General features: G+C 51.6%; 1 protein-coding gene across 1 annotated transcript; it reads right to left on the minus strand.

Annotated features, from left to right (window-relative positions):
* Positions 1 to 347: 347 nt before the first annotated feature.
* Positions 348 to 40,659, minus strand: VWA5B1 (von Willebrand factor A domain containing 5B1). Its single transcript, XM_045585091.1, has 21 exons — positions 40,497 to 40,659; positions 38,549 to 38,701; positions 37,081 to 37,351; positions 33,917 to 34,062; positions 32,934 to 33,065; positions 32,170 to 32,294; positions 28,333 to 28,509; positions 23,974 to 24,084; positions 21,963 to 22,165; positions 21,408 to 21,522; positions 20,823 to 21,008; positions 19,016 to 19,199; positions 17,853 to 18,043; positions 16,342 to 16,543; positions 15,541 to 15,819; positions 12,743 to 12,880; positions 9,522 to 9,656; positions 6,828 to 6,902; positions 6,152 to 6,221; positions 5,636 to 5,756; positions 348 to 4,264 (listed from the first exon to the last, which is right to left on the minus strand). Exons 1-21 carry the CDS (start codon positions 40,633 to 40,635, stop codon positions 3,794 to 3,796), a joined length of 3,624 nt encoding a protein of 1,207 aa, XP_045441047.1. The 5' UTR covers positions 40,636 to 40,659; the 3' UTR covers positions 348 to 3,793.
* Between the last annotated feature and the right edge of the window lie 29,856 nt (positions 40,660 to 70,515).

Here is a 70,515-nt window from a genome sequence, read left to right on the forward strand (position 1 = left end):
TTATCGGTGTCCCTCCTGTCGCTGTGCCACTGCCTCACTTGCCTTGGAGCATTTCCTGTGTCACACAACACACCATCGGCACCGAATCCTTATCTCAGGCTCTGCTTCTGGGGGAACCCCTGTGACCAGCTTGTCCCGGTTTCCACCGGATCGCCCCAGTTTTAAAACTGGAAAGTGCCACATCCTGGGACCTCCCTACCTCAGTCCCAGTCAGAGTGGGACCGTTGGTCGCCCTGGGGAAATCCAAACCAAGTCAGGGGTGACCCCCTAGGCAAGCCGATGGCCGGACCACGCATCTAAAGTCCAGCCCAAGCCCTGAGAACAGAAGAGCAGACACACGAGAAATGTAATGTTGTCACGTCATCACGTTCCACAGGTTTTATGAGCTAAAAGCCTACACGAGAACAGTAGCCACCACTGGCAGATAAGCCATTCCTCTGAGGACAGACACACTCACACGGCCCGGGAATGCGATTTGCCAGTTCTCAGTGGATATCAGGTGGCTGATGGGCAGGACTTCCATGACGCCCACCCAGCTGGCCACCGGGCAGACAGGCAAGGTTATTCCAAGAACAAGGGTCACAGGCACCAGGGGGACATTACGGGTGAGCAGGCGAGGGGACGGGGCAGCGCATTGTAGGCACTTGAGGCTTCGAGGGGACAAGCACCGGCCATGCCACTCGAGCCAAAGCCCCTGGGCAAACAGAGAAACGGCACTGCGTGCGTCCCCACCGGCGGCCACGTGGAGACGAGGCGCGTTGCCTTGGGATGCGGTGAGAAGCTCAAGACGGCCGGTTCCGGCCGGTTCCAGCCGAGGAGGTCTGCAGCATGAACAGGAGAAAGCCTGCTTTGTCAGGGAACCCGGGAGATAGTGCTGCTCCGAGGCTTAGGCCACCAGGCTGGGGCCGGCCGAGTACGGGTTCAGGGAGCCTCATTGTAGGGGCTGGGGCCTGGCCAGGAGATGCCGCTGAGCTCCTGGCCTCAGGAGAGACCTCTGCCAAGCGAGCGAGCAGATTACCCCGCTGCAGAGGGCTGCCCAGGCCCCTGCCTCGCTGATTTGTACACTGGGCCACGGAGCGAGCTACAGCCCCGGAAGGCGCCCGTTCTTTTTTTGTTTTCTCTAGACCCTGCTAGAGAAGTGGGGAAAGGATCGATCTCCCAGTTGCCATGGCAATGAACACACGGCCCATTCCCCGGGTAGCACTGCCCCTCTCTCTCTAACCCTTCCCCGGGCTCTCAGGTTAAGAAATGATTTGGGTCTGGGGGCCACTCGGAGACAGTCCAATATGCTGTACCAGAGGCAGAATCTGGGCTCGGCCATGGTGGGTGCTGGAGTGTCCCACAGGTTCCAGGCAGGGGCACAGGGCAGCCCGTCACCAGAGGTGCTCCTCTGCACCTTTGGGTGCTGGCCGGGACAGCCAGGGAGAGCGGAGGTCAGCAACTTGCTTGTGCATCAAAGGTGTCCAGCCCTCCAGCTGCTGCTACCGGGGCAGGGTCTGAGGATGCTCCCTGTGAAGCGGGTGGCGTGCTCTTGGCCTTGCTGGGTCTCTCGGTTGCTCCTTCCAGGTGTCTCATTCCATCCTGGGCAGATGCCGGGCCATCCTAAGCCCCTAGTCATTGTCCACACTGAGCCCTGACACCAGAATCAGGTTAATCGGGAGACTGGACAGCCCGGTCCCACCTGCTTGCGTTAGAGGAGGAAAGAGGCCCAGAAAGCAGAGGTGACTTGTTCAAGGTCACCCAGACAATTGGAGCAAGTCCATGGTCACTAAGAGGAAACAAATCCAGAGGCCGGGAATCTGGGAAAGTCAGAGCAGGGGGAAGCCCCGGCTCCAGGGCACCCAGAGATGCCACTTGCCCAAACTAGTGCCAGGCGCGTTAACCATCTGCCTGACAACCTTTCCATCAATGGATGCCATGGTCCTCCCTCCTTCCTCTGGGCGGGGCTGCTGCTGCACAGCTGCAGTGTTATTTTGGTGATGGTGGTGGGCGGCAGGAGGTGGTGGGGTGGGCGGACAATACTGTCCTCACACCTGCTCGAGGCCTTGAGCAAGACAGCCTACAGCCCTTACCCGTCTGGGTGGCGCTGACACTGAGCCAACATCCCCTTCTGGCATCAGGTCCCGCCTGGGGTGGTGGTTGCCACTGGTTAGTGGCTGCCCAGAGGGTGAGAACGGAACAGTGAGCCAAGCAGCTGGCGGGATTTATATTAAGCCTCCAGCCCCGCCCCCTCCCTTGGGGATGGAGCCCAGCTTTCTGTGAGGGCCTCAGGGGCTGGTGCAGAGAGGCGCCTGGGAGATGTTGCAGCTCAGTAGGAGGTCAGGGAGGGCTCTTCCTGGGGTGGGGGCTGTGTGGGGTACCACTTCCTGTTAGGGCTGCCTTTTCTCCAGCCTGGTGGGTGCTGGGCCCCTGGGCCCCCTCAGCTCCTGCTGAAGACGGGGATTTCTGAGTCTTCCCGAGGCTGAGATGGCGCCGGAGTCAACGTGCTTCATGGGTCTGGGGCCCTCCGAGTATCTAGGAAGCGGGAAGCTTGTGCCAAGGCCGTGGGGCCTGGCAGGGCCACTTGATGAGGCGAGGTTAAGGCCTTGGAGAGGGGTGTGCGCGTGGGGTGTGCGGACTCAGCCCGGGGCGCCAAGCTGGTGGGCTTCCTTGGTGAGGTCCGGACCTGCCTCCAGGGGAGCCTGTTGGGGCAGAGATCGCTGGGCCAAGAGGGAATCTGAGGCTGCAACGCAGATGTCACCACATGGCATAACCTGGGGGGCCCGAGAGCAAGTCCCCAGGGCCTCTCTGCCTGGAAGCTTCAGAAGTCTTTCATTTCATTGAATATGTCACGTCTCCTGGCTGGAGCTGCTGCCCAGAATGCGCTGCAGCCAAGCACGGTTTCCTGTTGCAAAGAAGGCCCCTGTCCCCCACACTGTGACACCCCGTCCCAGAATGCAGCGGGCACAGGGTGCCTCTCTAGCCCCTCAGCACGGATGGGTGGAGATTGCACTATGTACTTCCTGACAGTGTGTAAATTACTCAAGTGCTGTCTGGTCTCTCCTCTGACTCCTCTGACTACATCTGTTCTTTGGGACTGTTTTTGCACAGACCTCCGCTTCATTCTCCACCCCAGCTTGCACGGTGTCTCCCCTTACCCTGCACACCAGCTTTTCTTAGCTAGGAAGTCACACGTCAATACTAAAACACACGGAGGTCTTCTAGGCGGAGGAAAAGGCCCCGGTGGCTCCTCTACCCAGTGTTGGGGAGCATGGTCCTCAAGTGGGTTTGTAAGCGTGATTGAGGGGTCCTGGGCTGTCACCATGGAGACAAGTGCCTATCCCACAATGCAGCAGGCAGAGGTGGTCTCTCCTGCCTCGCTATAAGCTTGTACATCTGGTTACTTGCAGTTTTGGGGTTTGCTCATTCATCCTTTTATTTGAGGGGACACTAGCCACTGGGTTCCTCTTGGGGGAACCCAGGCTTAAGCTGTGCTCCCTCTCCACCCCCAGCGGCAGTAACCCCACAACAGCCCACAGTCCAGGCAGAAAGGAACCTTTGACCCTTCTAGAGATCTAGTCCAACCTCACCTCACCCACTGATCTTACAGGGAGGGAAACTGAGGCTCAGACGGGGGCTACTGTCTGGCCTTCAGTTGCACAGCCAGGTGGTAGCAAAGTTGGGATTGAATTCAGACCTCCTGATCGCTAGTCCGGGGTTCTTTCTAGCAACCAATATATTACAGCTTCCAAAGCTCCCCCACCAAGGCCACGGGGTCCTCTCCCCACCCTTCCCTGCCCCAGCACCCCACCCCCTACACATAATTCGGGTTATAGCAGAGCATATTGAACTCCAGGCTCTCGTCCCAGTGCCGCAGGAGCACAAACAGCTGCAGGGCGGCGGCCTTGAGCGTGCCCCGCGTCAGGTTCTCAGGCACCTCCTGCTGCTCCAGCCACGCGCTGGCCTTGGCAGCCACCAGCTCCCACTCCACGAAGTAGGATGCCGAGCTGTGCTCCAGCCACGCCAGGGCCACCACCGTGGCCCACAGCTTCCCCGCTTGGAGCTCCCAGCCTGCCTTGTCCCCGGCCAGCGTCTCCTCGGAGAAGGTGTCACACACGGGGTGCTGAGATGCGGGGCTGCTCTTAGCCTGGGGCTGGCGGGCTGGGAGGGACAGTCGGTGGCAGCTGAAGGGCGAGGTCCACTTGAGCTTGTCCATGGGGATGTGGATGGCCTCGCAGAAGGCTTGGTTCATCAGGAAGGCGCCGGAGGCCAGCTGCAGAGACACCTGTGGGTGGGGGAGCCCCTCAACGTTTTCAACCGGTGGAGCCCCAGGCCATGCAAAAGTCTGGGTCCACACAGCCCACCATTCACTTCTCCAGCTTGACCCCCCTCCTGGGGGATCTGTGAGGCACCCAGGCCCACTGAGCAGCCCTCTCTTTTATCCCACAGGCACTCCACACCCAACCGTTCTTCACTCCTATCCTGCCTCAGGCCCATCATGGCCCCTGAGACCATACCCAGCCATGAAGCAGGCTCTGGGCTCACCTCCCTCTTCCACACTCCGAGCCAATCAGTTTCCGAGTGCCAACACGTCTGCTCTCTAAACCTCTCTGGAGTCCACCATCTGCCTCCCCGTGTTGTCTCTGCCTCTGCTTTCTTTCTCTGTCCCCACCCCCTCATCTTTCCAGCGCCCTGCGGGGTCTTTGTAAAGCACAGATCGCATCACTCTCTGGAGGCCATCGGTTCAGTGGCGTCAGTTTTCTCTTAGAATAAGTCCCAACCATGATTTCCAAACTGCTGGTTCGTCCCTGTCTCTCCTCTCTAGGCCTCCAGCTATCACTCCGCGGCCTTCAGGCCTCGGCTTGACCTTTATGCTCCTCCAGACCGTAAGCCTGGAGAAGGTGCCCCACCTGCCTTGCTCTGCCCACCAACCCGGCTCTCCTATCGCAGCGCCCCAGGAGCAGCATTGCCTGGCTCCTGTCTGTGTCCCCACGACAGTGCCACGAGCTCAGGGACTCTGCTCTCTAGTGCAAGGCTGTCTCCCAGGGCCTAGCACTGCGCCTGGCGTAAACCCGCGCACAGTGCTCTGCTGCCCGGGATGCTGGAAAGGCTCCTTGCACTCGGGTGTGCGAGAACTGGGGCTGCACAGTGAGACTCCAACAGGTCCCTTTTTCCAGCACCGCCGCTGCCCACGCCCCCTGCCTCCCCTCACCAGGTGGCAGGCCACGCCCCCTGGCTCCTCAATGCAGAGCTGGGCTTCCCCCACTGCCCATCGTGCTGGGCGTCTGCAAAGCCACTCGCCAAACACAGCGCATGCCTGTGGGGTGTGCATTTTACTCACCTGAGGGTCCTTTCAAGGCTTATGTTTATGCATTGAAAAGCAGACACGTGTAGATGGTGGGGCAGAATGTACAATTCCCGGGAATTTTTCAGAAGGCAGCAGATTGCAAAGATGATGCTGCCGCTAGCTTTTAGCAACATTCCTAGGCCCTGGGTGGGTGGGTGTGGGGGGGGTCTCATGCAGACAGACCCCTCTGCCCTGCTGACTATGTGGGTGCAAGGTCTGGGTTTTGTTCCCTTGTGAGGGGGAGGGGAGGGCTGGAAGGCGGCTCCTGGGCAGGCCCTCTGTGAAACAGCCGGCGTCTGGGGCACTCACCAGTGGGATATAGTCGAAGCTTGGGCTCCCAGGCGGCGTGGACTCCGGCGACTTGGTCAGCGGCTTGCCCAGGAAGCCCCTGGCGGCTTTGGTCAGCAGCCTGGACTTCTTGAGAGTCAGCCTGTAGGGTGGAGGCAGGGAAGAGTGGCTACAGTCCCTTTCCCTCCGCTGGTGTCCCTGGTCATCCCACCCTGAGGCCCTCTGTGAATGAGAAACCACCTGGATGAGGACTAGGCTATTTGTTTTAGGACCGCCTTTTAGCCCCGTGGTCAGCGCGTCCCAGGCTGGCCCTCCCAGGGGTTGGGTTTGCAGAGACCACACTGTGGGAGCTGAGCCACAAAGGTGGGGCTTTCTGCATGGGGTACCCGGAGGACAGGGATATCCCTGGGCTGGCTGGTTTGGATTGTTCATTTTGGTCCAAATGTCAGGCTGGGCCTGCCTTTGGCCTTCCGAGCCAGGGAGAGCCCCTGGAAGACGGGGTGTGGGAGAGGGTACCCCAATGGAAACCCCACGTACCTGGTTCCAAACAGGGTCTCCGAGGTCTTCAGGGAAGACAGGGTGTTGGTGGCCAGCCCGTGCAGGGGACCTGGAGAGCCACACACACAGGGACAGCTGTTGACTGACAGAGGACCTTGTCCAACTGCTCCCTGCCCAGCGGGGGAAGTTGAGGCCCGGAGAGGGGCAGGGGCTTGCCTGTGTCCCTAGGGATCTAGATGAATGTCAGGCTGCTTTCTGTGGATGACCCAGCAGGCATGGGGAGGGGCGAAATATATGGGCCCACGTGTAAGAAACAGGCCTTCCAGTGGCCTGGGCAGGTGGCCCCTGACATCTTCTGGAAGGTTCCCTGCTGGGGCAGTGACAGCCTCATGTTAAACCCTCTTGTCTCCTGATGGGGACATTGGTTTTCCTTTCCTGGCACTTTGCTAGAGGATTCTGGGCAGAGGGAGGTGGTGGAACGGTCAGCGACACCTGGCTTCCTCACTGACGTGCTGTGTGACCGTGGGCAAGTCACTTTACTTCTCTGAGTCTCCGTTTCCTAGCCTTTAAGTTGGGGAATTTTCCTATTCATCTCGCACAGGGTTGCGCTGAGGAATACATGAGGAATTCGTTGGGCGAAGACACTCTCTTGGCCCGAGGTTCAACCACGACCACTGCCTTCTTTAAGGGGAGAGCTGGGGGATGGTCCACATACCCTCAGAGGCAGCGTGCTTCTCTCCGCCCGGGGATGTGGCGTTGCTGGAGGGCACAGAGGGGCTTTCCTCCCCATCTGCAACAGAAGGGCGCAGTGAGGCCTGGCCCCCTGGCTTCCCCCCTTTCCCCCCTTCCCCTCCCCCTGCTGCCAGGAGAGTGATGGCTGAATTCACAGAAGCTGGTGGGCTAGAGAGCAAGGTCAAGTGTTCCATCCCTAGTTGGAGGGGCCTTTGTCTTCAAGGTACCACCAGTGCTCTGCTGTCAGTCAAAATGCCTGGGTTCCAATCCCAGCTCCCCCACTGACTAGCTGTGTGACCCTGGCAAAGGGACTTCCTTCCTAAGTTTTGATTGCAAATTAGGGGTAAGAGTATCTGTCCCACAGCAGTAGAAGGATTCCGTGAGATAATACACAGCTAGTGCTTAGTGCTTGGCTCATAGTAAGTGCTCAATAAAACCCTGAGCTACAGACCCACCAGGGGAGCAGGAGCAGGTCAGGGGCTGAGGGTGGGAGTTGGGGGTTTGGGGAGAAGAAGGCACGAAGCACCAGGCCTGTGTCTCATTGAGGAGGATCTCATGCCTGCTCTCTAGGAGGCACCAGAACATGGCTCTGAGCCTCAGTTTCCCCATCTGTAAAATGGGGGTGATAATGATACATAGTTTGTTCAAAATGTGTAATCAGGGTGGTTATTCTTAGGATCATTATTTCAAGAGATGGAGAGTGATGGGCAGTCCTATATAATAAAGAGCTAATGTGCTAATTTGACCAAACAGCAATCTGGACGACCTTCCGGATGAAGCCGGGGCCGGCCAGAGCCAGCCGAGGCAGCCGGGGCTGTGAGGGACGAGCCCCTTGCACAAATTTGGGCCTCTCGTATACTATAAAAGAATAAACCAAATCATGGAAAAAGCTTCACGCACAAAGGTGTCCATCAGAGCCGCTGGTCCCTTGTGAGACTGTCAGGACTCCATGAGGGCCAACAAGCTGTTTGTCACTGGGTGCTCGGGTGGAGTGGGGCAGCATGGGAGTGAACTAGTGACTGAGGCAACCAGGAGGCTATTAGCCTGGTGGTTAAACTCCCGGGTTCTGGGGCCAGAGTTCAAGTCTTGGCTCTCCCTTATATCAGCTGTGTGATCTTGACTAAGTCACTTAACCTCTCTGAGCCACAGTTTTCTCATCTCTTAATGGGGGCAATAAAAGAAACCAACTCAGATGAGTATGAGGAGCCATGGATAATTGGGACAGTGCTCAGCACACAGGAAACTCTCAGTACGTGTTAGCGACTGTCACCCTTGGGGACGGAACGTGTTTGGGAGAGAGGAACAGCCTAGAAATCATAGGCACTTGGATCTGAATCAGAGGACAATTGAAAAGAAGGGATTTCGCCCAGCTGGAGTGGCCCAATGGTTGAGCATTGACTTGTGAACCAGAAGGTCACAGTTCAATTCCAGGTCAGAGCACACGCCTGGGTTGTGGGCTCGATTCCCAGTGTGGGGTGTGCAGGAGGCAGTCGACTGATGATTCTCTCATCATCACTGATGTTTCTATCTCTCTCTGCCTCTCCCTTCCTCTCTGAAATAATAATAAAAAATGTTTTAAAAAAAGAAAAGAGGAGAAGGGAGTCGTGATTTTGATGGAATTCATGGGCCACCGCCATGGAGAGAGAAAGACATTTCCTCTAGACCGGAGGCTCAGCATGGCGCAGGGAAGAGCAGGTTTCCGGTTTTGGAGGCTCTTTAATTCTGAAGAGCTCCTCCACCCCCTCACCCACTGCTCCCTTTTGAACCCGCCAATGTCTGTGAGAACTTTCTAACCCTCGGGTTAAACATAAATTACGATCTGAGCGTCCAGGCTTGTGGACAGGCGAGCCCTCCACTGCCCTTGTCCCTGTGCACAGAGCAGATCTTCGCTGCACACCCGAGGGCGGGAGGAAAGGGGTTGGGACTAGTGCAGCCGCGAGGCTGTCTAGACTCGTAGGGGTGTCGAACTCAATCAGAGAAGGGGCCAAAATCTAAAATCCAGCCTAAATCGCGGGCCGAATGGTTTACTGAACAGCCATAAACTGTCATTGTGATGGAAACGCAGCGGAGTGCAGTGATGACAGCGCGGTGCGGGCCACATTGCAAGGCCTGGCGGGACGGATTTGGCCCGCGGGCCTTGTGTTTGACACATGTGGTAGAGGGACAGGAAGACAGGCATTCAGGACACAGAGAGGTGAAGCCTCCTGCGAATGAGTACAAAGACGCAAAGAGGCCAAATCACACATCTTCAAGGACCAAGCTGCAGGCTCAACGCAATCAGGGGAAGGCGGGAAGGAAGTGTTTGGGAATCCTGAAAGAGGCAGATGGTAGGACCCAATCGGATGGACCTGCCTCTTTGCTCCCCGCTTTCCCTTATTTATCAGGTTTTCTGGCATCTGAGCCTGGGAGGACTCAGAGGTTGAAAGCAGGGGATAGTCACCGGGGTCGGCGGACCTTCAGAGGGGAGAGGCGAAGGGATGGTGTCGGCACATGGGCAGGGTGGCCATGCTGCAGCCCTCCGCCCACCTCAGGCCTCAGAGAGCTCGGGAGCCCTGGCCTCCCCCTGGTCCTGCAAGGGCCCAAAGTACAGACTCCGAGGGAGGCCTCCAGGGTCTTGGGCAGGAGGATGCCATGACTCAGGAGCTCAGGACCCAGAACCCACCCAGGTGGCTCTTACTTAGGTTCTGAAATTTGCCAGATCCTGCTGCCGAGTCTTCCTTAAGCATGCTCTGCGACCGACTGAAGCCAGCGGGGCTGCCTCTCCACTGTTGTTGGCTCAGGGCCCGGGAGTTGGCCATCCGAAGTGCAGCACCTTGGTGAGGACAGGAGAAGGGGTCAGGTGGGTACAACTGTGCCAGTCCTTTGCCTCCTTCCCAAGCTGGCAGGAAGGATCTTGGCTTCAGTCTGTCAATGATCCAAAGACAGGGAGGCATTGTACAAGGCGAGACCATGGGTGTTGGAGCCAGAATGACCTGGGTTTGAACCCCAGCCCCATCGTTTGATGGCTAGATGGCGTGCTAACACGCTGAGCCTCAATTTCCAGATCTGGAAAATGGGGATAATAATACTGACCTTAATAGTACTACTGCTTAGAGACAATGTTCCAGAAGCAGCAATGTTTTTTAGTTAGTCTAAAGGCTGGGTTTCTCACGAACACCCCGTTTCCTTTCATTCCCAGTTTGCTGTCCCATGCCCCCTGCCACAGGCAGTCCCCGGCAGTCCCAGGGCATCACCAGTGGGGGATGGGTGGAAGAGAGATGAAACTACACCACCTAAGTGTGTTTTGGGGAACCCACTCTATGGGAGCACTAGTCTGTAAGTAATTCCTTTAAAAAGCAAAGAGTTGCCGAGGCCGGTTTAGCTCATTGGTGGAGCGTTGGTCTGTGGACTGAAAGGTCCCAGGTTCGATTCAGGTCAAGGGCATGTATGTTGGTTGCGGGCACATCCCCAGTAGGAGGTGTGCAAGAGGCAGCTGGTCGCTGTTTCTTTCTCATCGATGTTTCTAGCTCTCTATCCCTCTCTCTTCTTCTCTGTAAAAAATCAATAAAAAATATTAAAAAAAGAGAAGAGTTCTCTTGAGCAATACATTTTGAAGAAGCTGCATACTATGGTCCATCCTCTGAGCCTCCTGATGTATAGTAACATCCCCAAGGCCCCAAGAACCTCCGCTGTGAAGAAAGCTCTGGAGCTTTATTTAGTTCAGTGTTTCCTGAACTGGTATTTAGTTCAGTTTCTTCCTCATCTGGTATTTTTTATTTAAAAATTTTTTTTTTAATTGATTTATATATAGAGAGGAAAGCAGGAGGAGAAAGAGAATGAAACATCAATGTAAGAGCAAAACTCTATTGGGGTCTGAGCCCACAACCTGGGCATATGCCCTTACTGGGACTCAAACTGGCAGCCTTTCGGTACATGGGGTAATGTCCAACCAACTGGCCTACACTGGCCAGGGCTGGTATTTCTTTTTTTGTGTTGATTGGCCATTGATGGGATGGGGAACTAGTGTTCTAGTTTCCAGGATCACACTTTGGGAAGTGCCGATCAGACCTTGGGGGATGGCGGGATGGTCTCCATATGCCCAGACTGTGGCTACAGATGCCAGGAGGATGGTCAGAGGTGGGTGGGAGGGACAGACATCTTGAATAAGCATGTCATTCAGGATGACAAGGCCCAGTGAATAAGAATGGCCGGTGGAGCAACAGCCTGGCTGCTGGCCAGAGCCTGAGCGGAAAACAATGACTGTAAATGAAAGAGGTGCAGGGCACAGGAGGGAGAAGGAAGGGCACATTTTGTTTCCAAACACAATTCTTTCGGGATGTATGCCAAAAGAAGAAGAAGAAGAAGAAGAAGAAGAAGAAGAAGAAGAAGAAGAAGAAGGAGGAGGAGGAGGAGGAGGAGGAGGAGGAGGAGGAGGAGGAGGAGGAGAAGAAGAAGAAGAAGAAGAAAGAAAGAAACCACAAAGGACAGGAAAAAGTAATTCAGGAAATGAAGAGAACAAATAGTTCACAAACGTGAAAAGCATCTCACACAAAAACTAAAAACGAAAGAAATTCCCCAAAGAGAGTCTTTCCTCACTGTCAGACTGGCAGGGTTTAGAAAGATAAACAACGGTCAGTGTTGGCAAGAGTGGGCATCGGAATAACTTTTGGGGCTGGGCGGGTTTGGTAGCATCCAGCACAGTTTTAAATGGACAACCTCGATATGCCACCTGACTTCTGAGAGTTAATGAACCCTGAACAGACAACCAGACAGGTGCATGAAGATGTTCTTTGCAGCATCATTTACAACAGCGTTTTTCAACCGCTGTTCCGCGGCACAGATGTTGCCTGGTGTGCCGTAGGTGCAGACAAGACAAGAATTTTATAATTTTTCACTATTTTGTTTACTTAATATTTCATAATAAAGTAATTATAAAATACTTTCTTTGTGTTTATTTGATTCCTATTCAAGAGAATTACTTTATATATAGTCAATATAGGCACAGAGTTAAATTTTTTAACATTTTCTAATGGTGGTGTGCCTCGTGATTTTTTTCATGAAACAAGTGTGCCTTTGCCCAAAAAAGGTTGAAAAACACTGATTTACAATAACCACAAAGGGAACAAACGGAAGGTCTAATAATGGGGGGCTGGCTCAGTAGGTTCTGATAAACTTTAAGAGGCAGTTGGAGAGGAGCGGTGAGAGCAGAGACTCTGGAGCCAGATGCCTGGGGTTCAAAGCCTGTCTCTGCCCCTTACTACCATGTGACCTTGGACAAGTTACTTACCCCCCTCTGCCTCTGTTTCCCCATCTTTAAAATAGGGGTAATGGTATCTACCTTGCAGAGTTGGTCTGAGGGTCAAAGGATTATATTCATATATCCATCCATCCCATATCTATATGTCCATCCATCACTGTCAAATTGACTATTACAATTAGTATCTTCCCACAGCAGGATACACTGATTCACCTTCACACCCATATTTCGTAAGGTACAGCACACATTGATATGATCCAGTTCATACAGAATTATGTTTTTTTGATTTCTCTATGGATATATCCATAGAGAGAAGCCTGGAAGGGTGGTCACCACGGAGGTAATCAGAACTCATCTCTGGATGACTGTCACTTCTAGTCACTTCTATTTACTTTCTGTCTTTCTACATTTTGGGATTATCTACAGTTAACCTTGTATTATTGTCTGAACTGGGAAAACTCAGTGAAGCTGTGCTTCTTTGGTGGGAATAAGGGAGGGGGATGGTTTCACAGGCTCTGTGTCCCGTGGTGGCTGCACTATCTGCTTTTGGGGTCTTTATGCTTCTAGGGCCTTCTATGTACCCTACCCTGCAACTCTGCCCCTTTAGGTCCCAGCCACCTCCTCCAGCCCCTGGAGGCTGCCTGGCCTCGCCCCTGCCTTACCGGAGCTGGGGTAGGCCACCACGGTGGGCAGGTACAGCCGCTGGCTCACGTCCACGGGCACATAGGCGGTGTACTTGCTGATGATGTTGCAGGCCTTGCTGGTGTGCACAGCGTTCACCTGGTAGCGGCGGCTGGATCCTGGGGAGGGAGAAGCTGGGGTCACTGTGTGGACCCCACATGGAAGCTCCGGAAGCCAGAGCGAAGGCTGGACCAGTGGTCCCATCTTTAGGATGAAATGAGCCCTTCAAACCAAGGGGTTTCCAACTTGCCAATGAAGGAGATAAAAACCCCCCAAGATTGTTATGCTCCATTATCACTCCATAAAATAAGGGTGTTTTAATGTAAAAGAGGTAAGACATCTAAGAATGAAAAAGACATTACCGCCCTCAAAAATTAGTGTTATTAAAAACAATCAAAGCCATCTGTGTTGTCTGCATTTCCTAGGTTCAGTTCGTAGCTGTCTGCTGAGACTCTTGCTGCAGAGTTATCTTCATAGCATCCTGGCTTAGTGGGGGCACTGGTCTGGCCCATTGGACAGTTTTGCAGAGAAGGTTGGAAACCAGAGAGGGAGAGCGGCAGGCGAGGGGTTACACAGAGAGGTAGTAATGGACTGAGATTGGGACTGAGTGGTCATCTGTTCCCGAAGCCCGAGCTCCTTCCACTCGGCAACTTAGCAGCCCCGGTGGCTTGTCACCTCCAAAAGGCTGTGTGAGGAGCCGAGGACATGCAGAAGGGACATGCTTTGTAAACTGTAAGGTGAAGTGCTCATGGGGAAAAAATAACATATTATATAATGTTAAAATAAAAACCAAACAGAGATCAGCCCTGAAAATTCCCTGAGCAGACAAAACCAGTTTCTTTATACAAACAAAGTTTAATTTAGCTCATTTTGCAAGACTAACATGACCTGGGTCATTTCTTGCTTGTGCCTTTGAGACTTGAACTGTTTCCCAAGGTTAATGTAAGGTAACCGCTGAAAATTCCAACTTTATAACCAGTCACCATGAGGAATTAACTGTCACTGCTTCCTCACTCTATAAACTGCTTTATGATAATACTAGTGGCCTGGTGCACAAAATTTGTGCACGGGGGTGTCCCTAAGCCTGGCCTGCATTCAGGGCCTTCCTTCGTTCTGTGCCATAGCACACGTCACAGCGAGCCATCAAACTTCCAGTCTCCCAGCTGAACTCCTGAGGGGACACTTTACATATTAGCCTTTTATATATATAGATACCCCCGAGCTTCATTCCATGCTAGGATGGGTGCTCTTGATTTACAAACCATCTTTTCGGTGTGTGTGCAATAAGTTTTTTACTAATAACTACTTCAGTGATTCATTGGTTTCACTCCTGTTATTTCTGAAGTGTTCACAACAATACAAATAATATAGAATATAAATCATATTATGTAAACAAAGCATAAATTATAACAAATGATAGAAATATATCTCTATGTGTCTAGTCTTCAAGTGGACTCCATCAGTATCCCAGGACTCACTTGTTTAAAAAAAAAGTTTGCCCCCATTCTTGAGCTAAATGAGCTTCCCCCCCACCCTGGTTCTGCAATCTCCTGTATCCCTGTATTTCTTCTTAACAGCACTTAGGACAAATGTGGTAAATTAATTGTGTTTATACTTGTTTGACTAATGCTGCCTCTCCTGCTAGTCTGTGTCAACACTGGTTACTGTGCTCAGCCCCAAGGCTGTCACCCCCAAACACCCATCCGCATTCAGTAAATGGCCTTGATGAGTGAGTGGGCCAAGTAGGTCCCGGGCAGTGATTCTCAATATGGGGCACACACCCCACAGGGGAGGCAATTTTATTTTTAAGGGGGGCAATTCAAGAATGAATTATTAAGTGAATTTTTTGCATTTCTTATGGTTCTAGGGGCCTCATATGCAGTATATAAGTATAAATTGTGACATGTTTATGCATTTCAGTTCTCTATTATATGTTTTGAAGCTTTGCTATTTTTCATATAATTTCCTATTTATTATTATTATTATTATTATTGTTATTTTTTTTTAAACAATTTGTTAGTGACTCCTTCCTCAGTACTTCAACCGTTCTTTCAGTCTTTTATTTGTCTCTTTCATGGATGCCATGGACTTTGGAAGCTTGTTTAGACCAAGTAATGGCCTTTTGGGCTTCCTCCACGTGAATAGGAGTTCTCTTTTTGAACAATAAGAATTCCATGTCACGGGGTGGGGGTGGGGAGGAATCAGGATTTTAAAGATGCCTAGGCGGGGCGTGGCCAAAAAAAGACCAGCAAACCGCTGGTCTAGTGGGTTCTGCAGGAAGGCAGGTGTGGTCCCAGAGGAGAGGAGCAGGTGGAATAGGGCTGTCCCCCTTGTTCTGCCTTGGAGGGCGCTGTGGGGAGAAGGTTGAGGGTGAGGAGGGGTGGGGGACCAGCAGCAGAGGGCACGGCGGGAGTGGGGAGAGGACAGATCATAGGGTGAGCTGGGGAGGGCTGGAGGAGCCTAGGGCTGGTGGGAGGAGACAGCCTCCTGGAGGCAGGGGGGGAGCAGATACTGGAAGTGATGGAGCCCTGGGGTGCGTGTGCATGTGCGTGTGCGTGTGTGCGTGTGTGTGTGTGTGTGTGTGTGTGTGTGTGTGTGTGTAGGCACCTGGAAGCAGCGATGCATTGGGGAGTGGGAGCATTGGGCGGTGGAGGTCTGTGGGAAGAAGGGACATGCTGGAGGCCTGGAGGTGAGTAGACCGTGGGGGCGGGGCTGGTGGGCGGGGCACTGGGCGGGGCTTGCGGAGGGGCGGGGCTCAGAGGCCGGAGGCGGCGCTCACCTTGCTCTATGTCGCCCTCGCGCTCCGCCAGCTGCTCGAAGTCCCGGATGATGGCGCGGGCCGCCAGGTGGTGGAAGGTCTCCCTCCACAGGTCGGCGTCCGGCTCGCGGCCCGGGGGCTCCAGCTCGAAGCTCACCTCCCACTGCAGACGCTGGCTGTCACGCAGGCCCTTGACCACGGCCTTGCCCAGCACGGGGTCTGGGGTGGCCAGCCCATCGGCGCTGGCCTGCAGCTCCCAGGCCGGGGAGGTCTGGGCCTCCAAGGAGGAGGGCTGGTGATCTGTGAGCGGAGGGACCAGTCAGTGCTCTGCACTGGGGGACAGAGGGCAGTCCCCTCCTCCCCCCAGGGGACATCATCTGTTCCCAGGGCACAGACAGCCCTAAGCGAATACAGTGCCGCAGCCCACCCCACTCCCAGGGATCTCCAAACTCCTCTCTTAGAACAGGTGGGGTGGCATGGGCTTGTCCCCAAGAGGGGGGCAGACCCACCTCCCAGGAAGCCGGGACCTGGGGGGTCAGGTAGGATGGGCTGAGGCACTTCCCGGGGAGAATGTGCTGCAGAGAGGACACGTGGTGGGGGACAGGCAGCCCAAGGGCCAGGTTGACTGGACTAGGAAAGAGTGGGGGGTTGGCGAGGTCCTCAGGGAGAGAAGGGGCCAGAGCAGACTCTCCCCAGCCGCCCCCCCCCCTCCAGCCCCCAAAGAGTTCAGGCGTCTGTCCTGTGGGCCTGTCATCGGAAGTCAGGCGCAGCCAAGGAGTCCTCCCTGTTCCCAGTCAGGCCGGGGACCCTGAGGACACTTACCCGGGTCCCCGGGGCTGAGGCTGTCTGAGGAAGGCTTCAGGCCGTTCCCAAGATCCATGTCCCTCATGGGGCTCCAGGCCTGGGGCTCCTGGTCAAAGGGCACGACGGGCTGGCAGCCTTGGGGCAGCAGAGAGGGCCTGCGGGCCCCGGGGCCCCGGAGCTTGGGGCCCTGGGACAGGTCCCAGCCATTGTTCAGGAAGGGCTAGGAAGGCAAGAGGAAGATGAGTAGGTGTGTGTATCTCCCCCCCCTCACCCAGCCACAGCTCTTTCCACGGGCACCCCAGTTCCCCCTGGAGTACCCAAGTACTCTCCATGAGAAACGTCAACATGAATAATCCAAAAACATGGATGAGGTCCAAAACCCGGAAGACCATGGAAAATCACATACCATAGATAATCTAGGCTCACCTATTTTTGCCATAAAGTTTAAAACGTTTGCACGTGTTTAAAATTAACCCTTTCCCGATGTCTTTTCATAGGTCATGTTTAAAAGGTCTTTCCCACTAAAAAAAATAAATTCCTGTAGAATTTTTGTGGTATTTGTTTGTTTGCTTAAATCTTTGAGTCCCATGAAGTTTATTTTCGTGTAAGGAAATGGGAACCGGCCTTTTTGTTGGTGCTCTGAATCCTAGCTCCGGTTACTGAATACGGTTCATTTATGGAGTCTCCGGGGCTTATCCGATCCCCGCCTCTATGCCGACAAAGCTCTCCTGCACATTTGGTGTTCGCTCTGGGCTTTCTGCTCTGTTTTGTGGTCTTAATCTGTCTATTCTTGTGCTGGTACAAAAAGGAAACATCAAAAGGCCAGGGGTAAACTGGGAAGTATATTTGCAACATGCATGACAAAGCTCATTTTCAAGAAAATGCTCTTATAAATCACTGGTGGGGGTGGAGAGACACTCGATAAAATAATGGATTAAGGGCATTCACAGCCAGTTTACAGAAAAAAAGTATCCAGTAAACCCATGAACACATGCCTGGCTTCTTGAGTGCTGCTCTACATGTAAATGAATTGCTGTCCTGGCCAGGTGGTTCAGTTGGTTGGACATCATTCAAGGGTTCGATTCCCAGTCAGGGCACATACCTAGGTTGTGGGTTTGATCTCCAGTTGGGGTGCATATGGAGGGGTAACAGATTAATGTTTCTCACATCAATGTTTCTCTCCCTTTCTTAAGCAATAACATTATGTCCTCGGGTGAGAATAAAAAAGTGAAATGAAATGAATTATGACTTCCCCCATTTTCCAGACTAGAACATATGTAAATGTCTGGGGACACGGAATGTGGTCAGTGGGGAGGTGACAACGGGGAAGTGCTGTGTGCAGAGAACCAGGGATGTCATTGGCCAATGGGTATCACTGTAAGGAAGGATCATTGAGGGTCAGGCAGATGGAGGAGGTGACTCGCTTCTCAGTCAGTTGTGGACAGGCTCCATCCTTCCGGTGGAAGCAGGAGACTCAGCTCACCCCTACCCATGGCCTCCCCCAACTCCACCCTGCCCCGCCCGGGTACCTGCAAATCAATCTGTCTTGGCTGGGCATCCAGGCTGGGCTGGTTGATGAGGTCCTGCAGCTTGGCTTTCCGCAGAGGGTATCTCCTGGCAGCCATCGTGGGGTCGCTGACTGTGGTGGCCCTCGGGGAGGGCTTGTGGGTGGTGATCTGGTTGGTGCTATATGCCCGCCGTCGCTGGGAGAGGCTTGCACCTGGACAGGGGTGGTAACAGGGGAGCCACCGAGTGCAAGAAGAGGACAGCAGGCAAAGAGGGAGGGGCTTGCATACTCTTTCTGGAGCTTTCCACTGCTCACCTACTGAAATACGTTTGGGTGCCTCACCTCACCTGACATTGAAAGCCTGGCCTAACTGTGCCCTAATCCAGTGGTTCTCAACCTTCCAATGCTGTGACCCTTTAATACAGTTCCTCGTGTTGTGGTGACCCCCCAACGATAACATTATTTTCGTTGCTACTTCATAACTGTAATTTTGCTGCTGTTAATGAATCATAATGTTAATATCTGTGTTTTCCGATGGTCTTAGGAGACCCTGCTAGCAGTTCTCAACCTGTGGGTCACTGGGTGATATTTTAGGGCCTAATCTCTCACCCAGCGACTCTCTTTTCTGTTCCTTTTTCAAGGTCCCATGTGCTCCAAGCATAGCAGCTGAGTAACCAGCGGTGGACGCATTGTGTGGGTGTCACACCTCCACACCTTCTCTCAGGCAATGCTGCTGCCCAGAACCTCCTCTGGCCCATGTCACTCTGCTTCCCCTCAGAACCAAGTCCAATTGTACCCCTCTCACCGGAGGGAGAGCCTCTGAAGAACAGGTGCCTGTTGGAGTCACCTTTGGTGCTCACACCGTGCTCAGTCCTTAACCGGGCTAGGTGATCAGTAAATACCCTCTAAGTGGGAACTAAAACCGTAAAGTGGCTTTGGAGGCAGGCAGGTCTTCTCTCTCTGTCTGTACTCAACCTCTTTCCAGCTGAACGGGCGCAGCCAAGTGACTGAAGTTCCCTGTCTTAGTTTCCTCGCCTGCGGAATAGGCAGTAGCCACTTCTGCAGCTGCTAACTATTCAACGCGATAATTTGTATAAAGCGGTTAGCTCATAGTAAGTGCTCATTAAAATGTAGCAATCATAGCTTCTGGAGAAGTGAGCGAGGCACAAAGAGCGGCAGATTTACCAGGAGTGATGGGGGAGTCGCCGCTGGATGGCCGGGCATCTGTGGCTTGCCTCAGGTTGAGGGGCTCCCCCAAGCTCTTGGCACAATTTGCATTGTCTGAGCCAGGCCCCTCGTCCTGTGAGTGGTAGAAGACAGAGCTGCTGGACTCCTGAGACTGCAGCATGCTGTACCGCCTCCTCTTGTCCTGGAGGAAGGGAGAGAAGGAAGGTTGTAGGCTAGATGGCAGGAGGGACATCCACAGAGCAGCGAGCAGTGTGAGACAAGGTGGTGGAGAGTCCATGCCAGAATGGGAATAATTTAAAAAAAAAAGTGTTTTGCTAGCTTGGAGAATTTAGGCAGACTTCTGTTCATAAGATGGTGAATGAAAATTATTTATCACTTACATTGCTTATATTTTAAATTATATTCTTTATTAGATTTTTTTAAAAGGTAATTCTAAATGCCATTGCTAGGTTAACGAAATGCACAGAATGAACCGTCTGTTCCTCCTATTCCATTCTCCATAGTATACACATACATATAAAACATGAAGGCTTTTGGGGATCATTTTTTGTTTTACAAAAACTGGACCATATTACTTTATATTTAGCAGTATCTTGAACTTTGCACTTTAAACATTTTGGAAATCCTGCATGTCAACTGTTCTTTTCAACATTAAATTGTGCAATATTCTTTTTTTTTTTTTTAATATATTTTATTGACTTTTTACAGAGAGGAGGAGAGAGGGATAGAGAACTAGAAACGTTGATGAGAGAGAAACATTGACCAGCTGCCTCTTGCACACCCCCTACTAGGGATGTGCCCACAACCAATGTACATGCCCTTGACCGGAATCGAACCCGGGACCTTTCAGTCCACAGGCCGACGCTCTATCCACTGAGCCAAACCGGTTTCGGCAGATTGTGCAATATTCTACCACCCCTATGGTTAATCATTCACTTTGTGGCTGTATTTATATTTACATTTAATGTTTTATCAGTCAAAAAGTCAACATGTCATCCATTGATAAGTAAAAGGTGATGACAGAGGATACAAAACAAAACAAAACAAAAACAAACAAAAAAACACAGAGAGAATATGCTGTTAACCTTCATTCCTTCAACAGTAAGTCAGGCCTGATCAGACAACAAAAGTATAAATCACCTGGTGTAGAGGGCAGAGTAGAAAAGGAAAAAAGGAGTAGAAATCACCTTAAAAAATCAGTTCCATTAAAATAAGTATGTGAGCCCATAGTGCCTTATGGCACCTATTATTGTTGATCTACTAAATAATAGTTTGGGAGCTCTGGGGAGGATATGAATATCTTTGGATTAGAAAAAAAGTTTATGAAGTCCTGGAATTTACAAGAGAAAATTAGAAACCTGATTGACCAATTCAGTCATACAAATTGTTGTCCTCTCTCAATAATTAAGTTTATTTGATGAGAAATTCATATTCTTGCTGTAAAATCGTTTGTAATAATGCCTTTCACAATATTTTCCTGCTTCATGTAACATCAAGTGACATTTGGAGAGGAGCAGCATTAATATGTGGCCATAGTTTTCGCCATCACAAAAAATGCTACAATGAATCCTTGGACATAACTCCATTATATCACTTTATTTCTGTGAGATCCTTAGAAGGGATTTCTAAGTTGAAAGGATACGTCTTTCTAACTTCATTAGTTATTTGTAGATTGTGTTCCATGGCCTGGCAACTATACCTCACAACTACAAGCTCAGATCCAACTCATTCCTTCCTGCCAGGAACAGCCTTTCCTGCATGGTTCTGGGCCCCCACTGAGCCCCAGCATTTCTAAAGTACTTACCGATCTGGAGTTGGAGATGTATAAGGAGGCGTCACACACAATGCCGTATCCCACCAGCCGCTCCCCAGGGAAGAGGGTGCTGGTGCTCACGGGGGAGACCAGGACTTCGGTGGTCTCGGGGAAAACCCACTCCACAGTCACATCGCTCAGGACCGGGGCCATGGCCTTCTTCAGGGATTTGACCATCTGTTGGGCACAATCAGAGCGCTGGTTGGGGAGATGTGTGAACAGGGAGGGCATGTCCAGATGCATGAAGCCCAGGTGGGTATGACCAGGCGGGGATGTGAGCGTGGAAGAAGTGAAGAGAGGCTTGCCTACCAGTGAACATGCCACTTTGCAGGCGCCTACAATGTCAGAGTTGGAACAAATTTTCGCTGTCGTCTTCTCTAAGCTTTTCTCATTTAATAAATGAGAAAAACCCAAGACTCAAAGGAGGGTTGTGACTAGTCCAGGGCACACAGAGTTTGTGTCAAAAGCATGAACCAGATAGTGAGCTGAGCAAGTGGATTTGCTTTCCTGGGCCTCCTTTTCCCCACGTGTTAAACCCAGGGTCCAGCAGCAGAGGGACGGGGCCCTTCCACCTACCTTGGGTTGCAGCCGCTCCCCCTCCATCAGGAACTCAGCACTGCCCTTGGACACGGTTGCCAGCCCCTTCACCAGCCTGTGGCAGACGTTGGGTCCAATTCCAAAGCTATAGCACCTGGGAAGGGGAGGAGAGAGGCTGCTACTTCCCATCCCCTCTGCCATCTTTGTCTCCCGATGGGGAGCAGGATCCAGGCGGACTCTCTCACGGCTGGTCCAGCTTCAGGCAGAGGGCCGGGGAAGAGCGCCATCAATGGGCATTTACATTCACACATAAAGCCCACGACTTCCGCCCCAGCTCAGAGTCTAAGCGGCAGGAAGGGCTTCCTTTGCGTAGGCTGCTGGTTGGGAGCTGGATGCAGAGGTGTGGGCTTCTCATCCCTCCTGAACTTGGAGGGGGAAAGGCAGACTTTGAGGTCAGCCACCCCACCTTGGAAGCAAAGCTCTACAAGGTTCTTTCCTCGTCTTCCAGCATTTCCCCACGTGGCCCGGGTTCTGGAAACCCCAGCCCAGGGCAGCCCAGGATAACCCTGTCCTGGACCTTCAGCGGGTGCCCACCTGGTGGAGAAGGCGTGGTTTCGCGCCAGCTCCAGCACCTTCCCGGTGTTGTTGACTGCCCCGTCTGTGACCACGAAGAGAAGTCGCGGGTGGCCTCTGTGCACCGGCTGCCGGATGACCCACTTGAGCGGGGAGAGGATGTTGGTGCCGCCCATGTCGGCCCGCATTCTCTGAATGTTTTCACAGGCCATGGCCAAGGTCTCCTGCAGGAAAGGCGCAGGCAGGGGGGGTAATTCCCAGGGTCACCGTATGGTGCGCAGACTCCGAGCCTCTTGGGGGAGGAGTCCTTTTGTTTCCCTAGATCAGCAATTTTCAACCTTTCCCCCCACCAACATAAACTAATTACTAAAAATACACAAAATATATACATATTTGTTGCTGATATAACAAAAAAGAAGGTATACTTTTGGTTCATTCACACCAGATGGCTAATGTGTTGGCTGCTGATATTTGTGTGTGTGGCAATCTAAGGGAAAAGAGGTCAGTGCCCCAGACTAAATAGATAGGTATTGCATGTCTCAGAAACCCTTGCAGCCCTGACTGGTTTGGCTCAGTGGATAGAGCATCGGCCTGTGGACTGAAGGGTCCCAGGTTCAATTCCAGTCAAGGGCATGTATACATCCCCAGTAGGGGATATGCAGGAGGCAGCTGATTGATGTTTCTAACTCTCTATCTCTCTCCCTTCCTCTCTGTAAAATAAATAAATAAAGAAATAAAAATCCTTGCAGCTCACCGGTTGAAAATCGCTGCCCTAGATAATAGTTCAATAACCTCACCAGAGTTTAGTCCTGTTCCCACTCTCACCTCCCTCACGTCCTGGAAGAATAGGTGGACACTTACTGGTATTTGACATGGTTCTGCCCAGTCACACCCCACCAGTGCCTGCCATGCTACCATCCATGGTGTTACATTAACTTATCACTGTCCTTTCTGGCCCAGGATTATTGGCCTCAGATAATCAGAATGTCACTACAGCAAGGACAGATGCTCACTGGACATCCAATGTCCTTCTGCTCCTGTCTCTGGAAGATGCTCTTCCAACATCCATGCTTGGAGTGACTGCACATGTCAAAAGTCTTCAAGTGTATAATGTACCTTTGAGCCAGAAAGACTAGAAATTTATCCCCAGGGAACCACGAAGGAGGTATGTGTGAAGCCTTCGATACAAAGATGATAAGCAAAAAAAAAAAAAAAAAAAAAATGGAAACAACTTCACTGCCCAACTGCAGGGGTTTAGTTAAATAAGTCACGCCTGTCTGGTTTGGTTAAATAAGTGAAACACTGGGCAGCCATTAGAATGATGCTGCAGATTTATACTTAGTGGCATAAAATGTGCTCATGACAGGCTGTTGTGTTTGAAAAGTAGTTTCTGGAAGGCCTAATCCTGTCTTTACTGAAACTGTGGGTAATGAGTAGAACAAAGTCTGGAAGGATTTACTCTAAGCTCTTAATGCTGTGTTTCCTTTTATTTTTCTGACGTGATCATGTGAGATTTACGTAGTTTTCTTTTTGATTATCTAATTTCAAAGGCTGTGGGATAATCAATATATATTATTATTGTATTTAAAAAAACACATAAACTACTTTTAATTGAAAAGTGGCTGCTAAGTCCTCCTTCCCTCTCTTCCTTCCTTCCCTCCCTCCCTTTAATTCCTAGGCCTGCTATTTTGAATGTGCTGCTGAAGCCATAGTCCTGTTGTTTAAAATTGTACCCACCTATTCACTCGGCTATCCCTTCCTGTTCACTTCTGTGGCTCAACCTTGCACAGATTTACTGTTCTCCTAAGACAGAGGCTTCCGTGAGTGGCAGGCCTATGCATTCTTCCTACCCCTTCCTGGACCCCTGTCTGCACACACCCACACTTTGCCCAACACATTCTTTATTTTAAAGAGAAGGGTGTCAGAAGGCGGAAATGTCAGAAAACTGCCTGAGCAGAGTTAGCCTCTCTCTTTTTCTGTCCTTTGCTCTTCACCACCCGCCCCTCCTGGTCCCAGCCTTGTCCTTCCTTACCTCATTGTAGGTCTGACTGGAAGGGAAGAGGGTCTTAAATGTGGATCCAAACCCAATGACATTGAAGAGGCAGGCTGGCATGAGGCTCTTAAGGGCCACCAGCATGGCATCCTGGCAGGCAAGAGAGGGATTTTCAGGATTCAGGAAGGAGTTATGACTTCTGCCGCTTCACACCGGTGTTATTGTCCTAGCAGGAATCTGCCTCCACACAGGCCTTCCGCCCCCCTGCCTGCACCCAATGTCCCCTTTTCCCCCAGATCAAGAAATCTGCTGATGCTGAGCGGAGGCTGGACCAAAGCCATCTCATGAAATTTCTCACTTGAGTAGCAAGTCTGACGTTTCAAAGCCATTCTATTATGGCTGCCAGTTCCATCTCACCTCCTGCTGACCCTGAGAGGTAGGGAAAGCGGGAAGCACTCATTTCTTCCCGCCAAAACAAAATTGATGTCTAAGGGAGGCATGTGGCCTGGTCCGGGTCACCCTGGTGATGGGCTAGGCTTCTGGCTTTCATCCAGGGCCTTTTGCAGCAGAATTCACCCAATTATCATTGACTAAGGATGAATCGCTTTGGGACAGTCTCTTTAGGTCATATTTGTTGAATGCCCAGGATGTACTTTACCTACATCACCTCATATAATCTTCACAATGACCCTTGAAGCAGGCACAATAGTATGCCCATTTTATAGGAGAGAACACAGAGGTACAGAGAGGGGAGCAACTTGTTGGTGAGCATTCAGATACTAAATAGTGGAGCCAGGACTCAGACACGAGTCTCTTTGCCTCCAAAGTCTGTGAACATTAGATTTTTTAACCCACTTAACTACGCAACATCAGGAGACTCAGGTAAAGGTATATTGGAAAAGATGACACCAAAAAAGAAAAGTGGAGATGACAAGAGGGAAAAAGGATAATATTGATGATGAGGCAATGATACATATCAAGCACTGTGTACACTCTTTATATGACCTCATTTAGTCTCTAAAAGAGTGGTTGAGAAGATGCACTTTGATGTTAAACATATCGGGGTTTACATAATACCTTTACTATTGCTAACTTCACCTTGGGCTAGTTATGTCATTCCTCTGAGTCTCAGCCTGGCACATAGTAATCCATTAGCAAATGGTTATTATTATCTACACAACAAGATGCATATTAGTATTAATGCCTCTGTTTCACAGAGAAAAAAACTGAGGCCTAGAGCATTTAGGAATTGTACTGGATGACAAAACCTAAAGATAGGGCCAAAGCTGTCAAAACACAGCTCTTAGCCTGGTCAGTGTGGCTCAGTTGGTTGGACATCATCCTGTTTACCAAAGGGTTGCTGGATGGATTCTTGGCCAGGGCACATGTCTGGGTTGGGGGCTTGATCCCCAGGAGGGAGCATGCAGAAGGAAGCTGAACAATGTTTCTCTCTCACATCCATGTGTTGTTGTTTTTTTTCTCTCCCTCTTTCTCCCTTCCTCTCTCTAGAAATCAATTTAAACATTTAAAAAAAATCTTTACAAAGTGAAGCTTTAAAAAACAACAACACAGCTCTGAAATCTTCATTCATGTTGGCTTTGCCTTGGCACAGAACTCAGGAATTGGGGGGAGGGCTCTGCCTCACACCCATATAGTTTATTGATGGCAGCCCAGGGAATCTCAGCATGGCTTCAGGGAAACAAGCTGTTCCACCCCAGAATTTAGAAGTAAACAGCTGTAAGTGGATCCTGGCAACTTCCACACCATACGGACCTGCAGCCCCTCTCCCACCCCCTCTGTAAACATTAACATTAATGTTCTCTTTGTTGCTTGTGTCAATATATTTTATTTTTCTGTGAAAGAAGTCCAGATCTGCTTACTTTTTCATTAGCCACCAGTGTATATTCCTGCTAGCAAGAGTCGTTGCTGATCCATACAGATTGCCTCGGCTCACACCTATTAGACTTTTCAAAGCCGTGTTTTTGGCAGCAAGTGGCAGCTGAAGAATGAGACCAGCTGCAGGAAATTAAATTGGTTGAACTTTCCCCTTCCGCGTGGCTGCTTGGATTTCTGTTCTCTCCTACCTCCCTAACTCCAGTTTTTTCCCTAAAACTTCAACATAATGGGCCACAGTTAATGATGCAAGCAACCCCCAATGACCTCATTATCAATGGGGGGAGGGGTTTGTGGCCTGAGTAATTTCCTATGTCTTTTTCTAAAAGGGGCAGGCGCATGTAGCAGAATGGATTGTGCTGATGCAAAGCCATTTGTGAAAGGTGACCTTGAGGCCAGGGAGCTGAGCTGGAAAAGCAAGCAAGAAAGATTCCAAGGGGGGAGGAACTCTGAGAGGAGCAGTCCTGGAGGAAGTCGCCATCAGAGAATTCTGGAATGTCAAGGTTGGAAAGGTCTTTAGTGCAGGAAGTGGATTTCCACTCATGAACCAACTCCATTCAACTGGTGGTAATGGCCTGGAGCCCCTTGATGAGAAACATATAGAGACTGAGTCCAGACTCAGCGTGGTAAAGAATGTCATGGTCAATTGTTGATGTCTGCCTGGGCTTGGGAGAAGAGAACAAAGGGATATAGGACATATGTTTGTCCTCCCTGTATTAATCCTCCCTTCTCATTTTACAGACAGTATAAATGAAGCCCAGAGTTGAGAACCAATTGGTCCAAAGCCACATAGCCAGCCAGTGGCAGACTGGATCCTGGAATTCAGGCATTTCTCTTTTACTAAGTCATGCGGCAGAAAAGACATAATCAGAAAAGAGAGCTTTTCTTGAAGGGGAGTATGTATAATTCCCTATCAGAAAGGTGAGGCAAACGAGCACTGAGCCAGGATATGGAAAACTTAGGCTCCCTCACTAGCACTGTGATGTTGGGAAAAACAGCCTTTTGGGGATTCAGTTTCCCGGAAATAAGCAGGGAAGGTGGATTAAATGCTCTCGAAGGGATGTTTCATGATCCCATGATACTTAGAGTAACTGTGGAGACATCTTACAAATTGGTCCAGCTGTGGAATGGGATACACATGAGACTAGACTGTGCTTCAGCACTCCAGCACGTGGACAGCTCCCTATTCCAGCATTTGTTTTTGATGGCGGTCAGGGGCTGGGAGAAGGTCCCAACCAGTCCTCCATCCCATTGTCAAGAAGCCTCAAACAGGGTCCCATGTAGGATGCTCTCTCATGCTTCAAGACAAAGCCCAGTCAGAGCATGACTGAAGAGTTAGCTGGCCTCACAGATCCCACCTAACCTTTCCTCTCCTTGCTTATCCTGTTGCCTTGGGAACAAGATAGGCACAAAGTGGGAAAGAAGTGAAATTTCAGGTGACAACTGAGCCCCCTCCCTGCTACTTCCCTCATGCCTTGTTTTTTTGAACTGTGATCCTTTACCCAGTTCAATGAACCATGACTGGGCGCTTTTTATGCCTAAATATAGAGCAAGGCCCCATGGGGAGAGATAGATGAGCCAAGATCTGGTCCTCTCCCTTAATGAGTTTCCCATAACTCCAAATGAGACAGACCTGCACAACTAGAAATACAAGGGAGAGGGGGATAAGGCCAAAACAGAGGAAAATAATCTCCTGAGGGAGATGAAATGTCTCTGGACTTTGGGGGAAAGGTCATTACTCCGTCTTCCTCACTCATCGCACTCATCGGAAGTCTCCACAGAAGCGAGATCATGCTCCATACATGACTGCTTAGAGGGCAGACACGGAGTTTATAACCTGCTGTCTTTTCAGATAGCCAACCACAAAATTTTGCCCGTATTAGGCATTTTGAGAGGGAAAAAAAAAAAAGCTTTTTTTTTTTTCTTCTTCTACTGGGTTCTACACATTATTTGATGATAGGGGCCATCTCCAGTGAATTTCTGATGCCAGGTCGTAGGGACAGACAGACATGGGTTTGGTATTAAACCGCACTGGCTGTGTGACCTTGGGTAGGTTATTGAAACTCTCAGGATGGGCTTTCCACTCTGGCAAATGGAGACCACAGCACTAACTTCGGGATTATAGCTGAATTCAACACCCAGCTGCACCCTTGTCCACTTAGTACCTACTGAGGGCTGTTAGCCTGAGCATCACTCAGCAAAGGTTGTAGAATGTCAAGGGAAGAAGTTGATAACTTCATCCCTTGTAAGTGGACAATAGTTCTGCCTCTGCTCATACCACTTCAGGGTTTTCTTTCTGGAGCACATTGAGTTTGGGTGTCTCTGTTCAAACTGATTTTAAAAAAGTTGTTGCTTCTTTTAGACATGGAGAGCCATTTAGAAAGGTGGTTCAGGTGTGGAAGGGGGCTTCATGGAACCAAAAGTGCTGATGAACTTGGTTTGGGGGAGCATCACTGATTTACCCTGGAGCACAAGACCCTGGGGAGGGGGTCCCCTAACAGGTACCTTGACACAGTGGATACTGGTCCCACTCATGCTGCTGCTCCTGTCCACGAGGAAGATAAACTCGCCATGAGTCTTCCTCAGGTTTGGCTGCACCGACTGGAGGTCAGGACAGAAGTTGAGCATGATGACAGAATGGTGGGGAATGTCCTTGTGGAGGCGTTTCCGGATGATTTCTGTCTGGAGGAGAAAGGAAAACCTCTCACTTGGTATTCAAAGGGTCCAGTGCTACTCACGTGGTCTCCCATTACTCACCAAGTATTGTCAAGATCCCGCTCACACTCTGCATGAGAGACTTTCAGGTTGACCGCACCTGGCTCTCTACTTGCTAGCTTTCCACTGGTTACAACAGCAAGCCCGGACTTTGGAGGCAGAAGACCTGGGTTTGAATCCCAGCTCTGTCACCGTCTAGCTGTGTGATCTTGAATAAGTCCCTTCTCTGGGCCTGTTTCTTCAATTTTAAAAACGAGGCACATAATGTTCCCTTCTCTAGGTGGTTTTGAGGACGAACTGAGCTGGCACACAGATGGGAGGTCCCGGCACAGGTGCAGGTCTTCGATTGAGTAGCAGTTTCTTTCTCTTTCACCCTCAGTGTCTGAGCTTCTTTCTGGCTTACCTTGGCTGTGACCTTGGTTTCTCTGGTTTACTGATTCTCTCCCACTGATAACTTTCTACTCTTTCTCTAAAATTTTACTTTTTGGAAAGCCTGCCCTCATCTTCCAGGTGTCCTCAATGATTTGGTTTCCTTCTCTATGTACTAAGGACAAGAGTACATGCCTCGCCAAGTTCTACAAATAAACGCAATGCTTGTGAGGCCCGCTGCCTGGTAGTCATTGGCTAAATGGTAGCCATCATCCCTGTTGTGGTTTGTCATGGGCTCAGGCATTGCCCACATGCAGCTTTGTGCTCGTATCTCTGCCTCCCTTCTAGCTTGTATGTTACTTGAAGGTAGGTCAAGCCTGAGCTGCTTCTTTATCTCTAGGGCTTAATACAGAGCTTGGTGCAGAGGTGGGCTTGGTAAACAAAGGGAGAACAGCACCCTAGTTCTTGACCTTTTCGTGAGTTCTCTTGGCTGACACAGTTCTGAGCCTTCCTCCTGGCCGCTCCCACTCACTCTGTACCAAAATCCATTTCCTCCCTCTCGCTCCATTCTGGCTGCCTCTCTCTGTCTCTTGATCTGGCTGCCTTTGGGTGGACATGTCCCTTTGTGTCTGTTTTTCAGTTTTGGTCTCTTTGAATCCCTTCCCCAACTCAGTAATGACACCATCACCCATCAGGTGTTCAAACTAAAGATGGCGAAGTTGTTGTTGCTTCCTTTCTCGCTCCTTCAGCAAAGGATTGCAAGTTCTGGGGCTAAAACACACTCTGAATGCGTGTCCTTTTCTGTCTCCACTGCCACCATCCAAGTTCAGGACACCATTATCTCTTGCCTGGGCCCTTGCCATTGCCTCTTACTGGTCCCTTTCCTCCACTTTTACTTCCCGGTAGTCCATTCTATGTAGAGCAGGCAGCGAGATCATTCTCTCCATTCTCTTGCCTAAGCAATGGCTTCCTCTCATACCCTGTGCCATGGCTTATGAAGCCCCCAAGGCCTGACCAGCCCACCTGTCCATCTCATCTTCGCCCACTACCCCCATTTCACTCATACAGCTGCCTGTTTCCCAAACGTGCCACCACTATCCTGCTTCCCGATCTTCACTGTCCATCAGGTCTCATTCTCAGGCAGGCTTTTTCTAGATGAGCAGCAGCCAGTGCTTGCCACTCATTCCCACACCATCATGTTTTATTTTTCTCCTGGTCCCCAGCCCTCTCCAAATTGACTGTGCTCATTTGGTTACTTCTTGTCTCTCTTCCTGTGCTAGAAGGTAAGCTCCATGAGGACAAGGATGTGTCATTTTTCAGTGTGGCCTCTCCCATGCCTAGAATGGAGCCTGACATCTATTGGACACATGGTGTTTGTTGACTGAATAAATGAGAGAATGAATCTGGGTCTGTCTACCACTGACCTGTGTGTGCAAGTTTTTCTTTTTTCTTTTTTCTTTTCTCTATTTGTTTCTGCTTCTCACTGCATCGCCATCTTTCCTACATGGTTATCTTTCTGTGCCATATTCTCCCTCTTTGCTAAATCACAGTTTTGACAGCTGGTCCCTCCCACTCTTCCTGATTGACATTTGCCTTCTGGCTGCCCGCCTCCCTCCTTGGCAAAGGATCACGTTCTCTGTCCTGCGTGGAGCTCCCTTGCCAGAACCACGACCAGCCTGGCTCTTTCGATGACAGAGCCCAAGGCAGTAACAGCCACATCAGCCTCTCAGAGCGCGGGGGCCCTGGCTCAGGATTCTCTAATGGCTCCTCAAGATGCCATTATCTAATTATAATAAACTCATCATTTTGTAGCAGCTTTAGGCTGGTGGCTGTCATTCCTGGAGCTCATGAGACTACAGGGTATTTGCATAACCAACCCAAGGTGGCAAAGGAATTCTCATTCGCTTCAGTGGTCCCAGAGCTAATTGATTTAAGGTTTGGTAGGCAGGGGACCCAGCCCCAGCCGGGGAGGCCCATGGCTCCCTCCAACCACGCTGTCCACCTGCTGAAGTTCTCGGAGCTTAGTGCACAGCTAGCATTGCCACCCCCACTCTGAGGACCTGGCTCAGCCTCTTCTCCCTACTGACTCATCTGGGTGAGGGGGCACTTCTGCGAGAGGTGTTTCCAGTGGGATCGCTAACAGGGCAGTGATGTGATGGGCACTGAGCCAACTACACCTTCCCTTTGTCATCCTTTCCACTCCCACCAGGCAGGTGCTTCCAGAGGGACCTCTAACAGTCGGGGTGAGCAGTAAGCTGCCTACATGTGTTTCTGTATGCTCTTCCGTTGCCTCATCCTCTGCCAGCCTAAATCCAGCATCATTGCCCTGCGGATTGAGTCTAAGTCCTTAGCTTCGATGCCATTAAAGTCAAATCCCAAGAGAATGGTCTTCCCCATTCCCCAGCTTATAGTTACTTTGGGGTGCTAAACCCCAGTTTTTTTCATCAAATAAGCCAAGAGAATAAAAAGAAGTGGGTCGCCATTCTTAAAGGTATCTTGGCCTTGAGGACCCAGCTTGGTGTGTAGGGTCACGAACAGGAGGCAATGCCCGGTACAATTTGTGGCCATCCGCTGAGCCTCTTAGCATTTCTTCCCCATGCAACCCCTCAGCATAGGGTCTCTGGTGCTTCAGCTTCGTGGAGGAGAGGACAGGCAGAAGGGCACAATCTTTGTTAGGCTTTCCCTTCCCTGTCTTTACTGTCTATGTAATAGCCACCAAGGACCCAGAGGAAGGAACAGCAAGAGACCCATTCAACAGGTGGGAAAACAGAGGCCCAGGAGTAAAGAAAGAGCTGGGAGTGCGCCAGCTGTAGGGTGCCCCTGGGTGGGTGGGGGGGTGGGGGGGAAGGGTAATACATGGAGAAGCACCAGCTGAGAATTTTACCTGGCTTAGGTAACTTGGTACCTTATGTACCTGGCTTAGGCACTAGACAGTGTCCTGGCAGGCAGCGTGAAGACAGCATTGGGTGACTGCTACCTCTGAGAGCCATTTGCCTCTGCCCTGCAGTGCCCTGGCCCTTTGCTGTCCCTCTAACCTTCCCCCCCCCCCCCGACCACCAAGGGAAACACTGACGAGGACCTGCCACCAACCTGCTGCGTGACCTTAGGTAGGTCCCTGCCCCAGCTCATTCTCCTCAGTGAAGTCCCTGCGTGACCTTAGGCAGGTCCCTGCCCCAGCTCATTCTCCTCAGTGAAGTCCCAGTCCCCAGGGCCACCCTGGCTCTGCCACCCTTGGCCCTCTCCCTCAGCCACCCTCACCTTGCGCTCTGCACTGCAGTCCTTCTTCATCCCTCTAATGAAATCTGCTCTTCCCTTCAGGTGCTGCTCAAATTCTCCCACAGTCATGTCCCCTTTCTCCGTCAGGACGTGTGGCATGTGGGGCTCTGCAGGGATAAGATCAACTCTTGGCACGTGCCCAGGTGTGAGGGTGATGCCAGGGGCCTCGGCTTAGGGGCGAATCCTCATAGTGGGGAGGGCTCTTAGATGGAAGAGGGGTACAGAAGCCCTGGCTGCCCGAAGCAGGGTGGGGCCACAGGAAGACTCCTCAGCTGGGAGGCAGAAGTGCCTGGTGGCCATGGCTGACTCCTGGCCCCTCTCTGGGACTCAGTTTACCCATCTGTAAAATGAGAGAGGGACTGGCTGCTATGATATTTTCAGGCCCTGACACTCTAATGAATTCTTAGAGACAGAAGAGTTGTTCCCTGAGAGATCAGAGCTGCCAGAGCTTCCCTGAGCTTGGGTTTCAAAGATCCTCTGCTCCGCTGGCCTGCGGACAAAGTGCCCAGTAGGTGCACGGGACCCTGGGGCCTCTGGGGCTAGGACTGGGGCAGAAGACACTCAATTCCACCAGCTGGAGCCAAGTTTCCTAGGAGACTGGTCTCCTCTCCTCTGCCACGCAGCCCTACCCTTTCCCTGGCTGACCTCTGGGCAAGAGGCTACCTGTCTGTACCCCATGGGCTCAGCACCTCCTCCCTCCCACAGGCTTCCCGGGGTCCCCCCCCCCACCCCCCGAAGCACGATACCGCTGGGGTGGATGAGGATCTCCACGGGCCGGTCGAAGGTATGCCTGTTGGCCAAGGTGATGATTATGCTCTTGGCCGAGCGTGCGGACGGGGCGGCGTCAGCTCGAATCTCGTGGGTGGGACTCTCCACCCCTGCGTGGCACAGAAGGGTGGGCTAGGCTCAGGAGCCCTGAGAGAGACAGGGCCTTTGTGGGGGACACTAAGATGCAAGCCAGAGGTGACACTCCTGTCCATGAGGGGCGCCTGACCTGCTGGGTAGCCATGGACAGGTCTCCTCAGTTTCCCCATCTGCAAAGTGGGGACCCAGTGGCGGGGAGTCAAAGAAATTGCCTCTCATGGAGGCGCATAAAGATAGAAGATGCTCAGCGCTCGATCGGTGGGCACGCCATAAACACCTCTCAGGCTGGATGTCATGCTGCTCTGATAACATATTATACTTGTTGACAAAAAAACCGCATCCTATAGCCTTGAGTGGGTTGGAGAGGGAAATTGTCTCAGAGTTGGGAACTCAGAGTTGGGAACGATGGCTCCCGACTCTGGCTGCATGTTGGAACGGCCTGGGGCCTTCTAAATAGCCAAAACCCAAGACATGGCCCAGACCAAGGGCCCCCGAAGCTCGGGCGGGAGATGGGTGGCAGGATTCTGGAAGGTCCCTGGTGATTCCGCTGTGCAAGCTGAGAAGCAGGAAGCAACTCTAATGAATGCCTCAGGGCTGAACTGCGGGGAGGGGACCATGTACATCCCCAGGAAGCCATGGCGGTGGGTGGACAGCCTTGAAGGCTCATTGGGAGGGGCCCGTCTTTGGCTGTATGCTGAGGAGCAGGAAATGGGAACCCATACAGTATGATGTCCTCCATCCAGGCTGTCACATTTCCCACCCTCCCCTCACTCTCTGTCCTGGGCAGCTTTGGGCCTGAAGCCCTCACCAGCCTGGGCCTCACGTCATCCTGGCGCCCACCTGGGCCTGGGCAGCTCCCTCTCACCTGCGAGCAGGCAGGGCCCACGGATCTCCAGCTGGAAGTTGAACTCGTATTCCATGGGGTTGGACACATCCATGTCCAGAAGAGTTGCCAGGCACAGCTTGTTACAGGAGTCCAGGGCCTGGCCGCCGAAGCAATGCCTGTCTTTGCTGGGAAGGGGACGGAAAGGAGGAGGAAGAGGAGAAAGAAAAGGAGGAGGAAGAGGAGGAAGAAAAGGAGAAGGAGGAGGAGGAGGAGGATGAGGAGGAGGAGGGGGAGGAGGAGGAGCAGAAGGAGGAGGAGGAGGAGAAAGACCGCAGCCAGGACCAAGGCAGAAGGGGAGGGGAGTGCATTGTGAGAGGACATCGAGAGGACAGTGAGTCTCAGGCAGCCGCGCTCCCCTGCAGCCCAGCCCGAAAGGGGGCTGAGGAGCTTCCTCCCAGCCCAGACCCTTACTCTCCCATTCAACCTGATCCTGAGAGAGCCTGCATTCAGACACAGGCACCGAGACCCTGGAGCACATGTGTCAAACACAAGGCCCGCGGGCCAAATCCGTCCCGCCAGGCCTTGCAATGTGGCCCGCACCGCGCTGTCATCACTGCACTCCGCTGCGTTTCCATCACAATGACAGTTTATGACTGTTCAGTAAACCATTCGGCCCGCGATTTAGGCTGGATTTTAGATTTTGGCCCCTTCTCTGATTGAATTCGACACCCCTACCCTGGAGGGCTGGGCGAGGGGCCAGGCTCAGAGCTCCACATTGCTCTTACCAGAATCCTCTGGAAAAAGCCTCTTGGCCCCCCTCTTCCCATCTCCCACAGGGGGAAGCGGAGGCTCAGCAAGATGAGGCAACTAGCCCCAACATTCCCACACTCAGGACTTCACAGTGAGCATCCTCACCAGTCTGTCTGGCTCCTGTCTGACTATATCACAGCCCTTCTCCAACCCCTGCTCTGTGTCTGGGAGCTTGGAGCCCTCGAATAAGCCTTGGTTTTCTCATCCATTAAATGGGGTAATAATGACATTGTTGTTTTTCATGAGCGTCTGCTGAGCGCTCAAGTTTCTGGCTCTCTTTCTGTATCATCTCTCACCCTGTCTGTGATCCTGGTCCCTCTCCTGTTCTCCCCATGGGCACAGCCTCTAAGGTCTTTGATGTATGTCCTTAAGGGCACATATACATGGTAGCATTTGGATGTGAATGCACTTTAAACTGAAAAGATTATATTCTATTATGAATCTCACTCATTACTTCCATTATTATTTAATTTTTAAAAAAAATATGTTTTTATTGATTTTTAGATAGAGAGGAAGGGAGAGGGAGAGAGAGAGAGAGAAATATCCAGGAGAGAGACACATCCATCAGCTGCCTCCTGCACACCCCCTACAGGTGATCGAGCCAGCAAACTGGGCATGGGCTCTGACCAGGAATCAAACCCGGGACCTCTTGGTCCATGGGACGGCATTCATTCCACTGAGCCAGACCGGCTGGGCCATTACTTCCCTTTTTTTCACTCAAAACTGTTTCACTCTGTACAAGTGTGTCAACCAAAGTCATTGCTGCCGACCTGGTACCTGTCAGATACATCAGGGCACACGTTGTATCGTGTGAGTACTTTATATTGTACTTATTTGCTCCTGCCTCCACCTCATGTCCATGGGCACCACCACCATGAGGACCCTCATCTGAGTCCCCTTTTTGAACTATGAAAGGATTTCTCTGGGATCCCTGGGTCAAAGGGCACACACCGAGTACTCCAAGTCTGCTCTCCATGGTGCTGCTCCAGATTCCACTTTCACCAGCACCGCACACGTCTCCTTCTCGCCTCATCCTCTCCAACGCTGGGTGTTAGCTATTTGTCTCTCTCTGAGCAACTTTGAGGCTCATCGGGATTTGATGCAGGCCTCGCCCACGAGCACCTCTGCTCACTCTACCTGCTGAGATGGGCAGGAACAGGCTTCCTGGGGCCACCTCTGGGGCCTCTTGTTCCTTGACCTGCCAAAGTTCCTTGACCTCTGCCGGGTCCTGCCTCTCAAATGCACAAAGCTTAGTGCCTATGGCAGTACTTATAAAGGTAACGTACAACCTGGTGTCCCCTGGGCTGAGGCTGGAGTTTCAGCCTAGAGCTTCTCTGCTGTGACATAAGTGTTCTCACCCTCGGCTTCAAGGTCCTTCACGATCTGACTACATGCCAGTCCTCTGACCACTCTCCTCTCTCCCACCTGCTATAGCTATACTAGCCTGCCTGCCTCCTCACACACACCAAGCCCGCTGCCTCAGGGCCTTTTCCTCTGCTGTTTTCCCCTGCAGGAGTGCTCAATCTACATCCCCCTCACCCTCCAGGTCTCAGCTGAAATATCACTCCTCAGAGAAGCTTGGCCTGGCCCAGGACCCATGGGTTGGGTCTCTCTTTTATCTATCTATCTATCTATCTATCTATCTATCTATCTATCTATCTATTTTAATCCTCACCTGAGGATATTTTCCCATTGATTTTTAGAGAGAGAAGAAGAGAGAGGGAAAGACAGAGATAAATATTGATGTGAGAGGAACACGACGATTGGTTGCCTCCTGTATGTGTCCCAACCAGGGCTTGGGCCAGGGAGGAGCCTGCAACCGAGGTACATGCCCTTGACCAGAATCAAACTCGGGACCCTTCAGTCCACAGACCCTTCTGTCCACTGAGCCAAACCAGCTAGGGTGGGTCCCTCTTTTATAGTCTTAGCCCAATGAATGTCTCTTTCCTTGTACTTTTCACATAATTAACTATGCATGCAAGTGCACCAGTGGTTCCCCAGTAGTGGTGTTATCCATTGGATAATGATCTCTCTCACCAAGTTCTAGAAAGGCAGGATCTGTGATGATCTTGGATCCCTAACACTCAACTCAGTGCCTTAAGTGCGTGAAAGAAATAAAGCCTGGAAATTCTAATCCCAAAGTGTCCACATTCCAGAACATCTGGCCAGGGTCATTCCACGAAATCAGGAAGATCCCGATGCTCTAAGAGTGAGCGGGCAGGAGCCATTGTCCCGGGGGTGGCCTCTGAGGACTGAACGGGGTGGCCTCTAGCGCTGAGCCTCACCTTCAGCTCCATCTCCACCGCCCTCCACGCCCTGCCTTCACCTGACAGACTCCCCGCTGCCCACCTGAGACTCTGGTCCGTGTGCCCTTGTCCCAGCAGGGTCCTTACCCTTGGGCTTGTTGGCTGGAGGTGTCACCGCTCTCTGTGCAGAACTGGGGCACTGTCGGGGCGCAGATAGCAGGCAGCAGGACCCGCATGGCCCCGCTGGGCAGCGTTGGGAGCTCTGAGGAGGTGCTGATGAAGACCTTGACATTCTCCATCGGGGCGATGGACCCCAGGTTGACCACGAAGAGGATCCGCTCCAAATCCTCATCCAATGCCACCTTTCCCAGGGGGCAGGGAGGAGTGCCGGCGGAAACCCCCTCTCCCAGGATGTTACCTAAGCGCCAGGCCTGGGATCAGCCACTGCATACATTATCGCTACCGCCCCCTACGGTAGGTCTGAGCAGCCCATTTTGCTGATGGGAAACAGGCTCAGCGTAGGGGTGTGACTTGGCCAAGTTCTTCAGCAAATTACTAACTCATTGAACCGGGATCTGAACCTGCATGGGTCTGACACCAGGCCTGTGTACTTGTACCCCGCTGGGATTGGGAGCCTTGGACACAAAACCCCCTCAGAGGGTCTCGTCTCCAGCCGCAGACTCTACATCCCCACAGAAATCACATCCACGCATACCCCACCTGGGATCCGTGCTTCTGCTCTTGCTCTGTCCTTTCAGTTGTAAGCCCCCCCCCCCCCCCTACTTCTCCAGTCTGGCCCAACTATCAACCCCTCCAGGAACCCCTACCTCCCTGGCCCCCAGTTCGTACCCCTCGTTCCCTCCTCTGACATTATCCAGACCTCTTTGGGCACAGCCACCTCCCACCTGCTCTCATGGCCACTGGTAGGCACATCCTAGCTATCCTTCCAAAGTTTGCATCTTGCACATGGTAAGTGCTCATTAAAATATTCTTGAATGTCTTAATGATCAGATGAACAAACATCACTTCAATCATAGATCCAATAGTAATGATCTCTTACATCATATGATACTTGGTCTGGATTCTAGCCTTGTCTCAAACATGTGGAGGGGAGCAAAGCAGGGAAGGAATGGGAGACATCTATGATGGGCTTGGACCAGTCCCTGACCCTCTCTGAGCCTCAGCATACCCAACAGCAATTTGACTACTTAGTCTATCCTCTGCATACATGCTCTCTGTTGAGCTTTGGTGTGTATAAGTATTAGCTTCATTTTATGGATAATTTTTTATTTTTTATCTGAGCTCACACCACTTGCAAGGACCAGAACAGGGAGTCAAACCCTGGTGTGACTCATTCCACAACCTCTGAGCTTAAATGACATGCTGTTCTGTTCTGTAAAGCCTGCTGTTGAATCCTCTGGTCCTCACCATGCTTTCTAGACAAGAAGAGGGGAGATTGCCTCTGTTTACAGATAGTAAGGAGAGGGTCAGTGACACATGGGATTCCTGACTCCTACTTTAATGCTCTCTCTGCCCTATGCCATTGCTACCCTTTCAGCCTGCCCGAGACTTCTGCCGGGCCCAGATCCAGCCACAGCCCTTTTGGCCTCCTTACCTGTGACAGTTGTGTTTCGAAGGTGGGTGGCATTGAAGTGGCCACCCTCCATCTTGGCTTTGTCCTTGATTTGTACCGTTACAACCCGGTCAGCAATGACTGCCTCGAAGCCAATCACCGTAGTGTACTCATCCAGCGGGTACACGAAGAGGCCTGCCGGGGCAGGACCAAGCGTCATGGGTAAGGAACCCAAGCCTAGGTTGGTGCTCACTGCCATTTAGAGGGTGCCAGGGAGGACTTGGGCTGGGGCCTCAGGGCTGGCTCTGCACTCAGGCCCGGCACTCTGTGAGCACAGGGCTCCTGGAAAAGGGACAGCAGCTCCCCTGTCCCAGCCAACTCTTGCTCCGCAGGCATGTGAGGCCAAGGTGGCCGGGGCTTCTGACTTTTGGAGAGAGAGTAAGAATCTGGATTTTATGTGACCTGTTGTGTGGGCCAAATGACACACATGTGCGTGGTGAGTTTGCGATTCTTGGCTTCCAGGAGCTGGGGCGTGGGAGGAAGTAAACAGGGTTTGAATCTGGGCCCTGCTGCCTCTCCTAGCCTGGTGGCCTTGGACAAGATGTTCAGTTTCTCTAAGCCTCACAGCCCCATCTGTAAAATGGGGATAATACAGCCCAACGTGTAGGGTCATCATGAAAATGGAAAAAATAGCCATTTATGAAGCTACGTGCCCACATTTTTATACCTTGGTGCTTCTCAGCCTTTAAGAGCACACAAGTCATGGGTGGGGAGGTATGTCTTGTAAAAATGCAGATTTTCACTCAGTAGTTCTGGGGTGGGGCCTAGATCTGCCATGGATCCATGGCATGGGGACCACAGGGAAGATCAAGGTTGTATCTCATTTAATCTGCCCACCAACACGGGGGGCAGCACCCCTGCTTCCCCTCCCCCTACACCTCAGTTTTCTCATCCATAAAATGGGGGACTTGGTCTTTTTGCATGTAGAAAGCCAAGGGACTGTCCCCAAATTATTTAGTAATTTAGCCTCCTGGGTCCCCAGTAGGTCCCCTTTTAAGCCACCCTCTCCAGGATCTCTTCAACAGGGTCACTGTCTGCCAGGCGATTTCAGAGGGGATCAACTGGGCGTGAGAGGGAACCTTATCCTGGACAAGCCAGCACAGCACCCTCCCAGTAGGGAACTCCCTTCCTGAAGTGGAAAGAGAGGCGTTTGATTTACAAATGACTCCTCCAGGCAGAAATCTGTCCACAGTCCTGGCTGCCCTACCCAATGACTCCTATTCACAGGCTGTTTTTTTTTTGTTTTTTTTTTAAAATATATTTTATTGATTTTTTACAGAGAGGAAGGGAGAGAGATAGAGAGCTAGAAACGTCGATGAGAGAGAAACATCGACCAGCTGCCTCTTGCACACCCCCTACCGGGGATGTGCCCGCAACCAACGTACATGCCCTTGACCAGAATCGAACCTGGGACCTTTCAGTCCCCAGACCGACGCTCTACTACTGAGCCAAACCGGCTTCGGCCACAGGCTGTTTTTATTCCACGTTGTTCTTCTGCACTCAAGACCTCATCTGCTCCTCCCCACACCCCGCCGGACAGGCAAAGGGGCTTCCTGCTTCTGAGAAGACAGTGGCTTTTTCAGAGTCACAGGGACCAGAGCCACATCTGGGGCTGGCAACTTCTGACTTCCACTGAGTCTCGAGGCCCCTCCCACCGTGAGGTTCCCGGAGGAAGGGGAGGCTGGCCATTGGAGGCAGGTGGGCGGGCCTTGTGGGACCTAAATAGCACTGGGCCAGCTGGCAGGGCTGAGCCCAAACCTGGGCTCAAATCCTGACCTGACTTGCTACCAGTTTTGAGGCCTGCTGGGCGGAAATGATATCCCCATTTTACAGCTGAGGAAACTGAGACTCAGAGAGGGCCCAGGCCTTGCCCAATGTCCACCGGCTGCCCTGTTGGGGTGGGGATTCACTATGGAGGAGGGGTCCTTACCCTGGAAAGACTGGGCTTCCAGGTTGCCATAGGTGAGGGACGCAGTCAGACCCAGGGCGTAACCACTGACGAAGGAGGTGACATCAGAAGCAGTAAGGGGTAGGGCCGCCCCTGTCATCCGGTTCAGCAGACCCGGCATCCTGCTGGCTACTCAGCCTTCAGGTTCTGCGGGAGACAGGAAGCGCAGGAGGTGAGAGCGGCTCCCCTCCACCACCAACCCAGTTCTCTCACTTCAGACCCCACAGGCAGTTGGAGCCTCATTCTCTTCCCTTTCCCCAAGCACTTTCCTGTTGGTGACCCCCGAGAATGCTAAACTAGCAGAGAAGTAGTGACTCCGCTTCTTCCCATTGCACAGTGGAGAAACTGAGGCCTGAAGACAGGGGACCCGCCTGGATTTGCTCCGTGGGCTGGTGCCCAGGCAGGGCTGGAGCCCATCAGAGCCCCGTCCAGCCTGGAATTCTCCCAGCAGGCAACGTCCTCCTGGCCTGACCCACCTCTGTCAGCCCCATCGTCTCTGATGCTTCCTTTGCAAAAGGAGGGGATGGAATAGCTCATCAACCCCTCCTCCTCAGATTTCAGTAAATCTACCCACTGTGTCCTCAGTGCTGCTTGAAGGAATAAGAGAATGGATGACCGTCCTCATTCCAACATGAAAGATTTCTGAGCACTTACTAGGGCGGTGTATCCATTCTCTGTTGGGCCCCTGAGACCTCCTGGAGGACCACTGCCCTTGTGGGGTGGGGTGGAGTGGGAGGTGAAGTCAAACAAAGATGTGGAATATACGTCAGAGGGCAGACTCTCTCTGGGTTTTCTTCTCCGAGGCAGGGGAAGCTACCACGGGCTGGTGGCCTATTTGCAAGGCTGTTCCATGAGTGCTGACTACTCTGCCTTTTCTCAAAGACAGAACTCTTCCCTCCAGCTCCCCTCAGGTCCCACCAGGATCCTTGCCCCCTCTGCCACCCCCCGGCAGTGTCTTTTTAATTATGTTCTCTTTTGTGGCTCAGGCCCAGACAGCTCTCAGCCTGGCTTATCTCCCGCAGGCTGACTGATGGCAGCAGGAAGATAAGGAGCAGATAGGAGAGCTGCTGGATCCCCAGCTGCCTTCTCTGGGGGTTCTCTGTCCTGGTGGCCTCAGCAAAGCCTGGCTATTGGCAGGGTTAGAACAAGAGGGGGAGTTCATTTCCTGAATCTCACCTCGAGCCACCTACCCTTCCACCCTCCTCCCTCGTCCTGCTTCACTCCTGGCCCTAATGCTGATTGGGGAATGCAGCTGCAGGCAATGAGCACCCGGATGTGGGGTGAACTTGGACGTAAGGTTCAGTCCATCTTGGGGTGGAGTGTTGCCCCCTATCCTTAAGGGCAACTTATCCAACCCAGTCTTCTCCTCCTACCCCTGGTCCACATGCCAGGCTTCCTGGGGGGCGTCCCTCAGCTGGGGAGTGGTGCTTGGATGAGTGATGTTGATAATACAGGGCAAAGGCCCTGAGAACCGGCCCCTTAACAACATCATCCTTCTTGGGAAGGGTGAATTTGAAATTCTTTGGGGCCTAATTCATGCATATTTTCATCAATCCGTCTAGCATTGAAAAGCACTGACTACCTTCCAGGCCCCAAATTTGCCACTGGGGATGTCCTTAAGGAGCTTACAATCTAGCTGCAGAGGAGATTGTGGAGCGGGGGGAAGAATTGTAAGAGCAGCTGAAATTTGTTGACCATTAAACACTTGCCAGGCTAGAAGGAAGAGAGAAAACAGAGAGGGGACTGAATGGGTTGGGAGGAAGGAGGGGTAGGGTCAGGGGGTGGAGGGGCTATTAGAGGCCTTGAGCAGCCATGGGGAGAACCGGGGAGAAAAGGGGATTCTTTAGAAGAGGTGCCCTGATTTACAAACTGGGTCCCATTCAATATTCTTTAAGAGCCAAAAAGAAAGCTTTGAATGACGTGGGGTGTCGGACTGTTGTTTCTTTGAATGAAATGATGTGCTGAGCCTGAGCCCTGAGCGTGCTGCACAGGTTCTAGGAGGTTCCCATGTTAAATGCCAAGACTGTTTCTTTCTTTCTTTCTTTCTTTCTTTCTTTCTTTCTTTCTTTCTTTCTTTCTTTCTTTCTTTCTTTCTTTTAGTATATTTTATTGATTTTGTACAGAGAGGAAGGGAGAGAGATAGAGAGCCAGAAACATCAATGAGAGAGAGTCATCTATCAGCTGCCTCCTGCACACCCTCTACTGGGGATATGCCCGCAGCCAACGTACATGCCCTTGACCGGAATCGAACCTGGAACCCTTCAGTCCCCAAGCCGACGCTCTATCCATGGAGCCAAACTGGTTTCGGCCCAAGACTGTTTCTTAATGCTCTAGAACTTGTAAATCCCAAATGATTGCTGTTCTTCAGACAGGCCTAGTTGGAATCAAACTCAGATTTGAATCCTGGTGGATAACTTACTGCCTCACTCACTCACCTTGAGACATTTAATTCCTGGATGCCAGTCCCTCATCTATAAACCTGGGTGAGGGCAGGGGCCACTGGCTTCCATCTCACGGGCACCGTGAAGGCTAAATTGAATTAAGCGTGTGAAGTACCCAGCACAGTGCCTGCCATGGAGTAGGTGCTCAGTAAATATTTATAAAATAAAATAAAAAAAGGAATGGATGTCAGCAACCTCCCTGAACAGGTCAGGTTCTTCCCCATCCTCGAGCCTTTTACGGGATGACTGTTGCCTTCCTCTACTGTACAAAGTCCTGTTCACCATGCAAGGCCCAGTTCCACTGTCACTTCCTCCATGAAGCCTCCCCTGATACCCCAGTCCGTCAGACACACCCTCCTAGGGCTTCCACAGCCTGTGAGCACTTGTCTGTCACATCCCACCTCATGAAGCTCTGTAACCGACCTTCTACTGCAGCTTGTCTCCCCCACTGGCCAGGGCTGTGAGCTCCCTGAGGACAGCAGGCTCACCCCTTCTTCTTGGCCCATGTCCCAGCGTCCTGAACAGGGCGCAGCTCAGAGGAGGGACTCTCAATCGGGGCACCTTCCAGAGCCTAATGTTTCACAATCATCGCCAATGCTCATGCCCACTTTCACTTTACAGGTGGGGCAACTGACGTGCAGAGAAGCCCAGCGCCCAGTATTACACAGCTGGTGAGTAGCCAGGTTCCAGGAGGCAGGAAACAGCTTCCTCCAAAGCTGGTCCTTGCCCTTCCCCAGGTGCTTCCCAGTCTTTGCTGAGCACAGGAGAGAGTGATGGAGGGGAGGAGTGAGGAGGGGCGGGAGATGAGGTGGGGGAGAACCAGGAGCCTGTTGAACTCGGGTTGTGGGTCTTAGGGACACAGGGCTTCCTGATTGCACCCTGAGCTCACTTAGCCCCACCCACTCTCCAACTCCAGAAGAGGCCATTGGCCAGGCCTGTGGTCTAGGGTGCAGTTTGGGCCCTGCCACTGCCTGGGGCACAGTGTTCTAGGCTGAGAACGAAGACTGGACCAGCAGGTACCTGCAGCAGGTGTGGTGTGACCCGATTTAGATGCAATAAAGGACATGCAGGAAAGGGAGCCGGGAAAACCCAGTGCTGGGGCCCCGCCTCTCTTTAGTCATCATGCCTGAGGCAGGAATGCCTGCATCAGGGCTTCTGGGGACAAGAAGAGGGCCTCCCTCTCCCCCCTTGCCAGGGACTATTTGCTTCAGAAAGAGATTGGAAAGGGGTCAACTTGCCTGGTCCCTGTCTCTAGAGTGCTGCCTGGCGTCAGAGTCCCTGATGGCCACTTCCCGGTGGCCTTGGGTCAGTTATTTGGCTGGGCTCTGCCACTTGCATATTGTGTGACATTGGGCAAGTCACTTAACCTCTTTGTGCCTTGGCTTCTGCATCTGTAAAATGGGACCACGATGGTGCCCAGTTCCTAGGAAACTGAGAGGATATAGGAGAGAATGCCTGCTGAGTGAGGGGGCAGGAGCCGGGCGGATCCTGATGGGCCGAGGGCTTCTCTTCTCTGCCTTCTTCCATAGGCCCTCCCTTCCTGGGCCATTTGACCCCTGTGCAGGCTGCCAGGTCAGCAGAGCTTGGAAGATCCCTGGTTCTCTTCCAAAGTATCAGTAACCCTCTGATTATGCCCTTGGAGATGGAATCTGCCTCATCCTCTTTCACCCCCAGTCAATGTTGTCCAAGAGACAGTATGGCAGACTCCACCCTCCCCTGGAGACCTCTCACCCTCATCCTGTCCAGATCCCCCCAGATTGTACCCACAGAGTTGGGGGGCTGAATGGGCTCAGCCAGGCCTGGACCAGATGCAGACTGAGCCCACCAAGCAATTCTGGCTCATTTACTCTGATGCTCTGCCCTCTTACCTTGGGCTAGGGGTGCTCATCCTTTTCCCTGTCGCCGACCCTACTAGAAGTCCACGCTATTACGCCCCCACTGGGAGCCTGTTCGCCAAGGACCGTTCACTCACTGACACCTGTACCAGCACCCACATTAAAATGGGGGCAGGATCTCTGGATCCGATCTGATGGCCCAATTGTTCCAGGCTTCTAGAATCCTGAGGTTCTCACATTCTGGTTCCTCCTTCCAAAGCTCTTCCCCTTGGGCCCATATGAAGCTGACATAGCCGACAAATCCATGTTCCTAATGCCCCCTCACCCCATGCTCCAGCCAGTCAAGACCACTTGTTCTTTCTCCAGACAAGCCTAGCTTCCCTACTTCCATATCTCTTTTGATGCTGCTGGCTCTGCCAGAAATGCCACCCTGTCCCCAAAACCCCTCTCTGGAGGAGCACTTATCCGTCCTTCAAAGCCTAGCTCAAATGCCACCCACTCCTTGGAGCCTTCTCAGAGTCCCGTGCTAGGTACGATTGCCCCCGCTAGCACAGTTGGCAGCTCTTAGGTCAGCCATCTCATTATCCATGTGTGGTATGTCCATTCAACAGTATATGGGCCACCTACTGTGTGCCACTGCCAGACACTTGCTAGGCTGGGCCGCAGAGGTCAACAGATGGACAAGGACCCGGCCCTCAGGCCTTGTATTGGTCCTATTCCCCACCACCCAGCTAGGCTGTCTGCTCCTAGAACTCCAGACCAGAGCTCTGTTTCTCTGCTGTCTGATCCATAGCTGGTGCTTAACAATGAACTGAATGGATGAATGGCCTGGCCTCACTTGCTGGATGAATGGATGAGTGGGTGAATGGAGGAATGAATAGGCTGGGATGTGTCAGGGATGGGAATAGGCCTTGGCTATGGGTTCAGTTAAAGAATCTAGTAGTGGGCAAAATGCCTCAATGTCAGCCCAAAGCCTGTAGGATTCCATCCCAGAGACAGCTGTAGTCTCCTTTTGGCTGGGGAACTGGGGGGATGATCAGAACAGAAAATGCCCAGGTCTCTCCGTTTTTAGTGTGGCCACACGGCCTGAGACACCTGGAGGCCAGCCAGTGGGGACATGAAGGACAGTCAGCCCAAGCCACTCCTGGCTTCAGAGGTAGCTGGGACCCACTGAAGGAGGGAGAAAGAGCCACATCCAACTTTGAAAACTCCAGATAATGAAGGGCTGTCTGTGGGGTTTCTGAAGAGACACTTTGCTATATAACATTGAGGAGAAGGCGGTTTAAATACACATAAACGGTGCTGGCTGGTAGGTGGACGAATGTGGGTTCCCTGGGAGAGCAATGAGGTTCCAGTGCCAGAGTCTCTGCCCTCTAAGGGTCCCTGAGAAATGAGCCCCCCACCGCTGGGAAAACCGGACTCCATTTACACAAGCTCAGCTTACACCCACCTTTCCAGGGGTACACTTGCCAGATGAGGTTCCCGGCTGAGCTGCCAGCATCCCTGTGGCCCCATTGAAAGGCACTAAACCAGTGGTCAGCAAACTCATTAGTCCACAGAGCCAAATATCAACAGTACGACGATTGAAATTTCTTTTGAGAGCCCAATTTTTAAAGTTTAAACTATATAGGTAGATACATTGTTATTAACTTGATTAGGGTACTCCTAAGCTGGGCTTTGCTAAAAACTCAAGGGGCCAAAGAGCCACATGTGGCTCGCGAGCCGCAGTTTGCCGACTACTGCACTAAGTGGTTCTCTATGTGGCATGGCCTCGTCCGCAGCTCCAGCCCGCCACTCCCTGATGCTGAGGAGCTGGCGGGATGATGGTGCAAAGGGAGGGCTGTTGAGGAATCCAGCCTGTAGCCTTCCCCTTCCAGAAGGGCTCCCTGGCACTGGGGCTCCTAGAGAGCCAGAGGCCCCTGCACCGTGCCCTCCTGGACACTGAGTGGCACAATGACAGACTAGGAAGCGGATTCCTGCTCCTGCGACCTGCCTTGCCTCCTTTGTAACCAACACTTTCTCTATGGAAAACCTCTGAAACTCAATTTTGCCCTCTGCATAATGGGCACATAAAGTGGTAGTTTCCCTCCCAGGGCTTTCGTATTGGTTACTCGGGAGGTACTGTGTGTGAAGTGCTGGCCCCAGCGCCTCTGTTTGGCATAGCCCGTGCCCCCTTTCCAATCTGGCTGGACTGAGGACACTCGTGTGGCCATAAGAAAGCTAAGTCGGCATGGCCAGTGATTGCTCAGGACAGGTAGTCAGAGGCAATCAGCCGGGGAGTGCTAAGAGAGACCCATTCACCCAGCAGACAGGACAACTTGAACCTGAGCAAGAGCCCAAGGCCAGGGCCCTAGACGAGCCGCTGATCTAAACCCCCTGGGTGCCTCTCCCACTGCCCGTGTCCCTCCAGGATGGTCCCTTGTCCTGTGGAACCGCAATCAGCAATGTGAGTGGTAAGGAGAGGCCACCGGCCGGGGCAGGTTCTCGCTCCGAGCTGAACACAAGGGAAGAAACGGGGAGGCACAGAAATGCCACTTCCCTCTGGGCCCAGGTCACAGTCACTCACAGTTCCCTCCACCAGGGAGCAAGCCCCTGGCCACTGGGAGGTTCCTCTGGTCAGGACCGGAGGCTGGTCTTCCACAAACCCCAAGTTCCCTGGGGCTGGGAAGATGCCCGGAACCCCAGCCACCAGCCCAGGAGCCTCGGCCTATCTCACGACAACAGAAAAGCAGCGAGTCTGTGGGCCACTCCTTAGGGCACAGTGCCCACCCACCTCACCTTGGGCCCGAGCTCATCCCGGAGCGGGCAGGATTGGGAAGAACCAAAGCACTGTCCCTGGAGAGAGAAGCCACCCGAGGCCCGGCAACGAGGGGACTGCATGCCACTGCCACGCCAGGCCCTGGGGAGCCTGCCTGGCCACCTCCAGATCAAGTTCAATCTCCAATGGCCTGCAGAGGGGCATGTGTGTGCTCACATGGGCACAGATACAGGGCATCCCACACAGGCCCCCCTAAACATGTCCGTGCATTCACACATGTCCTCCTTACCATCTCATGGGGCTCACCCCATGCATGTCACCACCTCCGGGGACACACCCCTACACACACATGCCGGGCACTTCCCAAGCACTCAGTGACCCCCCTCCTGTCCAGCGGACCACGGGAGCCTCCGTGCCCTCTGCCCTCCACCCGGAGCGGAGGCCTGGGGTTCCCGGCGCCCTCTGAGCCTCTGCCCCGCTGCCGCGTACTGGCTGGGCTCAGGCAGCCGATCCCAGGAAGCAGGCTCCCGAGCCGCCAGCGTGGAGGAGAGGACGAGCGCTCTGCCTCCTCCAAGTCTTCTTCCGAAAAGGCACGCAAGGAAGGAGACTAGGAACAGAGAAGGGGGTGCCTGTTGCTCTTGGGGGGCGGGGTGAGGAGCGCGGGGAGCAGGTGAGCCCCTGCCCCCGGCCTCTGTCTGCCGCTGAGGGTGGGCGGCCCCGCTGCGCTGCAGAGCGGATCCCAGAGGGAGTCCAGGGAGGAAACTGTTGCAGCGGCTGCGGGAGCTGTGATGACGGGACTCCAGCCGGGGCTTGACGTGTTAGCAGACGCCACTGCTGCACTGCGGTGGTCCCCTCGCCCGCCAGCCTGCCCCTCCCTCCTCCGGAGGACCCCCCTCCCTCCCGGAGCCCCGCTTACCTGCCGGGAACGGGGGGACTCCGGGCTCTGAGGAGGGCGCTGGGCCAGCCAGCGGCTTTGGGGGCAGTCACACGCTGGGCACCAGGAGGGCAGCGGGCACGAGCCAGTCAGCCAGGGGTGAGCAGCCTGAGAGCTCCCGACCGCCCCGGGCCCTGGAGGATGAATGAGAGATGGGGGACTGGGAAGTGGTGGAAACAGGTGGTAGGAAGGGGGATAGAGAAAGAGGGGAGGGAGAGAGGGAGAGAGGGAGAGAGGAGAGAGGAGAGAGAGAGAGAGAGAGAGAGAGAGAGAGAGAGAGAGAGAGAGAGAGAGAGAGAGAGAGGAGAGAGAGAGAGAGGAGAGAGAGAGACTGGAGAAGGAGAAGGAGATGCAGAGAGAATCACACAGAAAAGACAGAGAGAGGGGAGGGGGGCAGAGAGAGAGGGAGAATTCGAGCAGCAACATGTGGTCGTGTTAGCTCTCACTTCTAATGCTGGAGCACCCGAGCCGCCTTCTGCTGATCCATCTCTCCATGAGTGCGAGCACACAAAGTACACACACTCACATACGCACATGCCCACTGACACACAGATCCGCCATACATACCCCTTCCCCTGCACGCACGCGCACACACACACACACACACACACACACACACACTTGGGACAGCCCAGCTCCGACCCCGCATCCTCACACAGGCTGCGCCAGCCCTTACCTTGCCCCAGAAGCAACACGTGTCTGGGCCAATAGTCCTTCCGTCCGGAGTGCCAGCAGCTGCCTCCCTCACCCAGAGCTGCTGGAGGGGGCACCTAGGGCTTGGCACCCAAGCCTGGCAGCCGGCTTGATCAATGCCCACATTGCGATGGCTGTTTAGGTGGCCTGCAGGAAGCAGAGCCATTTGTTTTGTCAGTGCGTAACCATGACAATCACCCCATGCGCACCCGCTGGCGCTACTCTCCCCTCACTCCACCCCTCCCCCTTTCTCCCAGCACAGGAGAAAGCAGGAGGCCACTTAGTAGCCTCTGCTAATTCCTGCTGGGGCTAAGGGCAGGCCAGTGCTAACGGGCTGTGGGCAGTTCCTGCCTGGGAAATGGAGCCTTGTGAACGGCCTGCCCGGCCCTGGGGACCCTCTGCATGGGCCCAGAGCCAAGCTGGCCTCCTCTGCATCTCCTTGTCCCCTGGCCAGTCCACACTAGGGCCAAAGGTACAAGCTGTCAATCCATTCTTCCCCTCCCCTCGGCCAAGCAGATGGCTCTGCCCCTATCTGGGCATGGGCAGGCTAGCTCCTGGGACCTTTGGGCATGTCTGTCCGGCCTTAGCGTGCCCAAGTCATCCCCTCCTGCCCGGGTCATGCCAATGCCAAAGCCACAAGGGAAATGTCAAGGCTTTTAGGTGGAGCTCTGGGAGGCATCAGACCAGAGGCCTGGCCTCTGGGTCCTATGTTGGACAGCCCACAGAGCCAGAGGGTTATTAGTCTGGTCAAGGACAAGTGGATCCAGACGCCAGGTGGGACTGGGAAACCTCACTTGGGAGACTAGCGTTAAAGGGTCCCCAGTAGAGAGGGTAGGTGCCCTGGAAGCCCAGGGCAGAGCTAGTGATCACACATCTACACATCTCATTTAATCCTTATAAAACCCCCAATTTTATAGAGAAACCGCAGATTGAGAGGGGGGATGACTTGCCCAAGGCCATTCAGCAAGGAGGTGGCAGAGCAGGGATGCAAATGCCTGCCAGTCAGATCCCCATGCTGGGAAGTTTCCATTCCACCAGCTGGGTCTTCTGTATCTGTCACCGTTAGAATCCCCGAGAGCTGTCAGTCCCCCAGAACTTCATTCAATGTCAACCTGACACCCTGTCACTGCAGGTGCCAAGCCAGTTTGAGGGGAGGCCTGGCGAGAGAATTCTGGAGAACAGTCTGGAGGGACCTGGGGGGTACTGCTGGGCCGGGCGAACAGAGGATGGGTGCAGAGTAAAGGGCAGCAGCTAGCCTGTGGGAGAACAAATGTCTCCGGCTTGGCTGTTATGCCTTGGCTGCTGCTGCATGCCTGCAAGGGCGTGGAATCAGCCATAAGTAGGACATGAGGGTTTTGGCAATGGAACGCTGACTTGGTCATAATGAGGACTAATCCATATACCAGGCAAAATCCACTTCAGTTAATAGTTATGTCACCGACAGCGAACCTGATGTTGGTTCCAGTGCTTAGAGCAGGTGATGGTGAGCAAGACCCAGATCCCAGGTACTTGGCCACATGGGAAGAGGCACCAGGACTCCCAACCAGCCTCTGCCCACTTGACAGTTCCCTAAAGTCTTTGCACATTCACTGTCTCTTTAAACCTCATGGTCACCCAGTGCTGTCAGCAGAATCCGCCCTGCTCTAGATGGGCGGGAACTGAGGCTGACAGGTGACACACATGACTGGCACCTGGAGTGGCTCTGAGCCACTTTTCAGCTCGGAGGGTCCCGGATTCCTCCAGGTCAGGGACTAAGGCTTAAGGGCACGGCCACTGGGAATTCTGAGCCTTCCTTCAGGCTCCCAAAGTCCCATGAAGTGTGAGATCTCTGTCCCCCTGCTAGCTCCCCAGCCACTGGTCAGCCTTTCAACTCAGTCATTCCAAGCCTGGAGCTTGCATTTCAGGACCAAGGCTCCCCGGGAACAAGACCAGCTTGGAAGGGTGGCTATACCATGAAGAAGAAATGAGAGGTGGCAGGACACAGAGAATCTGAGACATGAATGAAGGGGGGAGGGGAAGGCGTGTAGAGAAGGCTGCCAGCTTGGAGGTGTTTTCCAGAGTTGACTCTGCTTAAACATCCAAGGTTTCCTTATCCACTGCGTTGGTTTTCAGGGTTGTTATAGCCAATGACTACAAACTGGGTGGCTTAAAAGAACAGGCATTTGTCCTCTCACAATTCTGGAGGCTGGAAGTCTGGAGTCAGGGCTGGGATCCCTGGGAAGGCTCTCGGGGAGGTCCCCCTGGCGCCTTCCAGCTTCTGGGGCTGCCAGCATTCCTTGGCGTTCCTCAGCATACAGACGCACCACTCAGACTCTGCCTCTGCTTTCACATGGCCATCTGCCCTGGGCATCTCTGGGTCTCCACGTGTGTGTCACCAAATCGCCCGTTCCTTTCTCTTATGAAAATGCCCCTGGTGGTTAATTAAAGCTTTCCAAATGCAGTACAACCTCATCATAACTTCATTGTATTTGCAAAGACCCTTTTCCAAAGGTCACATTCACAGACCAGGGGTTAGGACTTGGGGGCACAGTGTAACCTGTTCAAAAGGAAAACAAAGAAGGACTTGACACAGGCATGACTCCAAAAGGCCAGTCCTGCGGGTTTATAGAAAGTGGGAAAGTAGAGGAAAGCAAGCGGTGGCAAAATGTGGACTCTGGTGCTGGGCTGCGTGTGTTCGAGCTCTGACTCTGTCGTTCCCTGGCTGTGTCGCCTTGGGGAAATGTCTTAACCGCCCTGTGCCTCAGTCTCTAAGCTCTAAAATGAGGATTGCTGTTATGATAATCGAATGAGTTAATATTTGCAGGGAACTTCAGATAGCATGGCACTTAGTAAGCATCATATGAGTGTTAAACATTCAATGATTCCTGGTCCAATCTTACTGTTTTATAGGTGTGAAAAGTGAGACCAAGAAAGGGAGGTGACATCCCCTTGGTCACCCAGTTGGGCCATCGGCTGACAGGCCATTTCTGCGTCCTTCCCCCAGGGTTAGCCTCTGAGGGGAGATTAAAACTCCTTCCTAATTCTTTCAGCTGTTGGAGAAATCAGGTAGACAGTCTGGAGGGGCACTGAGAGAGGAGAGGTGTGTCCAGAATGGATCCCAGCGAGGAGAGACGTAGTAGATTCCCCCCACCCTCAGACACACACCTCTTTTCCCACCCACCCCTCTGTTTGTAGGGCTGGAAGCAATTGTGACTGTTTCTGCCCACATGGAGGAAAACAAGTCTCAGAAATGTGTCATTAACACAGTCTGAGGCAGAAGGGAAGGCTAGTCTTCCAGTGACTCAAGCTGTGGGGCGCAGGGTAGGGCTGGGGTACCCAGGGTAGGGCTTGACAGGCAGATCAGGAAGGCCTGGGGCTTGGGCTGGAGTTGGAATTGGTTCTTTCCTCCTGAGCAGGGTGGCCAGGCTGCACAGACATTGCATCTGAGATGACCCCTGTCTCAGGTGTAATTCCTGACGGGGCTGGACCCAGCTGAGTAAGGCTGTGGGGTGAAAGGGGAGCAGGTCCAAGCTTTGGAGGCAGTTGGGCTGACATGTGCCACACATCCTTGGCCAAAAGCAAAACAACCAAAACAAAACAGCAACTCATTACATCCTCCCTCTCTTTACCTTCCCCTTCCAAACCCTTATCTGCTGCTAGAAATTGCATGAATGGACCCAGTTTTCCTCCCCTCCATCTATCTATGTCCTGTGCCATGAGACTAGGAAGTTCCACCTCTAAAAAGGTGGAATGTAGCTCCACCCCTTCACCTTGGGTTCAGCCCCATGACTTTACCCATGAGATGTTGGCGGGTACGAAAGGCTTGTAAATTGCTTGGCTGATTCTCTTGTGTCTGTGCCCTCATTGCCATGAGTAGAACATGCCCCACTGGTGCCAGGAGGTGGAGTGACCAATCTTCCCAGTGAAGCCCAGCCAACACCAACTCTTCGCTGATCTAGAATAAAGGTTGTATGAAGTCCCTGAGTTTGGGATGGTTTGGTTTTCAGCATTTTCTGGCAATAGCTAACTGATAAGCCATCCCTTGTAGATTTCACCATCTTGATGGCTTTTGGGCTCATCCATCATCTCCATCCTTCTGCCTCGGTTCCAGCCTCCTACTAGCTTCCCACCTGGGCTCCCTGTCTTCAGTCTCATGTATTCTAATCCATTCCCATGCTGCAGCCACCCTAACTGTTATCCCTTCTCAACCCAGCCTAAAACCTTTCAATGACACACCAATGGCTTTAGTAAAAAGTTCCCTGTCTTAGCTTAATATTCAAAGCCCTTTTTGATCTGCCCCTGACCTCTGCCTGGCCCCTCTCATGCCCAATCACCCACATGGACTTCTCAGCTACTTAGAATGACTTGTGGTAGTTTCATGCCTCTGGGATTTTGCTCCTGTTGATCTCTCCATCTAGAACAGTGGTTCTCAACCTTTCTAATGGCTGTGACTCTTTAATACAGTCCCTCATGTTGTGGTGACCCCCAACCATAGAATTATTTTCGTTGCTACTTCATAACTGTAATTTTGCTACTGTTATGAATCGTAATGTAAATATCTGTGTTTTCCAATGGTCTTAGGCTACCCTGCTAGCAGTTCTCAACCTGTGGGTTGCGACATGAAGAACTGTATTAAAGGGTCACAGCATTAGAAAGGTTGAGAACCACTGATCTAGAAGATACCTTCCCTTCTCCATCTACTACTTGTCTGCAAAGGAGAGCTGAAGTAGCATCTCCTTAAGGAAAACTAACGTTCCCAGTTACATAACCTGACTGAGGGGCCACAGTTCCCATGACCAGCACAGTACTTGGCATAACACCTCTATTTCTTCAGGTGTCAGTTCAAGCATCACTGCCTCAGGGGACCTTGGAGGCTGAATCTTCCATTTCAGGCTCTCATTGCCTCAATACCTACATATTTAACACTTTGCTATGGGATCATTGGAGGATGTCTTTCTCCCCTACTGCAATGTAAATGAAGGCCAGTACATCGTCACTTCGGGCAAATGTATGATCACACATAGCATTGCACAGGGTGGCACTCTACATATTTGTTGAATTGATAAGTGACAAGAAATGAAACTATTGATGAAAAAGGGTTTACAAAAAGCACTGCAACACACACACACACACACACACACACACACACACTCACACACGCATGCACACGATTTCACGTAATCTTCAGAGCAGTCCCCAGAAAAGTTTTTGCTGTTGTTTGTTTTGTTTTAATTCAACAAATATTTGAGTGTCTCTGTTTATAAAAAATATAAATCCTAGCTACCCTCTTGGAATTATTATTACACCCACGCTACAGAATAGGAAAACTGATGGTCAGAAAAGCTAAGATACCGTACCCAAGTCTCCTGGCTTAGAAGCAGAGCCCGGTAGGAACCCAGACATTGTTCCTGGCACATGGAGGGGCTCAATCCCTGCTTGCTGAGCTCACATGGGTTCTGCCTGCACCTCCAGTGCACGTCCCCCCACCTGCTGCCTCCCCAGGAGGTGGGCTCCTGGAGCTTGCAGATGGCTACTGGCAGGGGTCAGTGTTGATGGGAGAAACCTGCTTTGCCATCAGGTGCCTGTTTCTTATTCATGATCTGTTACCATACCTGGTGCCTTGGTTCAAACAAACAAGCAGCGACAACTCCTGGCTTCAAAGCCTCCCCGGGGTCAGGAGCACAGCTCGGCCTGGCCTGGGGCCCTGGGCAGCTCACTGAGGTGGGGAGAGGAGGAGGTCGGGGCAGAAGCAGGCATCTCGGAACAGGTGGCTGCTGGAGAGTGATTGGAAAGAGGCGAGGGAAGGCTGCTCTGGGGACAGAGAAGGGCTGACTCTCTGAAGCTATTACTCTTGTATCTCACTCTTCCAGCTCGTTAAAAATAGACACATTGCAGAGGGAAAGGAGGAAAACAGATCAAACAAATTCTTGCAGTGTGGTCAGGAGCACTTCCGTATGTTTCTTGCCCTCTCATCTCTCTCTCAGGCGTTCTGCCCAGGAGCGGAAGATAATGCATTTCTAGTTCCTGAAATCTGCAGGCCAACTCAAGCACTCCTTCATGTAATCCTCAACACAGCCCGGAAAGCTTTTGTTGTTGTTTTATTTCAAGTCAACAAATATTGAGTGAAGATGGACACTAACTCTACCGCCATGAATCCTACATTCTACATTCTTAAGACCATTAAAGATTTGGTTTTGCAAATGTTACGAAGGGGAGAATCTGAGTGACATGACCCAAAGTCACTAGTGTGGGGATTGGTCCGTTGGATTGGGAAGGCAGGGGGGCTTTTCCGAGGAGGTGACATCTGAGCTGAAGCGTGAGGGAGGAATCCAGCTATCTAAAGAATGGGGCAGAGGAAAAGTCAGAGACAGAGCAGCAGGTGCAAAGCATGGGAAGGGGGCTGAGGACTCAGGCAGAGAAAGGAGACAACACGGGCCTGGCCCAGTGGGAGTGGCCCACACTGAGCAGAAGGCAGGCAGGAGGTGACAAGGAATAGTGCAGGTGACTGCGGAGTTGGAATTTTACTCTGAAAACCATGGACAGTTCCTGAAAGGTTACAACAGGGGAGAGATATGCTCTTGTTTTCATGTTATGGTATCAACCTGCCCATGAGTAGCAAATGAATTGGAGTGGGGTAAGCTGGGAGGCTGTGAGTGGGGATATTATTGCGATATAGAAGTAAAAGATGATGGAGATGGTGGTGACGGAGATCAATGAATAGATTGGGTGTGGCGGGGGGAGGGAAAGAGAAGAATATAGGCTGCGTTCTAGATTATGGGTTTATGTAATTAGATTAACCCATTCATAAAGGTAGGGAAGGCCGGGGAGGACCAAGTTGGTGGTGACATTGGTGGGAATCTAGGACTCTCATGTATCCAGGTAGAGTTCATAGTTGAATATATGAGTTTGGAGGTCAGATGACACTGAGCCGAAGACCAAATTTAGGAGTCTTAAAGCTGTAGATGGTAATACCAGGCAACAGGACCTTCTGAGAATTGGTTGGGCACCAATTGCAAATATCTTAAGAGCGGGGACCATGCCTGCCATTGCCATTGCTCTGTGCTTCCAGCAACTACAACTTAGCACGTAGTAGGAACTGGGTAAGTCATTATTGGAGCCTGAAGGGAGGAGATGCAAAGAAACCAAAGGCATGACCTCTTTCTTCAAGGAGCTTATGTTATATGAGGCCACCCAGAAGCAAAGCCAGTCTCAAAGGCAGAGGAAAAATAGCTTGGAATCTGGGACCATTTGAGAGTCAGGCTTGACATTGACATTAGCCAAGCAGGGCCTGTCCTGGTGGGTGGTTTAAATGAATGGGTTAAGTACACTCGTCAGTGGGCTTCTACACCTTTTGGTTTGCTTTCCTGGAGCATGTTGTGTATGTCTTTGCTGCTGCACCTGTCTTACTGCATTTAGTCCTTTACTTTGGAAATGTCCTTACCATCCTCCTCCAAACGCCCCTCCATCCACACAACTGTGAGCTTTGCGAGGGCAGAGGGCTTTATCTTCATAACGCCAGAGGCCGGCCGGGTGCTGGGCATGTGACAGAGAATAGAGAACTGATGGCCATAATAGATAATGGGAGCTCGGCGGGCTTATTGGATAAATGAATTCTTAGCTATTTATTGAAGCACATTCTCTAAGGATCTCTTAGGTAATGCTTCTTGGCATGACCATATATGGTCTAATCGCAATATAACTACGTTTGGGATTTCAAAACTCACTAGATGGGGGCTGTGTGATCCGGAGTAAGTCTCAACCTCTGCCTTTTGAACATAGCCTAGAACGGGTCTGTGAGTCCTGATTTCCTGCTGTCTGTAGCATGTGGGAATTTATAAGTGCTCACTGGGGTGGCCTGGTGCTTAGGGAAGGAAAACTGTGTGCAGAAAGCTTTGAGTCCCAATGCCCAGACAGGGGAAATTATGTAAAGGATCTGGTTGAGAAAGGCATTGAAATAAAGAGTATGTTTTATTTTTATAACAAAAATAATCAAGGTATCCATGTTCAGTTCATGAGCAAGCATGGGTGATTCTCTTTCCAAAATATTTCTCAAATTCGCCCACCTCTCACCACCCAGCACCTCCTACCTTGAACTCTGCAGCAGCCTCCTCACTGCTCTCTCTGCTTCCGCTCTTGCTATGCCCCACAGAGTGACATTTTGAAAACATACGTGAATTCACATCTCTGCCCTGCTCAAAACACATCACACTCAAAATCCAAACTCTTCACGTTGGTCTTGAGTGACCTGGCCCAGCCTCTCTCTCCAACTTCACCTCTTACCTCTCTCACTCCAACCTCTGCTCCAGTCACTTAGCTTCTTCTCAATTCCTTGTGCCTGGAATGCTCTGTCCTTCACTTGCCAAGATGGCTCTTAGGTTTCAGTATAAATGCCACCTCCTCAGGGAAGTCCTCCCTGACTCCCTGGTCCCAAAGCACCTCCTCCAATTAGTTTATGTAATTGAACAGCATCCTGTTTTATTTCCTTCTCATCATTTTTAATTTTTTCTGTTCATTTGTTGATTGTTGCTCTCACCCACTAGACCACAAACTCCCCAAAGAACAAATGGCATGTCACATTTATTCCCATAACTTAGCACAGTGCCTGGCACATAGTAGATGCTCAATAAGTAGCTGTTGCACGGACAAATTCTCCCCAATCTGCATGGACTCTAGCATGTCGCCCGCACTGTGAGGACAGAAGGGAAAAGGAGCATTTGGGGAGGCTTTAACGTGGGGAGCACTGAACCTTGTGGCAGCACCCTAACATGAGCATCAGTTTGAACACCCACAAAAATTGTCTAGTATGGATTTGCCTGGAGAATAACTCTTCCCCAGGTCTTCCAGAAACACTTAAAGGAGATGACTTAGTGGTGTTCTGAGATCCTACCCAGTTGGTGGGAGCCCCCAGCCTGCGGGTTTTGTGTATTCATGCTCATGACACCTGCTAATGGCTGCTCGCCTTCATTTTGGCCCTTTGCTCTTAGTGGTAAGTTCATTTGCATTTGGGTTTAGCAAATTTGTCTGCATTCCTGCCGGTCTTGCAGCATCCTCCAACAGGGTCAGGCTCAGCCGCCTTTTTAAAGTTGGTTCTGACAGAGGTGGAGGGTCTTCATGAAACAGCATGACTTAGTCGCAGAACCAGGACCTGGCAGAGCACTCTCAGCAGGCTACCAATTCCATTTCCTAAGTATCCACATAAGGACATAACACACAGTTTACACTCTCCACAGAGATGCTAATTGTGGGCCGGAGAAATGAGATACCTACTAAGAAGGGCTTCTGGTGGCTAACTGGGCTCAAATTAAAACAACAACAATCAGAGCCTGGCAGCCATTTTTACTCAGGGACCTCTGCAAACTGAACTACCTGTATCTGTACTGAATTGTCTGCCTGCTCTGTGTTTTTGCCATCTGAGCCAACCCTGTATAAAAGAGTTCCTATTTCAACCAATAGGACTGAGTCTTTCCCCATTCCATTAGAGTCTGACAGCAATATCCCCATCAGTATCTTCATTGACCAATGAGAACAGCTCATTTCTGACCAATCAGGATAGTGCCTTTGGGACTAATCAGACTGTGAGGATTTGGAGTCCTCATTTGCATAAGGATGGACCAATCAGGGACCTTCTATCTGTATAAACCACTTCCCCGCTGTTCCTGGGAGTACACTTTCTCTTTCCAATGAAGGCGGGGCTGTGTTTCCCTGGATGAGCTGACACACCAAAGATATCTTGCCAGAACAGAACGGAGCAGAAAGTGAGGTGCAGAGCTCCAGGGCCCCCTGGCCCCAGGAATGCCCCCATAGTCATGCTGTTTTCATAGCCCATAGCCGTGCTGCACTGCAATTGAGCTGTTTTGCATTGAATAAAGTTTTCTTCACCTCATTCCAAATTGGGGAGTCTTGTTGGTGTTGAATGGGTGCCAACAAGCATCAGATGACAATGAAAACAGCTATGATTTGGTTTGCACTCCATGTTCCAGGAAGCGTTTACCTGTCAACAGAGCTGATCCCCACCCCAGTCCTGCAAGCTATGTCTTCATTATGATCCCATCTGGTGAGGATGCTGGGACTCAGAGAGGCGAAGGGAATTAGAGGGGAGAACAAAGATCTGAACCCAGGTACCTATCTCCTCAGCACCACGCTCCTCTCCCCCACCTGCATGGAAGTTTCCTGTTGCCTGCTTTCATCGTGGCTCCTCCTCCCGCCAGAGAGCCTTGGCCCTGTGGTGGCAGTCACTGCAGGCGTGTGAACAAGCCCATCAATAGGATGAATTGATCTGTGGCTCCCCTGGGCTCTCAGGCGATGGATGGCAATGATGCATTCCCAGCATCTTTGAAGATGGTTTTTCTCCCTTAATACTTGGTCCCTCTGAGGTTGGATCCCAGATCAGTCCCCAGAGAATGGAGAAGCCTGATCTGGCATCCCCAGCAGCTAGGCCGTTGTCATGGTATCTGCCTTAGCTCCTCTGAGGCTGGGCCCAGCCAGTCCAGTCCAGATAAGCATCAGATTAAGCTAGGCTGGGGGCAGTGTTGCCAAGGGGATGCTGACCTCCAAGACGCTCTGGTGCTGAGAACACCACAGAGGAGCGTAGAGGGAGCAGGCACAGGGGTTCAGAAGGATCTGTCTCTCCTAGGGGGGTGGTCCTCTGCTCTTTAAACTTCCCTGCCTGCTGACCACTCCCCAAAGTGCCTAGCACTGTGCCTGATATATAGTGTACATGCATTGATTCAACTGATATTAGTGAGCACATGTATGCATGCTGGAGATGCAAAGAGAGAAAACACACACACACACACACACACACACACGCACACACGGCACTGACCCTTCTGGAGCTTCCCTTTTAGTGGAAGAGGGAGCTGCTAATTAATGTAAAAGCAACTATGACAAATGCCATCAAGAGAGCTACTTGGTGCCTGCCTGACATCAGGGAATTTGACCTAATCAGAGACATGAGGGAGTTCACTTGAGCTGAGATCCGAATGCATCGGTGTTAGCTAGAGGAGGAGGAGGAGAAGGAGAAGGAGGAGGAAGAGCAGAGGTGGAGGAACAGCATGTGCAAAGGCTGTCGGGTGGGACGCGCTGAGGATCAGACCCTCAGGGCCTTGCAGATGGTGCTGGGGGAGCTGGCTTTAATCTCGAACAATAGGAAGCGGCCGGAAAGCTTTAGAGCAGGGCTGACGTGGGCAGATCCGTTCTGAAGTGATTACACAGCTGCCAGGTGAAGATCGGGGGAAGGCTCTGAGTGGATATCGAGGGATCAGAGGTGGTTGGAAAAGTACTCAATAAATATTTTGAGACTCTTTTCCAAATCTGTCTCCCTTCTTTACCGCCAGCACCGTGGTTCAGGCATTGCCTCTCTTCCATTCGACTCTGACCGGTCCCTGACCGGACTCCTGGCCTCTGCTTCTTCCCATCTGTCACCCGCCCCACAACGGCTGGCAGGGTTCCCAGCCAAAGCTCCAAGTCTGAGCATGTTCTCCATGGATTGCACGGCGAGTTTCTGTGTCCTCCTTCCTTCAGCCTGAAATGAGGGGCTCTCTCGTTGCAGTTATATCTCCCTCTCTCTTCCTTCTCAAGCTCCCCTCCAGCTTCCGGAACTCAGAGTGACTTTTACCTCTTCTTCTTCCAGCTCCGCAGTCCTGCCTCATCCTCCTTGGTGGTCCCGGCCTGGCATCTTTCCTGTACGTTGGTCCAGATCTGGATGTATTTCCAGGCTGCCTCTTTAGGTGAGGGAGAGAATTGATGTCCTTTGGAGCATCAGCACAGACCAGGCTCTTAAAAGTACAAAAATCCATGTAATCCTGGTAACAATGGTCGTGTAAGAAAACATTGCTATTTATAAAATAGTTAAAGAGGAGCACATCAAGGACCAGAGAAGGAAAATAACCTGCCCAAGGTTATGCTGCAAGTAAGGGGCAGAACTGGGATCTGTCTGCCCCCACAAATCCACTCTCTACACGATGGCAGCTGTCTCTCCCTGAGCAGGGCCGGGAGAAGGGGGTGCCATTTGGCCTCCTGGGGTTCATCGCACCTGGGAAAGAACAGAACCAGGAAACAATGCGACTAAATAAAGGCAAACCTACTCCCTCTGTATCTGCTGCTTGCTCGAGGTCTCACTGTCTCGATGGTATTAATATTGAGTGTTCGTCATAAGCATCCATCTGTTATATATCATTTATATGTTATAACACGAATATGTTATTGTTCATGCATATGTGTCAGGCTCTCTGAAAACTGCCTAGCTAGCATTATCTCAAGAAAAAAACTTTACAAGAACCCAGCAAGGGGGGTGCCATGATTGTATCCTTCCTCTGAAGAGGACACTGAGACTTACGCCCTCACTCACAACAAGAGAGGCTGCCTGGGTTGGCCCCAAGCTGTAGTCTCTACGTCTCTGAAAGATGCCTTGAACATGTACAAGGAATGGTTTACCCTGGGTCTCAAAGGTTATTAAGGGCTCACCCACTTTTTTGGTCCTCATAGCTTTTCCCAGAGCCTGAGCCCCACTACACCCCCAGCTCAGGGTCTTCACGTGTTTATGGGATTCCCTGACATAAAGGAGGCAATTTCCATGTCAGTTCACAATACTTCATCCATTCACCCACCCACCCATCCACCAAACATTTAGTACCTACTGAGTGCCCTGCCCTACTATGTGCTGGGAATAGGGCAGATCAAAAGGGCATAGCCCTCAAGGAGCCCACAGGCCAGTGCTATTTCCTGCCCATCAGAGCTATCAGTGACAATTCAGGGACCAGTTAGAAAATTTGATCTCTGGGAGGGCCCAGTGACTCATCGCAAGTCGGCAGCCTGTTGTCATGCCCGGAAAGTCCTTATTTTTTTTCACCTCCAGTAAAGGCTGGGGCAGATGCTGAAATCAATAGGGAAAAGAGTGATCTCAGCTGCTGCTTGCCCTCCACGAACATCAACCATTAGGAGACATCTTGCAGAGTCTGGGCGACGTCGTTATGGTTGGATTTCCCTCGGCCCGGGCAGCTTGCTGGTTTTTTTCAAGAGGCAGATTGTCACAGCTCCTCTGTCAGGGTCGGCTCAGGAGGCATCTCTCAACATCCTGTTGACACTTCTGCCAGCAGAGTGACTGTCAGGCAAGCTCTGCCTTCTCGAGGAAGCTGCTGGAACAGCTGGTGTTTCTTCCATGGATCTGTGGGCCCGACTCTTTCTAGGTGACATCACCACTCCCCACAATAATCCTGGAATCTGGGGTCCATTATCCCCATTTTACAGATGAAAGTATTGAGGCTCATGGAAGGAGGATAACTTCCCCAAGATCAGACAGCCAGGCAGCAGTTGGGGTTCCTCTGGGGCAGCCTGTGCCAATCGTTGTACAGCACATACCACATTGTTCCTCAGCCAGGCAGCCCTGCCTGCAGGGCAAGTGTCGTAAAAACTGTGATACCTTCTAAGTTGCTGATCCCTTTGCTTGTGAGGATTAAAGCGTTCTGAGTGCCTTAAGCACAGCGGGGGGATATCAGAGGCCACGAGCTATGGCTCTCAGCTTATATAAAGAATTATCCGGGATCTATGTGCCTAGGATTTCCAGACTGGCCACAAAATCCCATTTGACCCTCAAATAGTTGGAGGACCATTAGTAGTATTTCAACTCCACAGAACTGTCCCAACCCTGTGGCTGCAGGAAACGCGTCCCAGGATGTCACCAGCAAGGTCTCTAGTCTTCAGTGCCCCGCACTCCTGAGCCTTCCCAAGGGCAAGGATGGCAGCTCCTCCCCGAGGGCAAGGATGGCGGCTTCACTCCTTATCTGCAGGGAGAGACCCGTCTGGACACCAGGAACTCTGTCTGGGTCTGCCTGATGGCAGCATGTTCTTAGTAGATGTTGACAAAACAAGAGAGAAAATGAGGGGCAAGGGAACAGTAGACAGGAAGGGAAGTAAGAAACCAGGAAGAGAAAGAGAGATGGACAGTCAGACAGACAGACAGGAAAGTTATGGCTTTGATCCCTGCTCATGTGGTCTGAGGGGCAGATCCTGCAGGCAAGATGTGCCTATGCTATACTTGGCCTCCACCCACGAAATGTTGCTTCTGGCTGCCTGGCCTGTCTCAGAGATAAAGAATTCTTCAATAAGCAGGGAGGGCAGTCACCCTCCCTTCATCCGGACACTAGCCCATTTCACATCAGCAGCAGCCCCTCCAGGCCTGCGCTGCCGAGGGCTGGCGCTTGTACCTCGCAAACGACTCCTTCCCATCTTGGGCTCATTTGCCCTTTCTTAATGGGAGAGACATTGTCTGGCAGACAGGCATCGCTGGGTGTTGCCATGGCGATGGCTATGATGTCACTCGGGAGTAAATCAAATTGCAAATCTCAAAGTGGAACTGCTCCAGGTTGAGAGGGTTGTTAGAAATGAGGAAAGAATCGGTGTGGCAGGGGAGTCACAGGGTGGATCTGCATCGCGTCTGACTCCTGCCTTTCCCCTTGCCTTGCCATCTGAGATGAGGCTCATTAATGCATACAAAATTTTTTGAGCACCTACTATGTGCCAAGCACCATGCTAGGTGCTGGGGAAGGAGCTGCAGATAACATAATGTGGTACCTGTGTGGCTGCATAGTTTACAGTCAGGTGGGAAAGACAGGCACATAAGACATTACAAAATAACATGCATTGGCATTGTGATTCATGCTGTGAAGGAAAAGTACGGAGTGTATTTGTTTACTAGGGTTGTCATTACAAAGTGCCACAGAGTAAGTGACTTTAACAACAGAAATTTATTTCCTCAGTTTGGTGGCTGGAAGTCCAAGATCAAGGTGGTGGTAGGGTTGGTTTTTTCTGTGGCCTCTCCTTGGCTGGTAGATGACCATCTTCTCCTTGTGTCTTCACATGGCCTTCCTTCTGTGTGTGTGTGTGTGTGTGTGTGTGTGTGTGTGTGTGTGTCTGTCCCAATCTTCTCTTCATATGCCAGATCACACAGCAGGCAACAGTAAGAATGTGGACTTCTTCAATACAAGCAAGGAAAGCCACCAATGGGTTTTAAGCAGAAGATCAACTTGATCAGAATGTTTTTTTAAAAGATGGACTTTCAGTGGTTTAGGGAGGATGCCCATTAAGGAGGCTATCAGAGTAGCTCAGGGGTGGTAGATTGCATTATTTGCCTTCAATTCTTTTTCCCTCTCTGGCTCTTGTGATAGCTTCACTTCTATGGGAGAAATAATATATTATACATATTTGTCCCATTGTCTTTGGGCTAACCTATATGACTTACTTTAGTAGAATGTTAGTAGATATAACATAAGCAGGGGCTTTAAAAGTACTTGCATATTTTGGCTCACACTCTGGTGCACCTGCCACCTGCCATTAGAAGGTGTCCTGGGTCACTGCTGGTCCCTGGAGAACGAGGCCTATAACAGAACACCAAAATCTGACTTGTAGCCTAAAGAAGGACGTCCATAATGATTCATAAATCTGTCATCAGGTAAAGTACAAGTTTTTTTTTGTGGCCAGCCACTGAGATTTGGGGGGCATTGCTAGTTATGTGGCATTATCATAGCAATAGCTGACTAATACACTAAGATGAGGTTGCATTGAAGATGACAACAATGGGGCTAGAGAGAAGTGAGTAGTTAAGATGTATTTTGTAGTTGTCAACATATAGGTGGCATTTAAGTACTGGGATGGATCTACTAGGAATAGAGTGTGGGATAAGGAGAGGGAACAGGATTAATTTTTGAGAGATTCCATCAACTAAAGGTTGGGAGATGCATTAGTCTGATTCAGCTGCCTTAGCAGAATACCCAGTTGGGTGGTATAAACAACAGAAACTGCTTTCCTTATGGTTTTGGAGGTTGGAACTCCAAAATCAAGGTCCTGGAAGGGCTGGTTTCTGGTGAGACTTCCCTTCCTGGCTTGCAGATGGCTGCCTTCTAGTTGTGTCTCATTTGGCCTCTGTGTACATGTATGTCTGGTTTCTTCCTCTTCTTATAAGGACACCAGTCTTATTCAATCAGGGGGACCACCCTTATGACCTCCTTTAACCGTAACTATGTCCTTGAAGGCCCTATCTCCAAGCACAGTCACATTGGGGGTTAGGACTTCAGCATATGAATTTTTTTTTGGGAGTGGGGAGAAGGGGGAGACACAATTCAATCCATAACAGCTAACATGTCCTAAGTGCCAGGTACCAGATGCAAAAATGCAAGCAACAGGTTATCCTAAGACTTCGATTCGGAAGTCACACAGCATCATATCCTCTGGGTTTTAGTAGTCAACTGAGCAAATCCTATGGGCAGCTCAGATTCAGGGGGTGGGAGAAATGGATCCATCTCTTGGTGGTGGTTGTGGAGGGGTGGCCAAGCCACATCGGCAAAGGGGCATGCAGATGGGAGAGATCGTGAGCCCATCTTTGGAAGCGAGCCTTAGAGGCTTCAAGGATGAGTGAGCAGGAACTTTCAGAATCCCCCCTGGACCTCTGGTCATTGCAACAGGACTTGACAGCTATCTGGAGGTAGAACCCCTTATAGACCAAGGTATTCCTCGGAGAGCTTCCTTCAGTTTAGCTAGTTATCTGAGAATGCCCAAGCTGAAGCATACCTTACTCCACAGCTCTAACAGGGGTAGAATCACCTTCACTGTGAAAAAGAGGACCCCTTAGCATCTCCTAAAGGCCATATGGCTGGTGACATTGGACGTCTCCTCAGTCCCCATCCTTCCTTTTTATGATCATGCAGCTCCGAGGCTCCTTTTGTGAGCTCCCCTCCTGAGCTTTGGGCAGAGTGCATGGGGCTGTCAATCAAAGCGTCCTGTCCATCACCTTTTGGCTAGGTGAACACAGAACCTGGGGCAGCTCCTGGAACTAACAGAAGGGGCATCACATGAAGACAGCGATGGGGTGAGCATGACACCCCCACAGGACCCTAGCAGGGATTATGCTTTCATTCCTGCTCTGTGGGTTCTTGTTTCCTTGTCCCTTCTGAGAATTGGCTTGTCTGTTTCAAGTCTTCCTTTGACCTATAAGCTCCCCCATATCTTCCCAATGAAGTTCTTTGTCTAAGTAAGTCAGTGTGAATTTCAGTTGCATGCAATCACAGATCTCTATCGTTGCTCATGGCTACAGAAATTGGACATGACGGTGTATGCTCTGGTGACATGAAGAAGCTTTGATTCCGGAAAAGCCTCTCTTCCAACTGTCCTTTGGGGAGAGGAAGTTGGAACGTAATCTGTTGTCATTTGGAAGCCTTGCCTGGCAATCTCCCTTACCCTGACTACATGAGGATAAGGCAGATTTCCCAGCTTGCTTTGTGTTTCTTGTCCCTGTCCTTTCTAGGTTGCCGCAGAGACCATTGCTGTCTGGGGAGGTTCCTGGACTATATGTGGTGCATCAGATGCTGCAAGGAAACAGAGCTTCGAGCAAAGAGAAGGCCATGTGGCCTCCTGATGGCAGCCCTGGCAGAGCAGTGGGCCCAGAGTCATGGCCAGAGACTCAGGGGAGCATTGGTGAGGAAGAAACGGGGTGACTGTGTTTTTTAAGCAGCGGGACATCAGTCACCAGGGGACCTGGGCTCACCAACTTGCTGGCTTTGTGACCGTGGGTGACTCGCTTGATGCTCAGTTTCTTCATTTGTCAAATTGAGAGAAATGATAACCCTACCCCTTGAAAGTTATGAGGACTAAGTACATATATGTCAGAGTTTTCTGGCATTTGATACACATATCACTGGTGTGATGTTAGATCATAGAATTATTTTGCAAATAAGCAGGTTTTATTTTAATAGCTGGGTATTTACCTCTATGGATATCAACATGAATAATGAGCGCCCTGTGGCTGTAGTTTTGTGGATATTATTCTTCAGGATGAGGCCACGTTAAACTTAGTCTCTTTGAAGAAAATATTCAGTAAATAACAGGGCCTGTGGTGACAGAATGTGGCGATCACCGAACAAACACAGCTGTGGACATGGAGCCAACAGAGGGGGTATCAGAAAGGTGGGCGTGGCTGGCAAGGGTGGGCGGGGCACTGGGACTCAGGCCTGGCTGGGTCTGGTTCCAGCAGGATCAGAGGTGGAGAGCCTCATGGAATATTCTGCCTCGGGCAGTGGCGAGGAGGTGTCTGAAGCTCCCTCTGAACAGGGCCTTCTGGACTGGACTTCTGTCCACTTCCTGCTGCCATAAGGGCGGTGCCACCCCCCGAGGCTAGCCGTGCTGTGGCAGCAGGGGCAGAGGAGGTGGCCTCACCCGGTCTCCCTCTGCCTCTGAGCTGGCTCCTTGCTAGATGTCCTCTCTCTAGTGAGGCACTGGCAAGAACCATAGGCTTCAGGGTCAGGCAGGGCGGGATTTAAGTCCCCCTCTTCCATTCACTGGCTTTGAGACCTTAGGTAAGCCCCCTCTTGCTCTGAGTCTCCGTTTCCTTGTCTGTAAAACGGGAGTGCTAAACGTGTTTGAAAAATGTGTTCCGCACCTAATTCCTAAAAACTCAGAATGGCAGCAGATAGGAATAATAGTGGCCTGGTGACTCATGCAGCTCCGGAGACAGATGAGACACTACAGAGCAGCAGCCTGTGGCTCCACAGCTATACACTTCCTCACCCTGCTAATACAAGCCACACTGTGTGTGTGTGTGTGTGTGTGTGTGTGTGTGTGTGTGTCCCCCGGCCACCTCAGCTGACCTGTCTGCAGGAGGGAATGGCATACGGAGGCTGGGTGGGACTCTCTCAAAGCTCCCTCCCAGCTGGAACACCTCATTCCCTGTTCCAGGCTCTGTTCTGAACGAACTTGGGGAGTAGGATTAGTTTTATGTCCCCTCCCATTTCCCATTTCCCCTTTCTCCCTTCTGTCTCAGGGTAGTGGGTGTAGAATCAGAAACCTGTATTGGAAGCTCAGCCGCCACTAACCAGCCTGGTGGCCTCACAGAAGTTCTTTCATATCTAGGTGCCTCCATCTACAACATGGGAATAAAAATAACAACTTTGTATGGGTTCTCATGGGGAATACAAGTGATGAGGTGGGAGGGGAGGGAAATGCCTTAATGTCATCCCCTCTGCATTCTTAGGAGGAAGATCTTGTTATGCTCATTGCACAGAGGGAAGGGGAGAGTGGGCCTTTCCTCGCCTCTCCCCACCATACAACTCCACTCCCCTCCCCTCCATCAGCCCTCCCTCCCCTCTCCTCTACATCCTCTACTCTACTCTCCTCTCCTTCTCTCCCACTCTCTTTCTCTTTTATCTCTTCTCCTGTCCTTCCTCTTCTCTCCTTCCCTCCTCTCCTCTCCTCTCATTCCTCCCTCTCCTCCCTCTTTCTCCTCTCTCTTCTCTCTCCCTCCTCTCCTCTCCTCTCCTCTCCTCTCCTCTCCTCTCCTCTCCTCTCCTCTCCTCTCCTCTCCTCCCCTCTTTTCCCCTTTCCTTCCCTCCCCTCCCCTCCCCTTCTCTCCTCTCTCCTCTTCTTGCCCCTTCCATTCTTTCTCTCTCCCCCCCCCCCCCCCCCCCCCCCCCCGCCCCGCTTCTGTTGTACATCCTGTAGGAGGTGACTGAAGACAGAAGACTATTGCATAGTGAGACCAGATCTCTTGGCTGGGAGTGGAACTGGGGCAAGGGGCAGCTGGCTGAGTGACAGCAGCCTGGGAGGAGGGCCTTGGCATTGGTGAGTGAGTGCAATTAATACTGATGGGGCCTATGGTTCCTGCTAACCGTGGGCCTGTTAACTCGGTCATTGCCCTCCTCTCTGTAAGCACTAATGAGCAGGGCCCTGGCCCAAGGTGGCTGGGTGGGAAAAGTAGGGATGGGTCACAAAGACTAGCAGCAGTAACAATAGCCAGCATTGATTGAGTTCTTAGCATGGCCATTCTAAGGCCTATGTGCATGAGTTTATTTAATATTGACCTTTGCTTTTTAAGAGTTTATACTAATAATAATTATTACAATTACCATTATGTGTACCTACCCTGCTCCAGGCACCACATTACACACATTTTCTCAATTATTTTCCCAACAACCCATTACTCTTCATATTATAGCGAGGAAACTGAGGCTCAGCTCCTTGTGCTGAGCCAGTGCTTCTCATGCCTGAGTGCACATAGAAAATAGCTGATGGTTTTTTCTATCTCAGGTTATTCTGATTCAGCAGGTCTGGTGTGGCATCTGAGACTGCATTTCTTTCTTTCTTTAAAAAAAATATATTTTATTGATTGTTTACAGAGAAGAAGAGAGAGGGACAGAGAGTTAGAAACATCAATGAGAAGAGAATCATCAATCAGCTGCCTCTTGAACACCCCCTACTTGGGGTGTGTCTGCAACCAAGGTATATGCCCTTGACCAGAATCGAACCTGGGACTTTTCAGTCCGCAAGCTCTATCCATTGAGCCAAAAACAGTTTTGGCTGAGTCTTCATTTCTAACAAGCTCCCGGGTAAAGTGGATCCTGCTGGGCCGGGGACCACACTGGAGTAGACAGGTCCTAAATTGTCCCATCTGTGATCCGAACCCACCGTCATGAAGTGAGATAAAATGTGGGTCCAACATTTTATTTCAAGAGGGTCCCAACACAGAGCAGGTGGCCCTGACACGCTTGTTCCTGCCTTTCCCAGCAGGAACTCCGTGTCCCAAGTGCCAACACTACATTCTACAACCACCATGACAGTAAATAGGGCAGGCATGGAAGGACAGAGGGGGGAGGGCTACTACTGACCAGAGGGTAGAAGGAAGACTGTGTAGAGGAGGTGGTTTGAGAAGGGCCTTCAAAGTTGAGTAGGCGATTGAGAGAAATGGACGGGAAAGGTCCAGGGCAAGACCACAGAGAAAGAAGAGTGGGTGTGTTTGGAGGATGCCATTGCTGAAGCACAGGGCATGTTTGGGCTGAATTGTGTCCTGCCCCCACCCAATTATATGTTATCATGTACTTCAGAATGTAGATTTGTGTAGAAATAGGGTTGTTGCATATGTAATTGGCCAAGATCAGGTCATGCTGGAGCAGAGTGGGCCTCTAAACCCATATCGCCCGTGACCCTGTAAAGAGGGATTGGACACACATGGGGAGGACACCATGTGAAGATTGGAGTTATGTCTCCACGAGCCAAGGAACTAGCAGATACCGGGAGAAGGGCCTGGAACAAGTCCTTTAGGTGGAACGAGGCCCTGTTGACACCTTGCTCATGGGCTTCTCACCGCTGGAACTGTGAGATAATAAATCTCCGTAAAGTATCACTCAGCACGTGATACTTTTTTTTACAGCAGCCCCAGCAAACGGATACGGCGCATCTGTCCATTATATTATATGTGTGTTGGCAGATGGCCTCCAGGAAGAACAATGCTCTCTTATGGCTGGGAAATAATTCTAAGTGCTGATTTAAGTTCCTCTCCTTCCCTGAGGAGGTCGTAGTGGGGGAAATGAGGGAAGAACTA

Source organism: Pipistrellus kuhlii, unplaced genomic scaffold, assembly GCF_014108245.1.
Source record: "Pipistrellus kuhlii isolate mPipKuh1 unplaced genomic scaffold, mPipKuh1.p scaffold_m20_p_2, whole genome shotgun sequence".
NCBI classification, from domain to species: Eukaryota; Metazoa; Chordata; class Mammalia; order Chiroptera; family Vespertilionidae; genus Pipistrellus; species Pipistrellus kuhlii.

Excerpts from the sequence above, each read along its gene's own strand:
- VWA5B1 (XM_045585091.1), bottom strand. The coding sequence starts at position 40,635 with ATGCCGGGTCTGCTGAACCGGATGACAGGGGCGGCCCTACCCCTTACT. Across the intron at positions 12,881-15,540 it reads CGAGGGCGACATAGAGCAAG|GATCCAGCCGCCGCTACCAG; the intron begins GTGAGCGCCGCC and ends CTCCCTCCCCAG. Across the intron at positions 4,265-5,635 it reads GCTTCGACTATATCCCACTG|GTGTCTCTGCAGCTGGCCTC; the intron begins GTGAGTGCCCCA and ends CCCCACCCACAG.